Source organism: Lepidochelys kempii, chromosome 14, assembly GCF_965140285.1.
Source record: "Lepidochelys kempii isolate rLepKem1 chromosome 14, rLepKem1.hap1, whole genome shotgun sequence".
In the NCBI taxonomy this organism is placed as follows: domain Eukaryota; kingdom Metazoa; phylum Chordata; order Testudines; family Cheloniidae; genus Lepidochelys; species Lepidochelys kempii.
In genome coordinates, this window is record NC_136393.1 from 49,425,743 (window position 1) to 49,491,861 (window position 66,119).

The 66,119-nt window shown below is 58.2% G+C and overlaps 7 protein-coding genes across 7 annotated transcripts; 2 read left to right on the top strand and 5 right to left on the bottom strand.

Moving 5' to 3' along the window:
* Window positions 1-10,381: 10,381 nt before the first annotated feature.
* Window positions 10,382-13,050, bottom strand: LOC144929299 (16 kDa beta-galactoside-binding lectin-like). The gene is made up of 4 exons (XM_078848447.1): window positions 12,917-13,050; window positions 12,201-12,280; window positions 11,120-11,291; window positions 10,382-10,603 (listed from the first exon to the last, which is right to left on the bottom strand). The coding sequence occupies exons 1-4, from the start codon at window positions 12,992-12,994 to the stop codon at window positions 10,457-10,459; spliced, it is 477 nt and encodes a 158-aa protein (XP_078704573.1). The 5' UTR covers window positions 12,995-13,050; the 3' UTR covers window positions 10,382-10,456.
* Window positions 13,051-18,424: 5,374 nt separating this feature from the next.
* LOC144929300 (16 kDa beta-galactoside-binding lectin-like) lies at window positions 18,425-21,085 on the bottom strand. Its single transcript, XM_078848448.1, has 4 exons — window positions 20,952-21,085; window positions 20,238-20,317; window positions 19,158-19,329; window positions 18,425-18,648 (listed from the first exon to the last, which is right to left on the bottom strand). The coding sequence occupies exons 1-4, from the start codon at window positions 21,027-21,029 to the stop codon at window positions 18,502-18,504; spliced, it is 477 nt and encodes a 158-aa protein (XP_078704574.1). The 5' UTR covers window positions 21,030-21,085; the 3' UTR covers window positions 18,425-18,501.
* Window positions 21,086-26,459: 5,374 nt separating this feature from the next.
* On the bottom strand, window positions 26,460-29,124 carry LOC144929301 (16 kDa beta-galactoside-binding lectin-like). Its single transcript, XM_078848449.1, has 4 exons — window positions 28,991-29,124; window positions 28,274-28,353; window positions 27,193-27,364; window positions 26,460-26,683 (listed from the first exon to the last, which is right to left on the bottom strand). The coding sequence occupies exons 1-4, from the start codon at window positions 29,066-29,068 to the stop codon at window positions 26,537-26,539; spliced, it is 477 nt and encodes a 158-aa protein (XP_078704575.1). The 5' UTR covers window positions 29,069-29,124; the 3' UTR covers window positions 26,460-26,536.
* Window positions 29,125-35,419: 6,295 nt separating this feature from the next.
* On the bottom strand, window positions 35,420-43,240 carry CSNK2B (casein kinase 2 beta). Its single transcript, XM_078848686.1, has 7 exons — window positions 43,131-43,240; window positions 41,290-41,372; window positions 40,207-40,309; window positions 37,399-37,514; window positions 37,007-37,082; window positions 36,485-36,674; window positions 35,420-35,746 (listed from the first exon to the last, which is right to left on the bottom strand). The coding sequence occupies exons 2-7, from the start codon at window positions 41,359-41,361 to the stop codon at window positions 35,656-35,658; spliced, it is 648 nt and encodes a 215-aa protein (XP_078704812.1). The 5' UTR covers window positions 41,362-41,372; window positions 43,131-43,240; the 3' UTR covers window positions 35,420-35,655.
* A 1,840-nt stretch (window positions 43,241-45,080) lies between these two features.
* On the top strand, window positions 45,081-48,788 carry GPANK1 (G-patch domain and ankyrin repeats 1). Its single transcript, XM_078848684.1, has 3 exons — window positions 45,081-45,290; window positions 46,534-47,158; window positions 47,418-48,788. Exons 2-3 carry the CDS (start codon window positions 46,584-46,586, stop codon window positions 47,875-47,877), a joined length of 1,035 nt encoding a protein of 344 aa, XP_078704810.1. The 5' UTR covers window positions 45,081-45,290; window positions 46,534-46,583; the 3' UTR covers window positions 47,878-48,788.
* An 83-nt stretch (window positions 48,789-48,871) lies between these two features.
* LOC144929360 (uncharacterized) lies at window positions 48,872-59,327 on the top strand. Its single transcript, XM_078848683.1, has 6 exons — window positions 48,872-55,855; window positions 57,180-57,509; window positions 57,797-57,868; window positions 58,246-58,593; window positions 58,690-58,812; window positions 59,131-59,327. Exons 1-6 carry the CDS (start codon window positions 55,744-55,746, stop codon window positions 59,202-59,204), a joined length of 1,059 nt encoding a protein of 352 aa, XP_078704809.1. The 5' UTR covers window positions 48,872-55,743; the 3' UTR covers window positions 59,205-59,327.
* Window positions 50,956-54,450, bottom strand: LOC144929362 (uncharacterized). Its single transcript, XM_078848685.1, has 4 exons — window positions 54,268-54,450; window positions 53,477-53,548; window positions 52,661-53,008; window positions 50,956-51,382 (listed from the first exon to the last, which is right to left on the bottom strand). Exons 1-4 carry the CDS (start codon window positions 54,332-54,334, stop codon window positions 51,018-51,020), a joined length of 852 nt encoding a protein of 283 aa, XP_078704811.1. The 5' UTR covers window positions 54,335-54,450; the 3' UTR covers window positions 50,956-51,017.
* Window positions 59,328-66,119: the final 6,792 nt, after the last annotated feature.

Consider the following 66,119-nt stretch of genomic DNA (forward strand, 5'->3'; position numbering starts at 1 on the left):
GTTATCATAACCCAGCCCCTGTCCAGAATTATGGTTTGGCGTTTGGTCTCCAGAGACATCAGCCTGCTTAGTCTCATGGCAAACACCCCATTAAAAATCCTTTTAACCTTTCTTTAAAGGCAAAGAAAAGAAGGAAAAACAGTGAAAGCCCTGGAAATGGAAAGCATTAAGTAAGGCTTTCATCATAACAATATCCCTTGTTGACTTTCCCTTTAGCTGGAGAGAGTCTTTAAAGAAAAAACCTGTTTGTTTGACAGTCTATTAGAGGGTATCGAAGATGGTAATAACTGTCCCTTGGGGAAAAGAGAAGAAGTGAGTTGAGATGGACTGGAGTTGTTGTTAAAGTCCGATCCCATTTCATCTCCAGTGGTGATTGGGATTCAGGAGGAGTCGGTAGGGTGGCGGTGTTATCTGGATCAGACTCTCTGGCCTGGTCTGGTCAGAACATTTCTCAGGATCAGGATGATGAAGGCCCAGGGTCCCAGGAAAGGGTGGGGGTCAGAAACCATGATGATGACAGCCTCCGTCTGTTCTTCTGTATTTCCCCCCTGAAGTCTCTCTCCTCGAGGATGCAAAAAGGGAGTGATGGGAGGAGTAGCCCATCCCCTCATTATTTTGTCCACCCATTAGGCCTAATGCCCAACTCACCGATTGTGGTTCATTAATTTCCAGACCCACATTTTCTCATTTACCAGGCACAATTTTAACACCATCCTTGGTTTGTATCAGGAGGCATTTTTTTGGGATTAACTTCCATCTTTCTGTCTCTTGTTTGTACCTTTTCCCTTCAGCTTTTCTTACTATAGATTGTAACATTTTATGAACTTTCGCATACTAATTACAGTTGAGCTCACAGTGAGGGTTAATTTCAGGCCCACTGATCACAAGAGAACTCCGCATTTCGCATCCTTTCTTCCACCTGCTCTGCTCAAGGAGGACAGGACATTGACTCCCTTCCCCAAACCCACCTGCTTTAGAGCCCCCTCACCCCCTTAAACCCACTGCTGCTGGCTTTAAAGGACCACCACTAGTGGCCCAGCCTTTCAGAGACCCATCCACGGGGGATGTGTGTATTTAGGCCCCTTTGCTAAACGGCGGGTGTGGAGGAAGCTGAGGAGGGAATGCAGGTGACATAGCTAGCAGGGAAACGCGTGTAGGTGGTGGGGCGGAGAGGGGTTCAGGCAGCAGAGACGCACGTACGGGGATATAGAAATGTTCAGACCACATGGGAAGGGACAGGAGATGAAGAACAGAAGGAGACACAGTGGGATGTGATGTTCTCAAACAAATGACCACGCTTGTGGCAGGGGTGTCAGACTCCTTCAGAGCACGGAGCCGGGTTCCCTCTCGGGCTGTGATCCTTGCGCTGGGGTGTAAATTCTGGACCACGCCCTCCCCACAACGCACAGCGGGGCTCCCGCTCAGGTCAATGGCAGGATGTGGCCTTTAGGTAACAATTAATGCCCAGATTTTGACAGGTATTTAGGCACCTAACTTCCATTGAAATCAGTTTCCCAACCGTGGGGGTGAAGCCCAGAGGTCAGAAATTGTGAATTGTGGCAGGGAAGGAAATAAAGCAGAGATGGAAGTTCAGCACCGAAATACATTTCAAAATCTGGTCTTAGGGCCACATTCACTGCTCAATGAGAAAATCTGCTTCCCTTACAGCCTCCCTCTATGTTTGCCCTTCGTTTCTCTTCCTTCCTCGTTGTCTTTTCTGTGCAAGTCTCTGTTCTCAGCTCTGCCTTTCCTTCTCTGAGGGAATTCTCCATTTCCCTTGCTATGGGCTTCCACTCCCACCCCTTTCCCAGTGCAATCTGTTGAAATGATCAGCAGTGAAATCGTTACGTTTGATACTGAACTGTTATCAGCCCCGGGCTTTAGAAGTGAATCCAGGGCAGAAGCATTCACTTGGGAATGGTTTCAGGCTCTCTGCAGACTCCGGCAGACATCACTGGGCCAGTTATATGCTGTTCCTTTTTGGAAGGCTATTTCTGCTGCCATCAGGGCTAGAAATGTAGGCCCTGAAGTTAGGTAGCAAAACACCTTTGTGGAGCTGGGCCTCACTCTTTATTTGTAAATGAAAGCCCTGGTCTGGATGCACAAACGGAGCCAGGCAGTTAAATCCCAGTTTTAGGCTCCACGGAGATGCACACAACTCCTGCTGAGCCCTGTAAGCACCTAAACTCCCTCAGCACCTAGGTATTTGCCATAAAAGTTCCCTCCACACCTATATGTCTACCTCTAGTGCCGGGCTGCCTAGTTCCCATCTGACCCCAGAGCGATTCACAAACCGGGGGGAAGACAGGCCTTCATCGGCCTCACTCACCTGCAGAACGCAATCCGGTAGCTGTGCTCAGCGGTGGGAGACCCAGGATCCAGTCCCCCTGTGCCAATGACTTTTCAGTTATTTATCCACCGTGCACCCCTCCCATTGGCTGGCTTAGGTGGCCCCCTGCCCAACCTACTGGCTTTTGTGAATTGCTGTCGCTGTGCCCGGCTCTCCCCAGGCGTTGTGTAGGAGCCCAGGCACCGAACTCAGGTGCGGTGAATGGCAGGGATCTGCCAGACACCGGAAAGTCGGGCGTGGTGACACGCAGCGTCACCGCGCTTCGTTCCTTTGGTGCCTCCACTCCCAAACCCTGCACAAGCTGAACATGTCCTGCAGCCACCTACACGCAGAGGAAGGCTGGATCCGGCCCCGGGCTGCATGTTGGACACCCTGCCTGGTGCCGTTAAAGACAGAAATACTTCTCTCCTGTGCCTGCTCCATGAGCCATTGCCTGGGGCTGTGACCTGAGATCTACAGCTTGGGGAGACTCCAGACTCACCCCCTTGACCACAGGCGCTGACTGTACAATGTGCTGGGGGGTTCTCAACCCCTGGCTCTGCCCCAGGCCCTCCCCTGCTCTCAGACCACCCCCTCCTCCAGAGCCCCACCCCTACCCGCTTCTTCCCACTCCTGCCCCGCCTCTCCCTCAAGCACACCGTGTCCTCGTTCCTCCTCCTTCCCCCCAGAGCCCCCAGCACACTGCAAAACAGCTGATGGCGGCGGGCGGGAGGTGCAGGGAGGGAGGGGGAGGCGCTGATCTGCGGGGCCCACCAGCAGGCGGGAGGCATTGGGGGAGTTGGGGGGAAGCTGATGGGGGGCTGCCGGTGGGTGCTCAGTGCACCCACATTTTCCCCCCGAGGGTGCTCCAGCCCCAGAGCACCCAGAGAGTCGGCGCCTGTGCCCCTGACCAGCCCTAATGTTCTCCAGTTGAAATGGGCGTCTCTCATTTACTTCTCAGGACCTGCTGGAGCAGGGCAGGAGAGAAGCTGAGCGGAGCCCTTGGGAGGAGGACGCCCCAGAAGGACCAAACTGAATCCATGCGACCTGCCTCTGCTCCACCCTGGGAACCTGGTGGAAGCTGCAATCCCAGGGGGGAGCGACGGATGAGCTGAGAGCCCGTTTCAGCCCCGCTCTGCAGGAGTCCAACCTAGAGCCCCACTCAGGGCAACACAAAACCAAACTGCGACCCGGAGCTCGGGCCCGTGGTGCGGGTGCGTCTCTATGGACAGAGAGGGGAGAAGACGGGAAGAACGGGCAACTCACCGATGGGGCCATGGATCGGCCTTCATCAGGGTCCAACCCAAAGTCTGTGAGTGGGATAAGTTGCAGATCACAGTGCAGAGAGTGACTCACCAGCAGGAAGCATCCAAATCCCGGAGAAGCTGCTTCCACTGAGTCCAGCAGGGAGCCCTCGTGTGTGGGGGCAGCCCCAGGATGGCCGACCGCAGCAAGGGGGCAGAGCTGACGCTCACCTCAGGGGAGGAGGAGTGTGAGATGCGCGTGTGTGACACCGATGGGGAGCCCCGGGGCCACGTCGCTGAGCCCACGGGGGACGTGTGTCTGGCCAGGTTACATGCCCGCCCCCAGGCGCTGAGCATGGAGACCCTGCAGGGAGCGCGGGACGGACTGGAGCAGCGCGGGGAGCTCGGCGAGGAGCTGGGCAGCTGCCTGGACCTCGCCCTGGAGAGGTTCTGCCGGGAGCCCCAGTGCGTGCAGGAGAACGCCAGGATGCTGGTCCGCTGGGATGGGGGGGAGCTGGAGTTCGTCTCCGGGCAGGGGCAGTGTGAGATCAGTGTGTCCTGCAGCGCCGGGGAGCCCCAGTACCACATCACAGAGAAAACCTGGGACGTGTTTGTGGCTTGGACACACTCGCAGCCAGAGCCGCTGAGCATCAGTAACCTGGAGAGGGTTCGAAACACACTGGAGTCCTGGGGGGCGCTGGGCGAGGAGCTGAGCGGCTGCTTTGGGGAGGCCATTTCCCAGTTCAGCCGGGAGCCCCCGTGCGTGCAGGAGAACTCCAGGATGTGGTTGTGTTGGGACGGGGGGAGCCTGGCGTTCCTGTCAGGGGAGGGGCAGTACATTTTCTCTGTATCCTATGAGGAAGGAAATCCCCGTTATCATTTTCATGTTGATGATCTCCCAGGACACTTGTACGTGGCCCGGTTACGTTCCCGCAAGGACCCGCTCAGTGCTGACAGCCTGTTCAAATTTCACACTGAGCTGGGTCTCTGTTGGGGAGACACTGCTGCGCTGAGGGCCTGCTTGCTCAAAGCCTGGGAGGGCTTCAGACGGGAGCCCCGGTGTGTGCAGGAGAACGCCAGGCTGCTGGTCCAGTGGGGCAGGGAGAAGCTGGAGTTTGTCTCCGGCCAGGGGCAGTGTGAGATCTCGGTGCTCCTCGCCGATGGGACGCCCCAGTATCACATCACAGAGCTGGGAGGGGACAGGCCAGTGACTTGGTCACACGCCAGCCCTGAGCCGCTGAGCGTCGCAGACCTGGCGAGGGTGCGGGACAGACTGGGGTGGTGGCAGGGGCTGAGCGAGGAGCTGAGCAGCTCCTTTGGTGAGGCCATTGCCCGGTTCAGCCGGGAGCCGCTTAGCATACAGGGCAACACCAGGTTGCTGATCCGGTGGGGCGGGGGGGAGCTGGAGTTTGTCTCCGGCCGGGGGCAGTGTGAGATCTCCGTGCTCGTCGCCGATGGGGAACCCCAGTATCACATCACAGAGCTGGGAGGGGACAGGCCGGTGACTTGGGTCCAGTGCAGCCCGGAGCCTCTGAGCACCCAAAACCTAGTGAGAGTGCAGGACAGACTGGGGCACTGGGGGGTGCTAGGCAAGGAGGCGAGTGGCTGCTTTGGGGAGGCCATTGCCCGGTTCAGCCGGGAGCCCCGGTGCGTGCAGGGGAACGCCAGGATGGGGATAAGTTGGGATGGGGGGAGCCTGCAGTTCCTGTCAGGGGAGGGGCAGTGTGAGATCTCCGTGTGCAGTAGGGATGGGAGACCCCATTACGAGGTTGTGGGGATTCCCGTGCACATGTACCTGGCTCGGTTACGCGCCCACCCAGAACCACTGAGTGCCGACACCCTACGGAGTGTGTGGGACAAACTGGGGTCCTGTAAGGGGGACAGAGGCAATCTTAGAGCCTGTTTTCATCACGCCTGGGAGGGGTTCAGCCGGGAGCCCCCGTCTGTGCAGGACAACGCCAGGCTGCTGATCCGGTGGGGCAGGGGGCAGGTCAGGTTCACCTCGGGGAAGGGGGAATGTGAGATCACAGTGAGCTATGAGGACGGGAAACCCCAGTACCGTGTTGGGAAGATCCCAGAGCACATGTACGTGGCTCAGCTACGCGGCCGCTGCCTGTCACTGAGCGTAGACACCCTGCGGAGAGTGTTGCATGAACTGGGGTCCTGTCATGGAGACACTGGTGCCCTGAGGGCCTGTTTTGACCGAGCCTGGCAGGGTTTCCGCCAGGAGCCCCGGTGCGTGCAGGAGAACGCCATGATGCTGGTCCAGTGGGGTGAGGAGGAGTTCGTGTTCATCTCCGGCCAGGGGCAGTGTGAGATCTCGGTGCTCCTCGCCGATGGGGAACCCCAGTATCACATCACCGAGCTGGGAAGGGACAGGCCAGTGACTTGGTCACACGCCAGCCCAGAGCCGCTGAGCGTTGCAGACCTGGCGAGGGTGCGGGACAGACTGGGGCGCTGGGGGGGGCTGGGTGAGGAGCTGAGAATCTGCTTTGGAGAGGCCATTTCCCAGTTCAGCCGGGAGCCCCGGTGCGTGCAGGAGAACGCCAGAATGGGGATCCGGTGGGAAAGGGGGAAGCTGGAGTTCCTGTCGGGGGATGGAGAGTATGAGATCTCCGTGTACTACAGGGACGGGAGACCCCTGTACGATATTGGGGAGCTCCCCGTGCACATGTACCTAGATCGGTTACGCGCCCGCCCAGAACCACTGAGCGTTGACACCCTACGGAGAGTGCGGGACAAACTGGGGTCCTGTACGGGGGACACTGATGATCTTAGAGCCTGTTTTCACTGCGCCTGGGAGAGGTTCAGATGGGAGCCCCAGAGTGTGCAGGCCAACGCCAGGCTGCTGATCCAGTGCAGGAAGTGGCAGGTCAGGTTCACCTCGGGGAAGGGAGAATGTAAGATCGCACTGAGCTATGAGGACGGGAAACCCCAGTACCGTGTTGGGAAGATCCCAGTGCATGTGTACCTGGCTCAGCTACGCGCCCACCGGCCATCACTGAGCGTAGACACCCTGCGGAGAGTGTGGAGTGAACTGGGGGCCTGTCATGGAGACACTGGTGCCCTGAGGGCCTGTTTTGACCGAGCCTGGCAGGGTTTCCGCCAGGAGCCCCGGGGCGTGCAGGAGAACGCCAGGCTGCTGATCCGGTGGGGTAGGAGGAAGCTGCAGTTTGTCTCCGGCCAGGGGCAGTGTGAGATCTCGGTGCGCCTCGCCGATGGGAGACCCCAGTATCAGATCACAGAACTGGGAGGGGACAGGCCAGTGACTTGGTCACACGCCAGCCCAGAGCCGCTGAGCGTCGCAGACCTAGCGAGGGTGCGGGACAGACTGGGGCGCTGGTGGGGGCTGGGCAAGGAGCTGAGCAGCTGTTTTGGGGAGGCCAATTTCCGGTTCAGACGGGAGCCCCCGTGCGTGCAGGAGAACGCCAGGCTGCTGATCCAGTGGGACGGGGGGAGCCTGCAGTTCCTGTCGGGGAAGGGGCAGTGTGAGATCTCCGTGTACTACAGAGACGGGAGACCCCAATACAAGGTCGGGAAGCTTCCCATGCCCATGTACCTGGCTCGGTTACGCGCCCTCCCAGAACCACTGAGTGCCGACACCCTACGGAGAGTGCGGGACAAACTGGGGTCTTGTAAGGGGAACAGAGGCAATCTTAGAGCCTGTTTTCACCATGCCTGGGAGCGTTTCTGCCAGGAGCCTTGGTGTGTGCAGGCCAACGCCAAGCTGCTGATCCAGTGGGGTGGGGAGAAGCTGGAGTTTGTCTCTGGGCGGGGGGAGAATTTAATCACCGTGTGTAAAGGTGAAGAGGGGAGAATCCAATACATGGTTCGGGTGTCAGGATGGTGGCCATGGATTGCTAGACTTCTCATAAGCTGCAAAGTGTTGGGAAGAGACTAAATATGCGTCTACACGGGGGCTTGAATCCGAAGCTCTTTGATGCATCGGGTAACTTGCAGGATGCAATGGCGTGCCCACGCATGGCCCGTTCTGTTTTCAGATCACATCATGGGAATGCACGGCAGCCGTTTGCTGCAAACTGAGGGTGTAACTTCCTCCGGGGACATCCCATGGTCCTTTGCTTCACTCCTGAGCAGCGAGCATCCTGGGGTTGTTTTTTCTGTGCATTGTGGGAAGCCAGCTGGGTTCAAATGTTTTTTTCAAGAAGTCCCACGTTTCTGCTGTCTGCACCCCCGTGGTTCCTTTTGCCCTGGGCTTGTGCCATTGTCAGCTTGCTCCCCTCCACCATGGTGGCAACCGCCAGTGCACAGAGGTTGCTTGGTCTGCATTACAGCAGCCAAAGCCGGACGAATTTGGCCTTGGACTTCGCCCATTGCACCACCGCGCAGATGAGGGGGGAGCAGGAGATTATTCTCTGGCAGAGACCGCGCTGCGTTGGCGGCAGCAGGAGGCAGAGGACGACACTGAGCTGTCAGAACTAGAGGGCCGGCTCCTGGACCAGCTACACAGCGTTCAGCGCCGTTGCTGGGCCCGGGAAGCCAGCATGGGTCGGTGGGAGAGGACGGTTCTGCAGGGCTGGGGCGACCCAGCAGCGGTGAGACGGTGTCCGGCTGGGGACGGTTACCTCTTCTGGGCTCGGTGCAGAACCGACTCCGGAGCCTTCAGCGGCACGTAGCGACACGCGGTGCCCAGACCCCTGGGGAAGCGGCTCACCACTGCCCTCTGGACGTTGGCCATCCCACGACGTTACTGGCCTGTAGCCAACCCAGCCGGCTTGGGGAGATCAACTGTTGGGGCCACGCTGGGGCAGGTCGGCTGTGCCATTGACAAGGTGCTGGCCAGCCAGGTCACGACGCTGGGTAACGCTCAGGAAATCACTGGTGGCTTTGCACGCACGGGGTTCCCAAACTGTGTCGGGACAGCCGATGGGACCCATGTGCCTGTCATTTGCCCCCGTAACCAGGGCACAGAATTTATAAACACAAAGTGGTATTTCTCCATTGCGTGCCAAAGACGGACAGGCAGGGTGGTTTGGGAGAGTCCGTGCTGGTAGGATCTTTCAACACTCAATACTGTTTAAATTAATGGAGGAAGGGCTGTTTACCCCTAGGAACACGATGGACATTAATGGCGTGGAGGTTGATCCCATTATTCTGGGAGAGCCGGCTTCCCCTCTGATACCCTGGTTAATGAGGCCACATGCAGGCTATGTGGACAGAAAGAAGGAACATTTCACTCTGGCCCTGGTAGCTGCAGAATGGCAGGGGAGTGTGCATTGGGCCGCCTGACGGGCAGATGACACTGTTTAAGGGACAGGCTGGAAGCAGCAGGAAAAATTCAGAACACCGTAACTGCGTGTTGTGTTCTGCACAATAGCTGTGAGAGCAAAGGGACAGCCTTAACAACGGCTGGGAGGCAGAGTAGCCAGTCGTAGAAAACACCGACACCCGGGGGAGTAGCGTCAGGGATGCCTGTTGTTAATAGTTTGAGCCCCATGCCTGTACGTGTGCGGTGGTGAGGCCGTGGAGAGGGGTGTAGGGACTGGGGCCTTGCAAGCGCTGGGGTACGGTGGATGGGCGGGGGAAGCGGACCATTCTCTCGGTGCTTTCGTAAAACGCTGTGAATTATTTCTCCTTTAGTTAAAGGATTTTCTGGAGGCTTGTTGCACTATAAAAACTATTTACAATCCGCCCACGAGGAGGCCTGAGTGCATTTAACTCGGGGGTTTGTCTGCAGGGGGCCAGCCAGAAAAGTTAATCAGCGTTTACTGAAGCTATGTCCACACTAGCCCCTTTATCAGTAAATGGCCAGAGGTGTGGGGAAAAAGCCACCCCTTGCCCCCACAAAGGCCGGTGTGGACAGCGCTAGTTCCCCCTGAACTGGTCAGGCTCACCGCTCCCCCCACCTCAAATGTTCCTCTGCACCCCCAAAACCTTTGAGGGCTCAGGTTAGCCCTGCCCAGCAGGGCTTGGGGAAGGAGCCCCACCTCGAGCCCCTCCCCACCCTAGTCTGCCAAAATCGCAGGGGCACGGCCGAAGAGAGATTATCTGCCACCCCACCCCTGCCTTTCGGGGGGGGCTCACAGCCATGACTCCATGAGCAGACAGCAGCTAGCCAAGGAGACGCTACATCAGCACCAGGGCCCCATGGAAGGCACAAATGTGGGGGGGCAGGTATGTGACACCCCCCCCCCCCCGAATGCAGGTGAGCAGGGAGGTTTTTCTCCCCATAGCATTTTGCAGAGCCCCTGTGCAACGGCCACGGAGCCCCTGGGGCCACAGTGTGAGAACAGCTGGTTTAGGTAGTGGGACATGGGGCCTGTTTCCATCTAGGTGGCCTGGCTCTAGTCTGGCCCCAGGGTGGGGACACTGGCTGGCTTGAGGAGAAAGGTCCCCCCTACCCTGAAGTGGCTACTAGACATTGAGAAGGTCAAGATAAAAATATCTCAAAGTGGGAGAGGAGAAGGTAAAGAGGGTGAGACACCCCCTGTCCTCTCCCTCCAGCAAGAGATTTCCCCTACCATGGCCAGGCAAGAACCCAGGAGTCCTGGCTCCCAGCACCCCACTCCATCCTGTAATCCCCAGACCCCACTCCCCTCCCAGAGCTGGGATAGAACCCAGGAGTCCTGGCTCCCAATGATGTTCCACTATTGCACCCCTAGATTCCCCATCCCTTGTATGGGTCCCAGACAGACCCATGTCTCCAAAGGAGAATCTCCCCCATACATCCTGGTCTAGCAGCCTCTCCCTGCCCGGCCTCCACCCAACCAGCTCCCCTGGGCCAGGCCCCCAGTCCCAGCTCCCAGGCTGCACTGGGGTGAATAACGAGCCCAGGGACAGTGCAGGGTGACCAGCAGATTATGTTTATTGGTAGATTTCAACCCCCCATGGAGGGGGTGGAGCCAGCAGGGAAGGGGCGGAGCTACTTGAACTTGATGGACTTGACCCTGAAGTCTCCCTCCACCGAGAAGAATTCGATGGCCTCCAGCCCCAGCCTGTTGGGGAACTTGAGCTGCTGCTCCCCCGGCAGCGCCACCGTCAGCTCCTGGGCATCGAAGGAGATGCCGATCTGGGGGAGGAGCCAGAGGGTGAGGGGCGGAGCCAGAGACACCTGCCCCCTACAGGGTTAAATATCATCCCAGCCTTACACACACACACACTCCCATCCCAACCAGGAGAGGAGACATCCCCACCAGCAAGAGACTCATCTGCTCGAGATGGGGTGGCTGCGGTCTTCCCCACACAGTGCCCTGCCCCCTTTCCCCCTCCACCCAGCTGACCCCAGCAAAGGGAAGCTGGGATCTTCCTCAGTCTCCCAGAGATTGGAGAAGGCTGCCTTCAGAGAGAGCGAGTCCTGCCCCCAAAAACATGGGATCTACCCCCACCTCACAGTGCCCTTCCCCCCACCCCCCTCCCAATTCACACCAGGAATGGGAGCTGTGATCTTCCCCTGGACAGTGCCCTGCACCCCACCCTAGCTAGGTGAGAAGGGGGCTGAGCTCTCCCCCAGAGAGGAGCTCACAATTCATCTCCCACCCCACAGAGGGAGAGCTGGGATCTTCCCCTAGGCAGTGCCCCGCCTCACCTTGGCATCCTGCCCCGGCTGGAAGGGGAAGTCCGGCTCCCGCTGCTCTTCCCCCCACTCCCCGCCCTGCAGCGAGTTGCAGATGATGATGCGGGTGTCCCCGTGGCTCTCGAAGCGGGGGTTGAAGTGAAGGGCCAGGTCCGAGCCGGCCCGGCCCATGTTCAGGGCAAAGCTGGAGGGGAGAGAGACACAGGCTGGGACCCCACTGGGCCAGGCAGCTTCCCCAGGGGCAACCAATTGCTTTGCATTGTGGGAAGCCTCCAGCCAGCCCTCTGCCATGCAGAGCATCATGGGAAATTCCCCTTCACCATTGGAGAATCCCCCAGAATCCCCTCTGCTCTGAACTGGTGCATTGGGGGAAGCTTCCCAGCATCCTCTGGGACAGCACCACATCATGGAGCCCCTTCAGTGACACGCTTTGCATCATGGGAATTCCCCCAGCATCCCCTGCTGTGACCCCCCACAGGCTCCAGGTCATGGGCAAGTCTCCCAGAATCCCCTGGGCTAAAGCTGCAGCCCTGCAGGAAAGTTTCCCAGCATCCTCGGCAGCAGGGTCACCTGCTAGGCATCACCTGGGAGCTTCCCACAATGCACCAGCCTATGGGGCAGCTTTCCCAGCATCCTCTCTGCTGCCCTCCAGCCCCTTCCCAGGGTGGAGGGGAGCACTGGGGGGACACCACCAGCCCCGGGCCCCCTGCAGCCCCCCACGGTGCTCTGACCCACTGAGCTCACCCCATGTAGGGGGCTGAGAGCCAGCCCCCCAGGGGTCAGTCCTGGGGAGACCAGTTCCCCCATCCCATGGGGAAGCCCACTAGCACATACCCCCTTGAGGGGGAGCTGTGGGGATGGGGGTCAGGGCTGAGACATGGATCCCTGGAGGATTCAGGGGGGCTGAGACGATGCAGATCCAGGGAGTGAGGGGCCTGCAGGGAGATGCTGCCCCCTTGCAGGGGCTAAGCCCCATCCATGGGTCCCAGAGACTCCCCCAGTGTGCTGTTTGGCAGCAGGGGGACCCCAGCATTGGCCCCCCCCCAGGATCAGGTTAACCCTTCCCTCCCCGTACCCATCAGCCCAGACTCACCTCTTAGCATCCGGCAGCACCGTCCCCTTCACGGCGATGCTCTCGCCAGGCTGGACCTTCAAGTGGGTCAGAACCATCCCCTGGCGGTGGGGGAAGGGCAGAGGTGAGCACCCCCCAGCGACTCCCCCACCACCCCTCCCCAGAGGGGACAGGGAATGGGGCACAGGCCCCCATCCAGCCCTCAGGCATGGGACTGGCCAGCTCGGGGGGGGGGCAGGAAATGGGACACAGGAGGAGCCAGCTCCCACTAGCCCCACGGCAGTGACTGGCTGGCTCAGGGGGGCTAGGAATGGGGCACATCCCCTCTAGGGGGGCACTAGATGGGGAAGCAGAGAAGGAATATGAATTTCCCACAGGTACAGGTGACAAAGCCTTGACCCCCCCCCAGCCCACTACACCTGGGCCCCCCTCCCTCCAACATGACCCTCTCAGCCCTAGAGGATCCCATCACCCACCCCCAACCTTGGGTATCTCACAGCTTCCCAGTCACAGGGCAGGGGGGTTGGCTACCAAGAGACAGACAACTCACCCCATACAAATAAGGGGCAGGACTGGGGATCATCCAGCCCAGGGAGAGAAATTAAAGACACTCCAAGAACCCAACAACCCCCTGCCACCAGACTTCCTGCTCCACATATCTACCAATCTCTTCCCACCGCTATCATCCCACCCCCCAGAGAACCAGCCTTAATACCCCTCCGCCCCCCACAACTTACACACTCCATGGCAGCAGCTCCAGAAACAAGACAAGACAACACCCAGCTCCAACCACCATAGGGGCAGAACCCACCCATGAGCTTTAAATAGCTGGGACACCCCCCTTGGGACCAATCAGGCACCCCAAGCCCGAAAAAACTGACCAATCAGAGAGGAGAGGGGTGTGGCCAGTGGAACCTTGAGACCCAGCTGTCTGGGTGGGCTGGGCCAATCACAGCCCAGCTCATACCCTGGATCGGGAAGAGCAGAAAAGACCAATGGAGTAGGTAGATGGTGGTCTAGGGCCCGGCCCCCTTTCGTTCCCAGGCCAATCAGAAATGGAGCCTTTTGCAAATGGGCTAAGAAACTACAATTCCCAGCATTCCTAGCTCCCAACTCCCAGCCTCCCTTGGGAGCTACTTGCTTATAAAAAGGACACAAGAGGGGCTGTTTCTATGCTATTGCTGTGTGTGTGGGGTTAGAGGGGTATGTGCGGTCTGGTCTTTCTTTTGTCTGGAAGACACAGGAGAGTCCCCTGTCCTGGTAAGGGGTTAAACAGGGGCTAGGATTTGGGGGGTTTTTAGAGGGGGTTCTGATAACCTTGTTGCTGTTATTTAACCCTTGTAACTTTTAGTATTGTGTTCTCTTTTCTAGGACTGCTTTAACTTTCCAATATGTCTTGATGAGTGTTTTTAACCTGTGGAACCTACTGCTGTAGGATAGCCCTGTCTGGGGGGTACTTTCACTGAGGGACAGCTGCATACAAGTGTATTCCAGTAGGGCTTAAGGTTAGGATTCCTGGGTTCCCTTATTGACTCTGGGAGGTGGGTGTCTCGTGGTTAGAGTAGGGGGCTTGGGAGCCAGGTCTCCTGGGTTCTCTCCCTGGCTTGGGGAGGGGTCTGGTGGGTTAGAGCAGGGAGCCAGGACTCCTGGGCTCTCTCCCTGGCTCGGGGAGGCGAGTGGGGGCTAGTGGGTGAGAGGAAAGCACATGTGGGGGTCAGGATTCCTGGGTTCTAGTCCCATCTGAGCTTGCCGGACCTGCTGTACTGTGCAGAGACCGTCTATGCCCTGAGTTTCTGTTAATCCAAGTAAATCAGCTGGTTAAATGGGGGCTGATCCCTAGGGTGTGGGGGAGGATCTGACCCCTGGCTTCATGCTAAGTAGCAAACGAGAGTGTGGGAATGAGGGGGAAAATTCTGGGGTTCTTGCTGAGCATGAACAGTCTGGAGTGGAGGAAAAGTAGCTGACCACGGGTACGTCTACATGGCAATGGAAGAACCCTGGCTGGCTTGGATTAGCTGACTGGGGCTTGGGCTGGGGGCTATAAAATTGCAGGGTAGATGATCCAGATCCGGCTAGGCTTGGGCTGAACCCTGTGGCGTGGACTTGTCTCTAGCCCAAGCCTAATGTCTGCACATGTCGCTCCGAGCCCAAGCCTGGGCCTCCAATTCAGTGCAGCAGGTTGGCACTGCAGTGTAGACGTCACTCTTAGTGACCCTGGAGAAACTCTACCGAGGAGAGGGGCCAGTAGCTTTCTTCCATGTAGCTGGAGCAGGACTTTAACCCTCCTACCCCAGCAGCTGGGAAGGTGCAGGGGCAGCGAGCAGATCGGGCTGGGAATTTTGACCCCCAAAAGTTAGTGGAAACTGAAACTTTCTGCCAGAAGGGGGCAGGGTCAAAGACAGCTTCGTTGGGAAGATTGCTGGGGTCCACGATGGAATTTTTGGTCAAAATAAGGGGGTGGGTCCATACCGGGTGCCTCTCTCTGGTTTTGCACAGAGGACTCGGAAAGGGCTCACTTTAGTTCAGGTGTAGAACAGCAAATTTTTCTTGAAATCTCAAATGTTTCTGGGATGGGAAAAACATTTTGGGCCCACCCCTAGTCTCCAGGTTCTGACTCCTGTTTCTGACCCCCTTGGAAGTCTCAAGGGTGGTGACTGAAAGACCATGCAATGGTGCATTCCCTTGGGAGATCTTAAAACACCAGCCACCTTTGTCAAGTATCTTCCCCACTCTGTGCCCCCATTTCTCCATATGTAAAATGGGACATTTATACAGTCAGTGGAAGGCCCAGAGATAGAACCCAGGAGTCCTGGCTCACAGCTGCGCCCCCCACAACCCACTAGACTCCTCTAAGTGGAGACCAAAAATGATGATGAACTCGGCAGCATTCATGTCACAAGGGGGTCTACTGAGTTTTGAGTTTATTTCAACTAGGTCTACTAACCAAACTAGGCTGAGACCAAATGAAAACTCATCTCACTTGTGACAGGGGGATGGGTGTGAACCCAGGTCTCCAGGGAACTAGCCCCAGTTTCTTTCCTTTGTAGATTGTATTAGTCTCCGGTGATCAAGTCCCAGCGAAGGTCTGGGGATGACCCATGGGTGGGTGTGTGATTAAATCCAGCCTCCCAGAACCCCTGAGCATCGAGCGGCTCCTCCAGGTCCGGACACGTCTGGAGTCCCGGAGGCGGCTGACCAAGGAGCTCAAGGCCTGTTTCAATCTAGCGCTGAGCGAGTTCTCCCAGGAGCCGCTTTGCGTCCAGCAAAACGCCAGGATGACCATCCAAAGCGAGACCACGGTGCTGGTCTTCGTGTCTGGCACGCAGGAGAATGAAATATCCATCTTCCATGTGGAAGGGCAAGTCCAGTACAACATCAAAATGCCCCGGTGGGACACTTGTGTGGCAAGAGTCTTCAGCAGGAACATCGTGAAGACCGTGGCGGAGATGGTCAACTACATCCCGGCTGGACCGCTCTTGGAGATGGTGAAGAAGATGTATTAGCTACTGGGGCGGGGGGCGTTAGCTCTTCAACAAGCCCAGCACAATGAACAAAACGGGTTAATTGTTGAAGAGGCTCACAAGCAAAATGGGCCAGATTCCCCATCCCCCAGATAGTAGAAACCATTGTTGCTCCATTGTGGAAGACATTCATGGGTGAGATATATTGAGTATAATTCTAATGGGTCTTGGGGGGGATACAGGCGATGACCCGGATTCTGCTCTGTGCTTTGCTGGGGTGGGTGAGTTTAACCCTCTCTCAGTGAGGGGGCAACCAGAGTGACTCAAGTTGACGTGACTTAAGGATTGCCTCCATTGACGTTGGTGGACTCGCTCTGGATTCATCCTGGGGTTCTAGGTCAGGATTCAGCCCTGTCTAACCGCAACTGGTGCCTTTTCAGGACTGGATTCTGACCTCGTTTCCACTCAAAACAGGGTTAATCCTGATTTACACCGGCATATTCATCACTGTAGCCCTCTCCAGCGACCTCTGTCCTCGCGGCTATCTTCACTTCCTTTGGAATGGAGTCTCGTAGCTGTAATTGCTTCCCGGGGTGGACATTGGACCCCAAATGGGCATCTACTTCTGCTGCAACAGATCTTAACCCCATGTAAACTTCCTTTTTGGTTTTTAGCATTTCCAGGTGACCTGGGCGTCATTCAGGCGCCCTCAAATAAAGCTTGAACATCTGTTGTTTGGATGTGGATTTGGTGTCTGTCTTTCCATTGGGGGGGTCTTCCCGACAGCCCCATGGCTGGGCTCAGACAGGGTCCGCAGCTGGTGTGAATGGGCCGTGGCTCTGCTGGTGTGACTCCTAGTATTAGAGATCTCCAACATCCTCAGGGGGAGCTACCCTGTGAGTTGAAACTTTGCCCCTGGAGAGCCACGTTTTTCTTCTCTGACATGGCTCCTGGATGTCCCTTAATAAGTGGCCCAAGAGTCCCTGCTGGGTGGGCTTACGGGGCTCAGTGCAGCAGCATGGAGGGATCCCTGCATTGGTGCAGATGGGGGGATCTGGGGGGGATCCTCCAAATTAGACCCATCCCCCTCTCTGGTCCTCCCTCCCCCACTTACCCCACCTCCCCTCTCTTCCCTAGCCTTACATGACCCCCCTATTTCCAGCCCCAGCTCAGACTGTCCAGGGAACAAAACTACTGTGATAAGGGACAAGTGTCCCAGGACCTGCTGTTCAGCAGGGGATTAGGGCAGTGGGTGTAGGGCTGGGAGCCAGGACTCCTGGGTTCTCTCCCTGGCTCTGGGAGGGAAGTGGGGTTAATGGTTAGTGCAGGGGGAGAGGTGGGGAGCCAGGCTACATTAGTCAGAATGGGGTCTAGGGGTTAATACAGAGAGAGGCCCCCCACTTTCCTGGAGGGCTGTTTGGCTGGGTACAGGAGTGAGGGGCCAGGGGGGGTCTGTTTGCAGAGGAAACAGCAGGACTCACCCAGCTGCTGGGGGAGGGATAGGGCAGGAGCTGAAATGCAGGGAGCCCCATAGAAACAGGGTCCCCTCCCTTCCCCATAAAGAGGGCATTAGGCAGCCAGGGGGTCAGACCTGCCCCCAGGCCTCCCCAGCAGCCCCTTAGCACAGGGCCCTGTGTAGAGACCACTCACCCAGCAGTGGGGAGGGCAGGGCCCTGTGGGAGGGCACTGCCTGCCCCTCTCCTGACCTAGGCCCAGCAGCTGCCCCCAAACTGCATCCAGGAACCAGCTCTACACATGTGAGCCTCACCCCGTCCTCGTGTCCTGCCCTGACACAGAGCAGTGGGACCTGCTGCCATCCAAGGTGGGCAAGGGACCCGGCTGGGCCAGCCTGGGCTCCCTGCTGGTGCCATGGGGCTAGCAGCTGGTGGCTCCTCTGCAGAGCCATGGGCACAGGTGCGTCCCCAAGCTCTTAGCCCCTTTCATGGCAAGAGGGAGAGCCTGGCCCCCCTCTCCATCAATCTGCAACCTGGCACAACCCAACCAGGACCCCCTGCAAAGCCAGAGGATCACCCCACCAGCCTCCCCTGGGTGCCAGCCAAGATGCCCCCCCTTGGGATGTTGGGGAGATCTGTGAGGGTGGGGGTCTATTTCCAGTCCCTGGCACTGTCGTGCCTCGGGGCAGAGCAGAGGGGTCTCTGCTCCCTGTCCTCCTCTGGAGCCCCGACCTTCCTCCCGCTTCTGTTCTCTCTTCCCTTGTCCCACTGTTCAGCTGAAGCCTGGGCTGAGGCCTGTACTGGGGGGGCCCCCCCAGCACCCCACGGCTTTCACATAGTTGCTGGAGCCAGCAGCCCCCAGACTCCCCCATGAGAGCCAGGCCGGAGGGTGAGAACAGCTGGCCCCGAGCCCCAGGGAAGAACACTAGATCCAGCGACCCCGGCAGCCAGAGCGAGCAGGCTGGGGCCAGGAAACAGCTGCTGGGCACAGGATCCAGGCTCAGCCAGGTCCCGAGAGGGGTTGGGGGCAGAAGCCCTGGCTCCCAGCCTCCCCTGCTCTAACCACAAGCCCCCACTCCCCTCCCAGAGCTGGGATAGAACCCAGGAGTCCTGGCTCCCAATGATGTTCCACGATTGCACCCCTAGATTCCCCCATCCCTTGTATGGGTCCCAGACAGACCCATGTCTCCAAAGGAGAATCTCCCCCATACATCCTGGTCTAGCAGCCTCTCCCTGCCCAGCCTCCACCCAACCAGCTCCCCTGGGCAAGGCCCCCAGTCCCAGCTCCCAGGCTGCACTGGGGTGAATAACGAGCCCAGGGACAGTGCAGGGTGACCAGCAGATTATGTTTATTGGTAGATTTCAACCCCCCATGGAGGGGGTGGAGCCAGCAGGGAAGGGGCGGAGCTACTTGAACTTGATGGACTTGACCCTGAAGTCTCCCTCCACCGAGAAGAATTCGATGGCCTCCAGCCCCAGCCTGTTGGGGAACTTGAGCTGCTGCTCCCCCGGCAGCACCACCGTCAGCTCCTGGGCATCGAAGGAGATGCCGATCTGGGGGAGGAGCCAGAGGGTGAGGGGCGGAGCCAGAGACACCTGCCCCCTACAGGGTTAAATATCATCCCAGCCTTACACACACACTCCCATCCCAACCAGGAGAGGAGACATCCCCACCAGCAAGAGACTCATCTGCTCGAGATGGGTGGCTGCGGTCTTCCCCACACAGTGCCCTGCCCCCTTTCCCCCTCCACCCAGCTGACCCCAGCAAAGGGAAGCTGGGATCTTCCTCAGTCTCCCAGAGATTGGAGAAGGCTGCCTTCAGAGAGAGCGAGTCCTGCCCCCAAAACATGGGATCTACCCCCACCTCACAGTGCCCTTCCCCCCACCCCCTCCCAATTCACACCAGGAATGGCAGCTGTGATCTTCCCCTGGACAGTGCCCTGCACCCCACCCTAGCTAGGTGAGAAGGGGGCTGAGCTCTCCCCCAGAGAGGAGCTCACAATTCATCTCCCACCCCACAGGGGGAGAGCTGGGATCTTCCCCTAGGCAGTGCCCCGCCTCACCTTGGCATCCTGCCCCGGCTGGAAGGGGAAGTCCGGCTCCCGCTGCTCCTCCCCCCACTCCCCGCCCTGCAGCGAGTTGCAGATGATGATGCGGGTGTCCCCGTGGCTCTCGAAGCGAGGGTTGAAGTGAAGGGCCAGGTCCGAGCCGGCCCGGCCCATGTTCAGGGCAAAGCTGGAGGGGAGAGAGACACAGGCTGGGACCCCACTGGGCCAGGCAGCTTCCCCAGGGGCAACCAATTGCTTTGCATTGTGGGAAGCCTCCAGCCAGCCCTCTGCCATGCAGAGCATCATGGGAAATTCCCCTTCACCATTGGAGAATCCCCCAGAATCCCCTCTGCTCTGAACTGGTGCATTGGGGGAAGCTTCCCAGCATCCTCTGGGACAGCACCACATCATGGAGCCCCTTCAGTGACACGCTTTGCATCATGGGAATTCCCCCAGCATCCCCTGCTGTGACCCCCCACAGGCTCCAGGTCATGGGCAAGTCTCCCAGAATCCCCTGGGCTAAAGCTGCAGCCCTGCAGGAAAGTTTCCCAGCATCCTCGGCAGCAGGGTCACCTGCTAGGCATCACCTGGGAGCTTCCCACAATGCACCAGCCTATGGGGCAGCTTTCCCAGCATCCTCTCTGCTGCCCTCCAGCCCCTTCCCAGGGTGGAGGGGAGCACTGGGGGGACACCACCAGCCCCGGGCCCCCTGCAGCCCCCCACGGTGCTCTGACCCACTGAGCTCACCCCATGTAGGGGGCTGAGAGCCAGCCCCCCAGGGGTCAGTCCTGGGGAGACCAGTTCCCCCATCCCATGGGGAAGCCCACTAGCACATACCCCCTTGAGGGGGAGCTGTGGGGATGGGGGTCAGGGCTGAGACATGGATCCCTGGAGGATTCAGGGGGGCTGAGACGATGCAGATCCAGGGAGTGAGGGGCCTGCAGGGAGATGCTGCCCCCTTGCAGGGGCTAAGCCCCATCCATGGGTCCCAGAGACTCCCCCAGTGTGCTGTTTGGCAGCAGGGGGACCCCAGCATTGGCCCCCCCCAGGATCAGGTTAACCCTTCCCTCCCCGTACCCATCAGCCCAGACTCACCTCTTAGCATCCGGCAGCACCGTCCCCTTCACGGCGATGCTCTCGCCAGGCTGGACCTTCAAGTGGGTCAGAACCACCCCCTGGTGGTGGGGGAAGGGCAGAGGTGAGCACCCCCCAGCGACTCCCCCACCACCCCTCCCCAGAGGGGACAGGGAATGGGGCACAGGCCCCCATCCAGCCCTCAGGCATGGGACTGGCCAGCTCGGGGGGGGGGGCAGGAAATGGGACACAGGAGGAGCCAGCTCCCACTAGCCCCACGGCAGTGGCTGGCTCAGGGGGGCTAGGAATGGGGCACATCCCCTCTAGGGGGGCACTAGATGGGGAAGCAGAGAAGGAATATGAATTTCCCACAGGTACAGGTGACAAAGCCTTGACCCCCCCCCAGCCCACTACACCTGGGCCCCCCCTCCCTCCAACATGACCCTCTCAGCCCTAGAGGATCCCATCACCCACCCCCAACCTTGGGTATCTCACAGCTTCCCAGTCACAGGGCAGGGGGGTTGGCTACCAAGAGACAGACAACTCACCCCATACAAATAAGGGGCAGGACTGGGGATCATCCAGCCCAGGGAGAGAAATTAAAGACACTCCAAGAACCCAACAACCCCCTGCCACCAGACTTCCTGCTCCACATATCTACCAATCTCTTCCCACCGCTATCATCCCACCCCCCAGAGAACCAGCCTTAATACCCCTCCGCCCCCCACAACTTACACACTCCATGGCAGCAGCTCCAGAAACAAGACAAGACAACACCCAGCTCCAACCACCATAGGGGCAGAACCCACCCATGAGCTTTAAATAGCTGGGACACCCCCCTTGGGACCAATCAGGCACCCCAAGCCCGAAAAAACTGACCAATCAGAGAGGAGAGGGGTGTGGCCAGTGGAACCTTGAGACCCAGCTGTCTGGGTGGGCTGGGCCAATCACAGCCCAGCTCATACCCTGGATCGGGAAGAGCAGAAAAGACCAATGGAGTAGGTAGATGGTGGTCTAGGGCCCGGCCCCCTTTCGTTCCCAGGCCAATCAGAAATGGAGCCTTTTGCAAATGGGCTAAGAAACTACAATTCCCAGCATTCCTAGCTCCCAACTCCCAGCCTCCCTTGGGAGCTACTTGCTTATAAAAAGGACACAAGAGGGGCTGTTTCTATGCTATTGCTGTGTGTGTGGGGTTAGAGGGGTATGTGCGGTCTGGTCTTTCTTTTGTCTGGAAGACACAGGAGAGTCCCCTGTCCTGGTAAGGGGTTAAACAGGGGCTAGGATTTGGGGGGGTTTTAGAGGGGGTTCTGATAACCTTGTTGCTGTTATTTAACCCTTGTAACTTTTAGTATTGTGTTCTCTTTTCTAGGACTGCTTTAACTTTCCAATATGTCTTGATGAGTGTTTTTAACCTGTGGAACCTACTGCTGTAGGATAGCCCTGTCTGGGAGGTACTTTCACTGAGGGACAGCTGCATACAAGTGTATTCCAGTAGGGCTTAAGGTTAGGATTCCTGGGTTCCCTTATTGACTCTGGGAGGTGGGTGTCTCGTGGTTAGAGTAGGGGGCTTGGGAGCCAGGTCTCCTGGGTTCTCTCCCTGGCTTGGGGAGGGGTCTGGTGGGTTAGAGCAGGGAGCCAGGACTCCTGGGCTCTCTCCCTGGCTCGGGGAGGCGAGTGGGGGCTAGTGGGTGAGAGGAAAGCACATGTGGGGGTCAGGATTCCTGGGTTCTAGTCCCATCTGAGCTTGCCGGACCTGCTGTACTGTGCAGAGACCGTCTATGCCCTGAGTTTCTGTTAATCCAAGTAAATCAGCTGGTTAAATGGGGGCTGATCCCTAGGGTGTGGGGGAGGATCTGACCCCTGGCTTCATGCTAAGTAGCAAACGAGAGTGTGGGAATGAGGGGGAAAATTCTGGGGTTCTTGCTGAGCATGAACAGCCTGGAGTGGAGGAAAAGTAGCTGACCACGGGTACGTCTACATGGCAATGGAAGAACCCTGGCTGGCTTGGATTAGCTGACTGGGGCTTGGGCTGGGGGCTATAAAATTGCAGGGTAGATGATCCAGATCCGGCTAGGCTTGGGCTGAACCCTGTGGCGTGGACTTGTCTCTAGCCCAAGCCTAATGTCTGCACATGTCGCTCCGAGCCCAAGCCTGGGCCTCCAATTCAGTGCAGCAGGTTGGCACTGCAGTGTAGACGTCACTCTTAGTGACCCTGGAGAAACTCTACCGAGGAGAGGGGCCAGTAGCTTTCTTCCATGTAGCTGGAGCAGGACTTTAACCCTCCTACCCCAGCAGCTGGGAAGGTGCAGGGGCAGCGAGCAGATCGGGCTGGGAATTTTGACCCCCAAAAGTTAGTGGAAACTGAAACTTTCTGCCAGAAGGGGGCAGGGTCAAAGACAGCTTCGTTGGGAAGATTGCTGGGGTCCACGATGGAATTTTTGGTCAAAATAAGGGGGTGGGTCCATACCGGGTGCCTCTCTCTGGTTTTGCACAGAGGACTCAGAAAGGGCTCACTTTAGTTCAGGTGTAGAACAGCAAATTTTTCTTGAAATCTCAAATGTTTCTGGGATGGGAAAAACATTTTGGGCCCACCCCTAGTCTCCAGGTTCTGACTCCTGTTTCTGACCCCCTTGGAAGTCTCAAGGGTGGTGACTGAAAGACCATGCAATGGTGCATTCCCTTGGGAGATCTTAAAACACCAGCCACCTTTGTCAAGTATCTTCCCCACTCTGTGCCCCCATTTCTCCATATGTAAAATGGGACATTTATACAGTCAGTGGAAGGCCCAGAGATAGAACCCAGGAGTCCTGGCTCACAGCTGCGCCCCCCACAACCCACTAGACTCCTCTAAGTGGAGACCAAAAATGATGATGAACTCGGCAGCATTCATGTCACAAGGGGGTCTACTGAGTTTCGAGTTTATTTCAACTAGGTCTACTAACCAAACTAGGCTGAGACCAAATGAAAACTCATCTCACTTGTGACAGGGGGATGGGTGTGAACCCAGGTCTCCAGGGAACTAGCCCCAGTTTCTTTCCTTTGTAGATTGTATTAGTCTCCGGTGATCAAGTCCCAGCGAAGGTCTGGGGATGACCCATGGGTGGGTGTGTGATTAAATCCAGCCTCCCAGAACCCCTGAGCATCGAGCGGCTCCTCCAGGTCCGGACACGTCTGGAGTCCCGGAGGCGGCTGACCAAGGAGCTCAAGGCCTGTTTCAATCTAGCGCTGAGCGAGTTCTCCCAGGAGCCGCTTTGCGTCCAGCAAAACGCCAGGATGACCATCCAAAGCGAGACCACGGTGCTGGTCTTCGTGTCTGGCACGCAGGAGAATGAAATATCCATCTTCCATGTGGAAGGGCAAGTCCAGTACAACATCAAAATGCCCCGGTGGGACACTTGTGTGGCAAGAGTCTTCAGCAGGAACATCGTGAAGACCGTGGCGGAGATGGTCAACTACATCCCGGCTGGACCGCTCTTGGAGATGGTGAAGAAGATGTATTAGCTACTGGGGCGGGGGGCGTTAGCTCTTCAACAAGCCCAGCACAATGAACAAAACGGGTTAATTGTTGAAGAGGCTCACAAGCAAAATGGGCCAGATTCCCCATCCCCCAGATAGTAGAAACCATTGTTGCTCCATTGTGGAAGACATTCATGGGTGAGATATATTGAGTATAATTCTAATGGGTCTTGGGGGGGATACAGGCGATGACCCGGATTCTGCTCTGTGCTTTGCTGGGGTGGGTGAGTTTAACCCTCTCTCAGTGAGGGGGCAACCAGAGTGACTCAAGTTGACGTGACTTAAGGATTGCCTCCATTGACGTTGGTGGACTCGCTCTGGATTCATCCTGGGGTTCTAGGTCAGGATTCAGCCCTGTCTAACCGCAACTGGTGCCTTTTCAGGACTGGATTCTGACCTCGTTTCCACTCAAAACAGGGTTAATCCTGATTTACACCGGCATATTCATCACTGTAGCCCTCTCCAGCGACCTCTGTCCTCGCGGCTATCTTCACTTCCTTTGGAATGGAGTCTCGTAGCTGTAATTGCTTCCCGGGGTGGACATTGGACCCCAAATGGGCATCTACTTCTGCTGCAACAGATCTTAACCCCATGTAAACTTCCTTTTTGGTTTTTAGCATTTCCAGGTGACCTGGGCGTCATTCAGGCGCCCTCAAATAAAGCTTGAACATCTGTTGTTTGGATGTGGATTTGGTGTCTGTCTTTCCATTGGGGGGGTCTTCCCGACAGCCCCATGGCTGGGCTCAGACAGGGTCCGTAGCTGGTGTGAATGGGCCGTGGCTCTGCTGGTGTGACTCCTAGTATTAGAGATCTCCAACATCCTCAGGGGGAGCTACCCTGTGAGTTGAAACTTTGCCCCTGGAGAGCCACATTTTTCTTCTCTGACATGGCTCCTGGATGTCCCTTAATAAGTGGCCCAAGAGTCCCTGCTGGGTGGGCTTACGGGGCTCAGTGCAGCAGCATGGAGGGATCCCTGCATTGGTGCAGATGGGGGGATCTGGGGGGGATCCTCCAAATTAGACCCATCCCCCTCTCTGGTCCTCCCTCCCCCACTTACCCCACCTCCCCTCTCTTCCCTAGCCTTACATGACCCCCCTATTTCCAGCCCCAGCTCAGACTGTCCAGGGAACAAAACTACTGTGATAAGGGACAAGTGTCCCAGGACCTGCTGTTCAGCAGGGGATTAGGGCAGTGGGTGTAGGGCTGGGAGCCAGGACTCCTGGGTTCTCTCCCTGGCTCTGGGAGGGAAGTGGGGTTAATGGTTAGTGCAGGGGGAGAGGTGGGGAGCCAGGCTACATTAGTCAGAATGGGGTCTAGGGGTTAATACAGAGAGAGGCCCCCCACTTTCCTGGAGGGCTGTTTGGCTGGGTACAGGAGTGAGGGGCCAGGGGGGGTCTGTTTGCAGAGGAAACAGCAGGACTCACCCAGCTGCTGGGGGAGGGATAGGGCAGGAGCTGAAATGCAGGGAGCCCCATAGAAACAGGGTCCCCTCCCTTCCCCATAAAGAGGGCATTAGGCAGCCAGGGGGTCAGACCTGCCCCCAGGCCTCCCCAGCAGCCCCTTAGCACAGGGCCCTGTGTAGAGACCACTCACCCAGCAGTGGGGAGGGCAGGGCCCTGTGGGAGGGCACTGCCTGCCCCTCTCCTGACCTAGGCCCAGCAGCTGCCCCCAAACTGCATCCAGGAACCAGCTCTACACATGTGAGCCTCACCCCGTCCTCGTGTCCTGCCCTGACACAGAGCAGTGGGACCTGCTGCCATCCAAGGTGGGCAAGGGACCCGGCTGGGCCAGCCTGGGCTCCCTGCTGGTGCCATGGGGCTAGCAGCTGGTGGCTCCTCTGCAGAGCCATGGGCACAGGTGCGTCCCCAAGCTCTTAGCCCCTTTCATGGCAAGAGGGAGAGCCTGGCCCCCCTCTCCATCAATCTGCAACCTGGCACAACCCAACCAGGACCCCCTGCAAAGCCAGAGGATCACCCCACCAGCCTCCCCTGGGTGCCAGCCAAGATGCCCCCCCTTGGGATGTTGGGGAGATCTGTGAGGGTGGGGGTCTATTTCCAGTCCCTGGCACTGTCGTGCCTCGGGGCAGAGCAGAGGGGTCTCTGCTCCCTGTCCTCCTCTGGAGCCCCGACCTTCCTCCCGCTTCTGTTCTCTCTTCCCTTGTCCCACTGTTCAGCTGAAGCCTGGGCTGAGGCCTGTACTGGGGGGGCCCCCCCAGCACCCCACGGCTTTCACATAGTTGCTGGAGCCAGCAGCCCCCAGACTCCCCCATGAGAGCCAGGCCGGAGGGTGAGAACAGCTGGCCCCGAGCCCCAGGGAAGAACACTAGATCCAGCGACCCCGGCAGCCAGAGCGAGCAGGCTGGGGCCAGGAAACAGCTGCTGGGCACAGGATCCAGGCTCAGCCAGGTCCCGAGAGGGGTTGGGGGCAGAAGCCCTGGCTCCCAGCCTCCCCTGCTCTAACCACAAGCCCCCACTCCCCTCCCAGAGCTGGGATAGAACCCAGGAGTCCTGGCTCCCAATGATGTTCCACGATTGCACCCCTAGATTCCCCCATCCCTTGTATGGGTCCCAGACAGACCCATGTCTCCAAAGGAGAATCTCCCCCATACATCCGGGTCTAGCAGCCTCTCCCTGCCCAGCCTCCACCCAACCAGCTCCCCTGGGCAAGGCCCCCAGTCCCAGCTCCCAGGCTGCACTGGGGTGAATAACGAGCCCAGGGACAGTGCAGGGTGACCAGCAGATTATGTTTATTGGTAGATTTCAACCCCCCATGGAGGGGGTGGAGCCAGCAGGGAAGGGGCGGAGCTACTTGAACTTGATGGACTTGACCCTGAAGTCTCCCTCCACCGAGAAGAATTCGATGGCCTCCAGCCCCAGCCTGTTGGGGAACTTGAGCTGCTGCTCCCCCGGCAGCACCACCGTCAGCTCCTGGGCATCGAAGGAGATGCCGATCTGGGGGAGGAGCCAGAGGGTGAGGGGCGGAGCCAGAGACACCTGCCCCCTACAGGGTTAAATATCATCCCAGCCTTACACACACACTCCCATCCCAACCAGGAGAGGAGACATCCCCACCAGCAAGAGACTCATCTGCTCGAGATGGGTGGCTGCGGTCTTCCCCACACAGTGCCCTGCCCCCTTTCCCCCTCCACCCAGCTGACCCCAGCAAAGGGAAGCTGGGATCTTCCTCAGTCTCCCAGAGATTGGAGAAGGCTGCCTTCAGAGAGAGCGAGTCCTGCCCCCAAAACATGGGATCTACCCCCACCTCACAGTGCCCTTCCCCCCACCCCCTCCCAATTCACACCAGGAATGGCAGCTGTGATCTTCCCCTGGACAGTGCCCTGCACCCCACCCTAGCTAGGTGAGAAGGGGGCTGAGCTCTCCCCCAGAGAGGAGCTCACAATTCATCTCCCACCCCACAGGGGGAGAGCTGGGATCTTCCCCTAGGCAGTGCCCCGCCTCACCTTGGCATCCTGCCCCGGCTGGAAGGGGAAGTCCGGCTCCCGCTGCTCCTCCCCCCACTCCCCGCCCTGCAGCGAGTTGCAGATGATGATGCGGGTGTCCCCGTGGCTCTCGAAGCGAGGGTTGAAGTGAAGGGCCAGGTCCGAGCCGGCCCGGCCCATGTTCAGGGCAAAGCTGGAGGGGAGAGAGACACAGGCTGGGACCCCACTGGGCCAGGCAGCTTCCCCAGGGGCAACCAATTGCTTTGCATTGTGGGAAGCCTCCAGCCAGCCCTCTGCCATGCAGAGCATCATGGGAAATTCCCCTTCACCATTGGAGAATCCCCCAGAATCCCCTCTGCTCTGAACTGGTGCATTGGGGGAAGCTTCCCAGCATCCTCTGGGACAGCACCACATCATGGAGCCCCTTCAGTGACACGCTTTGCATCATGGGAATTCCCCCAGCATCCCCTGCTGTGACCCCCCACAGGCTCCAGGTCATGGGCAAGTCTCCCAGAATCCCCTGGGCTAAAGCTGCAGCCCTGCAGGAAAGTTTCCCAGCATCCTCGGCAGCAGGGTCACCTGCTAGGCATCACCTGGGAGCTTCCCACAATGCACCAGCCTATGGGGCAGCTTTCCCAGCATCCTCTCTGCTGCCCTCCAGCCCCTTCCCAGGGTGGAGGGGAGCACTGGGGGGACAACACCAGCCCCGGGCCCCCTGCAGCCCCCCACGGTGCTCTGACCCACTGAGCTCACCCCATGTAGGGGGCTGAGAGCCAGCCCCCCAGGGGTCAGTCCTGGGGAGACCAGTTCCCCCATCCCATGGGGAAGCCCACTAGCACATACCCCCTTGAGGGGGAGCTGTGGGGATGGGGGTCAGGGCTGAGACATGGATCCCTGGAGGATTCAGGGGGGCTGAGACGATGCAGATCCAGGGAGTGAGGGGCCTGCAGGGAGATGCTGCCCCCTTGCAGGGGCTAAGCCCCATCCATGGGTCCCAGAGACTCCCCCAGTGTGCTGTTTGGCAGCAGGGGGACCCCAGCATTGGCCCCCCCCCAGGATCAGGTTAACCCTTCCCTCCCCGTACCCATCAGCCCAGACTCACCTCTTAGCATCCGGCAGCACCGTCCCCTTCACGGCGATGCTCTCGCCAGGCTGGACCTTCAAGTGGGTCAGAACCACCCCCTGGTGGTGGGGGAAGGGCAGAGGTGAGCACCCCCCAGCGACTCCCCCACCACCCCTCCCCAGAGGGGACAGGGAATGGGGCACAGGCCCCCATCCAGCCCTCAGGCATGGGACTGGCCAGCTCGGGGGGGGGGGGGCAGGAAATGGGACACAGGAGGAGCCAGCTCCCACTAGCCCCACGGCAGTGGCTGGCTCAGGGGGGCTAGGAATGGGGCACATCCCCTCTAGGGGGGCACTAGATGGGGAAGCAGAGAAGGAATATGAATTTCCCACAGGTACAGGTGACAAAGCCTTGACCCCCCCCCCAGCCCACTACACCTGGGCCCCCCCTCCCTCCAACATGACCCTCTCAGCCCTAGAGGATCCCATCACCCACCCCCAACCTTGGGTATCTCACAGCTTCCCAGTCACAGGGCAGGGGGGTTGGCTACCAAGAGACAGACAACTCACCCCATACAAATAAGGGGCAGGACTGGGGATCATCCAGCCCAGGGAGAGAAATTAAAGACACTCCAAGAACCCAACAACCCCCTGCCACCAGACTTCCTGCTCCACATATCTACCAATCTCTTCCCACCGCTATCATCCCACCCCCCAGAGAACCAGCCTTAATACCCCTCCGCCCCCCACAACTTACACACTCCATGGCAGCAGCTCCAGAAACAAGACAAGACAACACCCAGCTCCAACCACCATAGGGGCAGAACCCACCCATGAGCTTTAAATAGCTGGGACACCCCCCTTGGGACCAATCAGGCACCCCAAGCCCGAAAAAACTGACCAATCAGAGAGGAGAGGGGTGTGGCCAGTGGAACCTTGAGACCCAGCTGTCTGGGTGGGCTGGGCCAATCACAGCCCAGCTCATACCCTGGATCGGGAAGAGCAGAAAAGACCAATGGAGTAGGTAGATGGTGGTCTAGGGCCCGGCCCCCTTTCGTTCCCAGGCCAATCAGAAATGGAGCCTTTTGCAAATGGGCTAAGAAACTACAATTCCCAGCATTCCTAGCTCCCAACTCCCAGCCTCCCTTGGGAGCTACTTGCTTATAAAAAGGACACAAGAGGGGCTGTTTCTATGCTATTGCTGTGTGTGTGGGGTTAGAGGGGTATGTGCGGTCTGGTCTTTCTTTTGTCTGGAAGACACAGGAGAGTCCCCTGTCCTGGTAAGGGGTTAAACAGGGGCTAGGATTTGGGGGGGTTTTAGAGGGGGTTCTGATAACCTTGTTGCTGTTATTTAACCCTTGTAACTTTTAGTATTGTGTTCTCTTTTCTAGGACTGCTTTAACTTTCCAATATGTCTTGATGAGTGTTTTTAACCTGTGGAACCTACTGCTGTAGGATAGCCCTGTCTGGGGGGTACTTTCACTGAGGGACAGCTGCATACAAGTGTATTCCAGTAGGGCTTAAGGTTAGGATTCCTGGGTTCCCTTATTGACTCTGGGAGGTGGGTGTCTCGTGGTTAGAGTAGGGGGCTTGGGAGCCAGGTCTCCTGGGTTCTCTCCCTGGCTTGGGGAGGGGTCTGGTGGGTTAGAGCAGGGAGCCAGGACTCCTGGGCTCTCTCCCTGGCTCGGGGAGGCGAGTGGGGGCTAGTGGGTGAGAGGAAAGCACATGTGGGGGTCAGGATTCCTGGGTTCTAGTCCCATCTGAGCTTGCCGGACCTGCTGTACTGTGCAGAGACCGTCTATGCCCTGAGTTTCTGTTAATCCAAGTAAATCAGCTGGTTAAATGGGGGCTGATCCCTAGGGTGTGGGGGAGGATCTGACCCCTGGCTTCATGCTAAGTAGCAAACGAGAGTGTGGGAATGAGGGGGAAAATTCTGGGGTTCTTGCTGAGCATGAACAGCCTGGAGTGGAGGAAAAGTAGCTGACCACGGGTACGTCTACATGGCAATGGAAGAACCCTGGCTGGCTTGGATTAGCTGACTGGGGCTTGGGCTGGGGGCTATAAAATTGCAGGGTAGATGATCCAGATCCGGCTAGGCTTGGGCTGAACCCTGTGGCGTGGACTTGTCTCTAGCCCAAGCCTAATGTCTGCACATGTCGCTCCGAGCCCAAGCCTGGGCCTCCAATTCAGTGCAGCAGGTTGGCACTGCAGTGTAGACGTCACTCTTAGTGACCCTGGAGAAACTCTACCGAGGAGAGGGGCCAGTAGCTTTCTTCCATGTAGCTGGAGCAGGACTTTAACCCTCCTACCCCAGCAGCTGGGAAGGTGCAGGGGCAGCGAGCAGATCGGGCTGGGAATTTTGACCCCCAAAAGTTAGTGGAAACTGAAACTTTCTGCCAGAAGGGGGCAGGGTCAAAGACAGCTTCGTTGGGAAGATTGCTGGGGTCCACGATGGAATTTTTGGTCAAAATAAGGGGGTGGGTCCATACCGGGTGCCTCTCTCTGGTTTTGCACAGAGGACTCAGAAAGGGCTCACTTTAGTTCAGGTGTAGAACAGCAAATTTTTCTTGAAATCTCAAATGTTTCTGGGATGGGAAAAACATTTTGGGCCCACCCCTAGTCTCCAGGTTCTGACTCCTGTTTCTGACCCCCTTGGAAGTCTCAAGGGTGGTGACTGAAAGACCATGCAATGGTGCATTCCCTTGGGAGATCTTAAAACACCAGCCACCTTTGTCAAGTATCTTCCCCACTCTGTGCCCCCATTTCTCCATATGTAAAATGGGACATTTATACAGTCAGTGGAAGGCCCAGAGATAGAACCCAGGAGTCCTGGCTCACAGCTGCGCCCCCCACAACCCACTAGACTCCTCTAAGTGGAGACCAAAAATGATGATGAACTCGGCAGCATTCATGTCACAAGGGGGTCTACTGAGTTTTGAGTTTATTTCAACTAGGTCTACTAACCAAACTAGGCTGAGACCAAATGAAAACTCATCTCACTTGTGACAGGGGGATGGGTGTGAACCCAGGTCTCCAGGGAACTAGCCCCAGTTTCTTTCCTTTGTAGATTGTATTAGTCTCCGGTGATCAAGTCCCAGCGAAGGTCTGGGGATGACCCATGGGTGGGTGTGTGATTAAATCCAGCCTCCCAGAACCCCTGAGCATCGAGCGGCTCCTCCAGGTCCGGACACGTCTGGAGTCCCGGAGGCGGCTGACCAAGGAGCTCAAGGCCTGTTTCAATCTAGCGCTGAGCGAGTTCTCCCAGGAGCCGCTTTGCGTCCAGCAAAACGCCAGGATGACCATCCAAAGCGAGACCACGGTGCTGGTCTTCGTGTCTGGCACGCAGGAGAATGAAATATCCATCTTCCATGTGGAAGGGCAAGTCCAGTACAATATCAAAATGCCCCGGTGGGACACTTGTGTGGCAAGAGTCTTCAGCAGGAACATCGTGAAGACCGTGGCGGAGATGGTCAACTACATCCCGGCTGGACCGCTCTTGGAGATGGTGAAGAAGATGTATTAGCTACTGGGGCGGGGGGCGTTAGCTCTTCAACAAGCCCAGCACAATGAACAAAACGGGTTAATTGTTGAAGAGGCTCACAAGCAAAATGGGCCAGATTCCCCATCCCCCAGATAGTAGAAACCATTGTTGCTCCATTGTGGAAGACATTCATGGGTGAGATATATTGAGTATAATTCTAATGGGTCTTGGGGGGGATACAGGCGATGACCCGGATTCTGCTCTGTGCTTTGCTGGGGTGGGTGAGTTTAACCCTCTCTCAGTGAGGGGGCAACCAGAGTGACTCAAGTTGACGTGACTTAAGGATTGCCTCCATTGACGTTGGTGGACTCGCTCTGGATTCATCCTGGGGTTCTAGGTCAGGATTCAGCCCTGTCTAACCGCAACTGGTGCCTTTTCAGGACTGGATTCTGACCTCGTTTCCACTCAAAACAGGGTTAATCCTGATTTACACCGGCATATTCATTACTGTAGCCCTCTCCAGCAACCTCTGTCCTCGCGGCTATCTTCACTTCCTTTGGAATGGAGTCTCGTAGCTGTAATTGCTTGCCGGGGTGGACATTGGACCCCAAATGGGCATCTACTTCTGCTGCAACAGATCTTAACCCCATGTAAACTTCCTTTTTGGTTTTTAGCATTTCCAGGTGACCTGGGCGTCATTCAGGCGCCCTCAAATAAAGCTTGAACATCTGTTGTTTGGATGTGGATTTGGTGTCTGTCTTTCCATTGGGGGGGTCTTCCCAACAGCCCCATGGCTGGGCTCAGACAGGGTCCGCAGCTGGTGTGAATGGGCCGTGGCTCTGCTGGTGTGACTCCTAGTATTAGAGATCTCCACCATCCCAAGAGGGAGCTACCCTGTGAGTTGAAACTTTGCCCCTGGAGAGCCACGTTTTTCTTCTCTGAGATGGCTCCTGGATGTCCCTTAATAAGTGGCCCACGAGTCCCTGCTGGGTGGGCTTACGGGGCTCAGTGCAGCAGCATGGAGGGATCCCTGCATTTCTGCAGATGGTGGATCTGGGGGGGATCCTCCAAATTAGACCCATCCCCCTCTCTGGTCCTCCCTCCCCCACTTACCCACCTTCCCTCTCTTCTCTTCTAGAAAGCTGGCTAGATTGTTGGGCTCAACGGGTAGTGATCAATGGCTCCATGTCTAGTTGGCAGCCGGTATCAAGTGGAGTGCCCCAAGGGTTGGTCCTGGGGCCGGTTTTATTCAATATCTTCATAAATGATCTGGAGGATGGTGTGGATTGCACTCTCAGCAAATTTGCGGATGATACTAAACTAGGAGGAGTGGTAGATACGCTGGAGGGGAGGGATAGGATGCAGAAGGACCTAGACAAATTGGAGGATTGGGCCAAAAGGAATCTGATGAGGTTCAATAAGGATAAGTGCAGGGTCCTGTACTTAGGGCGGAAGAACCCAATGCACTGCTACAGACTAGGGACCGAAGGGCTAGGCAGCAGTTCTGCGGAAAAGCACCTAGGGGTGACAGTGGACGAGAAGCTGGATATGAGTCAGCAGTGTGCCCTTGTTGCCAAGAAGGCCAATGGCATTTTGGGATGTATAAGTAGGGGCGTTGCCAGCAGATCGAGGGACGTGATCGTTCCCCTCTATTTGACATTGGTGAGGCCTCATCTGGAGTACTGTGTCCAGTTTTGGGCCCCGCACTACGAGAAGGATGTGGATAAATTGGAGAGAGTCCAGCGGAGGGCAACAAAAATGATTAGGGGGCTGGAGCACATGAGTTATGAGGAGAGGCTGAGGGTGCTGGGATTGTTTAGCCTGCAGAAGAGAAGAATGAGGGGGGATTTGATAGCTGCTTTCAACTACCTGAAAGGGGGTTCCAAAGAGGATGGCTCTAGACTGTTCTCAATGGTGGCAGATGACAGAACGAGGAGTAATGGTCTCAAGTTGCAGTGGGGGAGGTTTAGATTGGATATTAGGAAAAACTTTTTCACTAAGAGGGTGGTGAAACACTGGAATGCGTTACCTAGGGAGGTGGTAGAATCTCCTTCCTTAGAGGTTTTTAAGGTCAGGCTTGACAAAGCCCTGGCTGGGATGATTTAACTGGGAATTGGTCCTGCTTTGAGCAGGGGTTTGGACTAGATGACCTTCTGGGGTCCCTTCCAACCCTGATATTCTATGATTCCCTAGCCTTACATGGCCCCCCCTACTTCCAGCTCAGACTGTCCAGGGAACAAAACTACTGTGATAAGGGACAAGTGTCCCAGGACCTGCTGTTCAGCAGGGGATTAGGGCAGTGGGTGTAGGGCTGGGAGCCAGGACTCCTGGGTTCTCTCCCTGGCTCTGGGAGGGAAGTGGGGTTAATGGTTAGAGCAGGGGGGAGAGATGGGGAGCCAGGCTACATTAGTCAGAATGGGGTCTAGGGGTTAATACAGAGAGAGGCCCCCCACTTTCCTTGAGGGCTATTTGGCTGGGTACAGGAGTGAGGGGCCAGGGGGAGCCTGGGATGGAGGTGGTGGGGTCTGTTTGCTGGGGGAGGGATAGGGCAGGAGCTGAAATGCAGGGAGCCCCATAGAAACAGGGTCCCCTCCCTTCCCCATAAAGAGGGCATTAGGCAGCCAGGGGGTCAGACCTGCCCCCAGGCCTCCCCAGCAGCCCCTTAGCACAGGGCCCTGTGTAGAGACCACTCACCCAGCAGTGGGGAGGGCAGGGCCCTGTGGGAGGGCACTGCCTGCCCCTCTCCTGACCTAGGCCCAGCAGCTGCCCCCAAACTGCATCCAGGAACCAGCTCTACACATGTGAGCTTCACCCCGTCCTCGTGTCCTGCCCTGACACAGAGCAGTGGGACCTGCTGCCATCCAAGGTGGGCAAGGGACCCGGCTGGGCCAGCCTGGGCTCCCTGCTGGTGCCATGGGGCTAGCAGCTGGTGGCTCCTCTGCAGAGCCATGGGCACAGGTGCGTCCCCAAGGCCTTAGCCCCTTTCGTGGCAAGAGGGAGAGCCTGGCCCCCCTCTCCATCAATCTGCAACCTGGCACAACCCAACCAGGACCCCCTGCAAAGCCAGAGGATCACCCCACCAGCCTCCCCTGGGTGCCAGCCAAGATGCCCCCCCTTTGGGATGTTGGGGAGATCTGTGAGGGTGGGGGTCTATTTCCAGTCCCTGGCACTGTCGTGCCTCGGGGCAGAGCATAGGGGTCTCTGCTCCCTGTCCTCCTCTGGAGCCCTTATGAGCCCTGACCTTCCTCCCGGTTCTGTTCTCTCTTCCCTTGTCCCACTGTTCAGCTGAAGCCTGGGCTGAGGCCTGTACTGGGGGGCCCCCCCAACACCCCAGGGCTTTCACATAGTTGCTGGAGCCAGCAGCCCCCGGACTCCCCCATGAGAGCCAGGCCGGAGGGTGAGAACAGCTGGCCCCGAGCCCCAGGGAAGAACACTAGATCCAGCGACCCCGGCAGCCAGAGCGAGCAGGCTGGGGCCAGGAAACAGCTGCTGGGTACAGGATCCAGGCTCAGCCAGGTCCTGAGAGGGGTTGGGGGCAGAAGCCCTGGCTCCCAGCCTCCCCTGCTCTAACCACAAGCCCCCACTCCCCTCCCAGAGCTGGAATAGAACCCAGGAGTTCAGGCTCGAACGCCCTGGACCTCACTTTCAGAGCTGAGAGCGAAATCCTCCTCCTCGATGTATTTTTGAAAAAGGAGTCGAAAATACTTCTGAACTTTTTCTGAGTTTTATGTGTGTTTTTCTGAGAACGAAATATTAATTTAAACAACGCACCGGAGACAACTAAAATCAGAATCGACAGAGGAAAGCGGGGATGGGGGGGACTCAGACCAGTCCAAGGGGACCCAAAAAAAATCAAACCAAAGTGGCTCCGTCCCAGGGGGAAATGGTGGAGGGAAAGGGGCTGGCTTAGGAGATGGGGACCCAGGCGTCCAGGAAGAGGATCAGCGGATGGTTTTAACAGGGCTCTTGAAGTTGCTGGCAGCCTGCAATTGCAGCTGATAAGCCATGGGGTGGATCTTAAAGCCGTAGAGCCTACCAAAAGGAGAGAAAGAAGTTAATATTTGGGAGGAAGCGGTGGGGGTTACCCAAGCCCTGGCCATGCCTACAAGCCGCCCACCACAGCCCCCACTGATGCTAGGAATTTCTGCCAAGCTGGTGTTCGTGGTGACATCAGTAGGTTCCAGAGTGAACACATCTGTAGGAGAAGGAAGAGCCGGAACTGAAGTAGTCGTGCCCACTGGCATGGACTCTGGCTGCAGCCCCAGTTAGTGCATGGGAGAAGGAAGAAACGGAACCAGATTTCCATATGCCCTCTGGAATGGAGCCCAGCTGCAATCAGCAGCAAGGGGAAGTACAGGAGCCGGATCCCCCTGGAATGGAGTCTGGCTGAAGCCACAATGGGGGAGGGAGGAGAAAACCTGGAGCCAGATCCGTGTTCCCAGCTGGAATGGACTCTGGACACTGCCCCATGTGGGGCAGGAGGGAGGGGCCAGGTCCCCAGGGGGATCGATGGAAGACCTAGATGTCTGGATCCACTGGAATGGGCTGCCAGATACAGCTCTCCAGAGGAGATGGAAGAGCTGGAGGCAGATCCAGAATCCACTGGAACGGACTCTGGCCGCAGCCTGCGGGGGGGCGGCGGGAAGAACTGGAGTCTGGCCCCCCCCCAGCACAGGCTTCGGCTCCAGCCCATCAGGAAAGGGTGAAAACCCGGAGCTGGATCCCCCAACCCGCCGGGACCGGACTCTGCCCCAGCCAATGGCAGCTCACCTGGGGACGAACTGATTGGCTGGCCGCTTGGGCCTGTACTCGGGGTGCACCATGAAGAGCATGTGGGGGAAGCCGGTCCCGAAGTAGGCGCCGTCCGTGTGGTGGTGGCGGGAGGACTTGGGGGTGTAGACGTCCATACACTTGGGGCAGTAGAGCTTCACCATGGCCTCGCCGGGGATGTCGGACAGGCCTGGGGGGCGGGGGAGGGGTCAGGGAGAACCCAGGAGTCCTGGATCCCACCTTCCTTCCCCCACTAGCCCCCACTCCCCTCCCAGAGCCAGGGAGAGAACCCAGGAGTCCTGCCTCCCGGCATCCCTCCCCCCCCCCCCAGGCTCTAACCACCGGTCCCCACTCCCCTCCAAGAGCCAGGGAGAGAACCCAGGAGTCCTGGCTCCAGCCCCCCAAGTCTAACCACCAGTCTCCACTCCCCTCCCAGAGCCAGGGAGAGAACCCAGGAGTCCTGCTCCCAGCCCCCCACCCCCCTGCTCTAACCACTAGACCCCACTGCCCTTCTGCGCTTACCAATGGGCAGCATGGGCTGGTTTTCACAATACACACGAGGGCAGTAGCCGAAGTCCCCCTGCTGGTACTTCTCAAGCTGGGAAGGAGAGAGAGAGAGAGAGAGAGAGAGAATGAGACACCCGGCTGGGAATGAGACTTCTCTCCTCTAGGGGGCGCCAGCTCCCCTCCGGCCCCAGGACAGGGACTGGCTGGCTCAGGGGGGTGGAGAATGGGGCACAGAGCCTGTCTCCTCTGTGGGGCACTGGCTTACATCTGGCCCCATGCTGGGGACTGGTTGGCTCTGGGGGTGGGGAATGGGGCACGGGGCCAATCCCCTCTAGTGGGTGCCGACTCCCATCCGACGCCAGGGCAAGGGACTGGCTAGCTCAGGGGGGCAGGGGGCCGGCACTCACCATCTGAGCGATGCCGCGGTTGGTGAGGATGTACCGGGCGTGGATCAGCCCGTACAGCATCTCCGCCGCCTGTTCGATCAGGTCGCTCTGGTTGGGGTTGTCCTCCAGCTCCTCATCTGCAAGGAAATGGGCTGCATGAGAGAGACGGGAGGCGGTGGACCCCACAGAGACAGAGGGTGGGGAACACCGGGTGCTCGGGGTCACCCCCGCCGGAAGGGACCGCCAGGGCCACAGCGACTGTACAGTCTGAGCTCCTATCACAGACCATAACGACTGCCCGGAATGAATTCCTACGGCCGATCGGAGAGAAAAACCAGCCCTTCTGGATTTAAACATCGCCAGCGACCGTACATCCACCCCGACCCTTCGCAAATCACCCTCCTCAGTGCTAACAATGCGTGTTACTTCCCCTCTGAATTCATCTAGCATCTGTCCACCTCCGCCCATGGGGTTCCCGTCTGCTAGATCGGAGAGCCCACTGCTAAATCTCTCCTCCGCAGGGGCACATCCAACCAGGATCAAATCACCCCTTCGCCTTCCTGCTGTGAAGCAGAGCTCGGCAGCGGGGCTGGGATCCACTGCCATAATAGCAGGAGTGGGGCAAACGGACTTCGTTGCGGGCAGGATTGGATGGGCAAAAATACCAGACCGTGGGAATTTGCGGGAAAACAAAAACGCACGTTTAGCTACTTAGCTTGAGACTCTTTTTCAGATTTATTTCGACCCAAAACCCTAGCGCTGGGGGCAGGTTTCCTGGTAAATGTTTTTCAAGAAGCCACAATAATTCCGACATATAAATAACTTGAACGCTATGTTTCCACGGTCTAAAACCGGTGCTAAAGTGGTTTAAAAAACTCCCAGCTTTTTTTAAAACTTATTATTCATAAGCATTAAAAAAAACTGCACTTACGGCAAAAGAGTGGCATAATTTGGTTTGACGTGCTGGGCGAGCTACACACCGCAAGAGTTTGTCATACATCAAATTTCAGCAGCGTAAAGCAAGTGTTGTGTGTTTTTAAATAAAGGTTTTAACATTTAAATTGTAGGGACTGATAGAAAGATTTGAGGTCTGTTATAACAGGAGTTTTTTGGGTTTTTTTTAACATGGCTTAAGCATGATTTGTTTTATTCTTTTAGAGGTCAAAATTGTGTCTGAATTCTGTGTGTGTGTGTGTATTTATATATATAAAAAAGACCATGGGGTCTTTTGGTTTTGGTAGCGTGAGGGAAAACTGTCTCGCTCGCAGGATTTGCGGGATCTAAGGTTTTTGCAGGTGGAAGCAGGATAAAAACGCAAGAACCAATGCGGAAGCAGGCGGGAGTCGGATTAAAAGAGTACTCCCGCACAGGGCTCTAAAGCTCAACCGAGCGAGCGCCTGGAATCTCCGTTTTCCAATCCTTTATTCGTTCCCGTGGCTCTTCTCCGGCCCCTCACCAATCGACCACCCTCCTTCCGGAATCGCGGCCACCAGAACCGGACGCAGGATCTGAGCAGCGGTCGCACCAGAGGGAAAAGAACCTCGCGATTCCCCCGTTTATATCTGGCATAAATGTGTACCAGGGAGCGCAATGAACCATTGGCACAAATTCGAGGGTCATGGGGGATTCTCCATCACCAGCCATTCGGCAGTCAAGACGGGATGTTTTTCTAACAGATCCGCGCTAGGAATCATTGGGCTCCGGCCTGCGTGATCCGGGAGGGCAGGTGAGCTGAGCACCGTGGTCCCTTTGAACCCAGGAGTTGCTGAATCAACGACTCCCCTGGCCTTGAAATCTCTTAATCTCCATCCCAGCCTCGCATCCACCCGCGTTGCACAGGGAGTTCCCGTTCAGCTGATTCTCCCCCGGGATCCCCGTTGGCCGGCGGTCTTTATTCCTGGTCGTACGGGCTTATATTTGGCCATATTAAAATGGAAGGAGGAGGCGGGAGAGGGTTGGCCCCCAGTCCCAGTGATGGGGGCAACGGACACCCCCGAGCTCAGCCCGTGGCATGGCCGAGACCCCCACGCCGCTTTCGCACAACTGGACGGGTGAGAGTGCGGCCACTGCCCCCCACCCCCCAGTGTGATACGCACAAGCTGGGGCTCCTTGCGCACGAGCGAAGGGGCAGCTACACACGTCAGACCCTCGTGTCGTGCAAAGGGCAGGCACGTACAATTCAGGCCCTCACAGTTGTGCAAGAGGGGACAAGGAGCTCAGAGCCAGGGGTGCCGCATGCATCTGTTGTCCACAAAGAACCATGCGATGGACCCGCACACACCCCTCCTCCACACTTGGGAAAGAGACACACTCGCTGTGCAACACACGCACCCACCTCCGCGCGTCTGCAAGACACACAACTCTGCGATCAACACACAACCCTGTCCTCCAGGCTTGTGCGACACACACGCATGCTGGGCAACACACAAAATCATGCAATGAGGGGACACACACCTGTCCTCCAGGCTGGTGCAAGACACACACAACCATGTAATGAACACACACACACCTGTCCTCCACGCTGGTGCAAGACACACAAGACCATGTAATGAACACACACCTGTCCTCCAGGCTTGTACAAGACACACACACACACCCTGCCACACACACAACCGTGCCACACGCAGCCTGGCCTGTCAGTCGTGCGAAGGGCAGGTGCCAAGCGTGCCAGGCTCGGGGCTGGCTCATTCGGTGGGGCGAGGGCAGTGGCAGGGCCTGCCCGCAAGGAAGGAGACAAAGGCCACGCGCAAAGCGGGGGGGGGGAGCTGATTGGGGCCGGGGGCTCAGACGGGGACCCCTCTCCATGCCAGCCCTGGGACCCCCCGGCACCTGGCTCCAAGTCGAGGATCATGTCGAGCGCCTGGCGATAATGGGGGACCTGCTCATTCAGCCCCGTCAGGTTAAACTTGTCCTGGATGTAATCCTCGTCCACCTGGGGGAGAGAGACAGGCTGAGAACCCAGGAGTCCGGGTGCACCGCTCCCCCAGGCCACTAGACTCCCCTCCCACAGCCAGGAAAGTCCTGGCGCCCAGCCCCCTCCCCTCCCAGACCCGGGGACAGAACCCAGGAGTCCCAGCTCCCAGCCCCCTCCCCTCCCACACCCGGGGACAGAACCCAGGAGTCCCGGCTCCCAGCCCCCTCCCCTCCCAGACCCGGGGACAGAACCCAGGAGTCCCGGCTCCCAGCCCCCTCCCCTCCCAGCCCCGGGGACAGAACCCAGGAGTCCCGGCTCCCAGCCCCCTCCCCTCCCAGACCCGGGGACAGAACCCAGGAGTCCCGGCTCCCAGCCCCCTCCCCTCCCAGACCCGGGGACAGAACCCAGGAGTCCCGGCTCCCAGCCCCCTCCCCTCCCAGACCCGGGGACAGAACCCAGGAGTCCCGGCTCCCAGCCCCCTCCCCTCCCAGACCCGGGGACAGAACCCAGGAGTCCCGGCTCCCAGCCCCCTCCCCTCCCAGACCCGGGGACAGAACCCAGGAGTCCCGGCTCCCAGCCCCCTCCCCTCCCAGACCCGGGGACAGAACCCAGGAGTCCCGGCTCCCAGCCCCCTCCCCTCCCAGACCCGGGGACAGAACCCAGGAGTCCCGGCTCCCAGCCCCCTCCCCTCCCAGACCCGGGGACAGAACCCAGGAGTCCCGGCTCCCAGCCCCCTCCCCTCCCAGACCCGGGGACAGAACCCAGGAGTCCTGGCTCCCAGCCCCCTCCCCTCCCAGACCCGGGGACAGAACCCAGGAGTCCTGGCTCCCAGCCCCCTCCCCTCCCAGACCCGGGGACAGAACCCAGGAGTCCTGGCTCCCAGCCCCCTCCCCTCCCAGACCCGGGGACAGAACCCAGGAGTCCCGGCTCCCAGCCCCCTCCCCTCCCAGACCCGGGGACAGAACCCAGGAGTCCTGGCTCCCAGACCCGCCGCTCACCTCACAGAAGAATTCATTTCCACGCAGGCCACAGAACCAGGAAATCCAGGACACTTCCTCAGAGCTGCTCATCTTCCCGTCCTCTGCAGAGAGACGCGGCATCAGCCCAGCCCACACCAAAGCCCTGCTCACTTGTGTGATGAGCGTGTGGGGGGGCTCAGCCTACAGCCCCACAAGCCGACACTCACGCAAGCTCCCAGCACAGACAGTACAAGGTCTCCCAGCCAGTGCTGAGATGCGCCCCGCTCTGGGCAGGGGGCTAGTTATAAGGGACCCCACACCCAGCACTGAGCTGCAGTTATATGGGGATCCCTTCCCTGGCGCCGAGACACTGCTGCTTCTGGGGTGGGCCCGTTATACAGGGACCCCTCACCTGTTGTAGAGATGCGGCTGGCTCTGGGGAAGGGAAGGGGGTCAGTTATACAGGGACCCCTTGCCCGGCACTGAGATGAGCTGGCTTTGGGGGGGGCTGACCCCCCTGAACCAACACAGGGTATTACCACTGGCTCAGGAACGACGAGGCACCCCTGCCTCTTTCACCCTCAGGCTGGGGACTCCCCATTCCCAGCCACAGGGGGGAGGGGTGCTCCCTGAACCATCCACCCCTGGACAAGGGGTCCCCCCCGGGCTGTGCAGTAGAGGGAACTCCTGCCCCCTCAACGACCCTCCCCACCTTCCGCAGTGCGATGGGGGGTGGGGAGATCACCCGCCTGTGGTTCCCCCATGGAGCACTGGAGGGTAAATCACCCTGCCCCTCCAGAGGGGGGGGGAGGTGAATGGCCCTTCCCCCCATTAGCCCCCCCCAGGTGCACAGGCAGAGGTGAGGGGTAAATCCTGCCTTGCATTGCACTGGGGTGCAAATCCCCCTGCCCCCTTCGCACTGGAGGGTCAACTCCCGCCTCCCCCACCTTTGCACTGTGGGTCGGTGCCCCCTGCCCCCTTTTACACAGGAGGATCAACTCCGTCCTCTCCCCCGCCCCGGCACTAGGGAACAGCTCCCCCGCTCCCTGCCCCCTTTGCACTAGGGCAGCTCCCCCCTCCCTGCCCCCTTTGCACTAGGGCAGCTCCCCTGCCCCCTTTGCACTAGGGCAGCTCCCCCGCCCCCTTTGCACTAGGGCAGCTCCCCCGCTCCCTGCCCCCTTCGCACTGGAGGGTCAACTCCTGCCTCCCACACCTTTGCACTGTGGGTCGGTGCCCCCTGCCCCCTTTTACACAGGAGGATCAACTCCATCCTCTCCCCCGCCCCGGCACTAGGGAACAGCTCCCCCCTCCCTGCCCCCTTTGCACTATGGCAGCTCCCCTGCCCCCTTTGCACGGGGGGATCAGCTCCCTCCTCTCCCGCCCCCTTTGCACTACGGCAGCTCCCCCGCCCCCTGCCCCCTTTGCTCGGGGGGATCAGCTCCCACCTCCCCCGCCCCCTGCCCCCTTTGCACGGGGGGGATCAGCTCCCTCCTCTCTCTCCCCCCCCCCAGGCACTAGGGGGCAGCTCCCCCCACCCCGCCCCCTTTGCACTAGGGCAGCTCCCCCGCCCCCTGCCCCCTTTGCGCTACGGCAGCTCCCTCCTCTCTCGCCCCCTTTGCACGGGGGGGATCAGCTCCCTCCTCTCTCTCCCCCCCCAGGCACTAGGGGGCAGCTCCCCCGGCCCCTGCCCGCTTTGCACTACGGCAGCTCCCCTGCCCCCTTTGCTCGGGGGGGATCAGCTCCCACCTCCCCCGCCCCCTGCCCCCTTTGCACGGGGGGGATCAGCTCCCTCCTCTCTCTCCCCCCCCCCAGGCACTAGGGGGCAGCTCCCCCGGCCCCTGCCCGCTTTGCACGGGGGGGGGGGGGGGCGTCCCACTCACCGCCGGGATCTCAGCTCGCGTTCAGCTGCAAGAGGTGCCCAACGCGCTCAGGCCCCGGCCGCCCCGCTTGTCCCCCGCAGCGCGCAGACGCGGAGGCGCGCGGGGCATCACGGGGGATGTAGTTTTACAGTCGGAGGCGCCCCATAGGAGCAGACGGGAGCGCGGCCGCTCGGGAACTGCCGCTCCCACAATGCAAATCGGGGAGACGCACGGGGGCGAGGGGCGGGGAATGATGGGAGGCCGCAGGGCATGGCGGGAGATGTAGTTCTCCAGCGACCCCAGGTTCCTTGGGATGACTGGGCAGCGGGGCCCCTCGGAACTACATTCCCGGGCGTGGGGGCAAAGGGGGAGTCCTCCGTGTCTTTTGACTATTCACCAAGGCAGGAAGGGGGCCTGAGCGACGCGGGGGGTGTGCCGCATGGCATCATGGGACTTGTAGTGCCTGCATTCCTTGAGCTCCAGGGGGATGACTGGGGCTTTGGACTCCATCAAACTACAACCAGGGTGATAGAAAGTGTCCGGGGAGGGGGGGGGCACAAGCAGGGGGTGTAACCGCAAGGCACCATGGGAATTGTAGTCCTGTAGCTGCCTGGGCCTGGCTGGAGTGAATGGGGAGAGGGACACTGTGAAACTACAAAGCTCAGAGGGAGGGGGCAGGGAAGGGAGGGACCCTGGGGCAGGGGCGCGGAGCATCATGGGAGGGGCCCCACGGAGGCTCATAGGAACAGGAGACCAGAGAACGACAAGACAGACGCATGTTGGGGGGCAGGGGGCCCGGACTCCTGGGTTCTGTCCTGGCCCTGGGAAGGGGGTGGGGTCTGGCAGGTCAGAGCAGGGTGGGACTGGGAGCCATCAGAAATAGGCGTGGCCTCATCCAAGAGGGGCGTGGCCTCTCTGAAAGGCCTGCACATAAGGAGGCGTGGCCTCATCCAAGAGGGGCGTGGCCTCTCTGAAAGGCCTGCCCATCAGGGGGCGTGGTCTAAGCTCGATGAGGGTGTGGCCTCTACTGCGATGGGTGGGGCCTGCCCAAAGGGGCGTGGCCTGCTCAATGAATGGGCGTGGCCTAGCCCACTCAGTGGGTGTGGCTCCCCGAAGGGGCGTGGCCTCCTGAGCCCCTCCGCCTTCTTTTACCGTCTCTGAGGCTGGCGCTGCTCCGCCGGTTGCTGGCTCTGCTGTACTCCATGGCGCCCGTTTTGCTCATCCCTCGCCAGGCTGTGAATCAGCACCAAGCATCCCCTCTCAGTAAACTGCCTGGTCCCCTACGGAGCCATTATGAATATGTTAATTAGACCTCGATCCCTAGGCATAGTTCGACTCCACAGCCCGGGTAGGGTGAGATAAAATAGGGTCAGTTCCTGAAGCGAGGTTTGGGCAAAGTCGCATAGTTACTGGCAGCTAATATTTTTAGTTCATATTTTTTGTTAATTTTCTCACTGAAATGGGGTTAAAAAAAGGCGCTATTTGGCGGCGTTTGAGGAGGAACGGCAGGCTGGGAAATATGCAAATTAGTTAAACGGCCGCAACGACAGGAGAAGGCGGCGGGGACAGGCGCCTCGCGCTGCGCGGCAGCGGCCGTTAGGGGGCGTGAGAGGGGTAGTTGGGGGCGGGATACATGCGCATGCGCTGTGCTAACCCCTAGGTAGCCCACCGGGGTGCGCATGCGCCTGATTTCAGTTTCGGTTCCCTCCACAGTCGGCGGCACGTGCGCCCACTCGTTTGGTTTCATTGCGTTCCAGTGCGCATGCGTCTACCCCTCCCTCTCACAGGGATTATTCCCCAGTGCGCATGCGTAAAAGCTGCTCTCTCCCCGGCACACTATGCGCATGTGCAGTCGCCACCTCGGGGGCGCTTAATACGCTTGCGCGGTGATCGCTATTCGTTGCCCAGAGTAACCAGCCCACAGGAGAACATCCGAGCCTCCTTCCCTATTGAGCATGCGCATCCAAATCCCGCGAGGCTTCCCGGACCCCAATGCGCATGTCTGGAGCAGAACCCTGCGGTTGCGTACTCCTCTCCGACCGGCGTCCGCCCTCACGCGCCACCGCCGCGACGGGGTCTAACGCGCGTGCGCCTCCAGCTCCCCAGCGCCTTCTAATGCGCATGCGTCGGCCCTTCGTCTGGGGACGGCGGCGGGCTGCTCCGGCCTCCGGCGTCTCTATGGTGAGTCGGGCCCCGGAGGCTTCTGGGTGAAGGCCAAGGGGAGCGGGAGTTTGGTCAAGGCCGGGGCCAGCTTCCAGCCCCGCCCCCCACCGCCCCAGGGACCTAGCCCCGCCCCTCTGGGTCCCAGCCGTTCCCCCCGCCCCCCAGACACTTAACCCCTCCCCCACGGCCCTGGCCCCGCCCCCCGAGACCTAGCCCCGCCCCCTTCCTTCCCGACCCCATGTCCCCAGCCCTGCCCCCCCCGAGACCTAGCCCCGCCCCCTTCCTTCCCCGCCCCCATGTCCCCAGCCCCGCCCCCAGAGACCTAGCCCCGCCCCCTTCCTTCCCCGCCCCCATGTCCCCAGCCCTGCCCCCCCAGAGACCTAGCCCCGCCCCCTTCCTTCCCCTGCCCCCCATGGCCCCAGCCCCGCCCCCTAGAGACCTAGCCCCGCCCCCTTCCTTCCCCTGCCCCCCCATGGCCCCAGTCCCGCCCCCCAGAGACCTAGCCCCGCCCCCTTCCTTCCCGACCCCATGTCCCCAGCCCTGCCCCCCCCGAGACCTAGCCCCGCCCCCTCCCTTCCCCGCCCCCATGTCCCCAGCCCCGCCCCCAGAGACCTAGCCCCGCCCCCTTCCTTCCCCGCCCCCATGTCCCCAGCCCTGCCCCCCCAGAGACCTAGCCCCGCCCCCTTCCTTCCCCTGCCCCCCCATGGCCCCAGCCCCGCCCCCTTCCTTCCCCTGCCCCCCCATGGCCCCAGTCCCGCCCCCCAGAGACCTAGCCCCGCCCCCTTCCTTCCCCTGCCCCCCCATGACCCTGGCCCCACCACCCAGGGACCTAGCCCTGCCCCCTCCTTTTCCCTGCCCCCAGAGACCTAGCCCCGCCCCCTCCCTTCCCCTGCCCCCCCATGGCCCTGGCCCCACCACCCAGGGACCTAGTCCCACCCCTCCCCCTGCCCCCCAGGGTCCCGGCCCCGCCACCCAGGGAGCTAGCCCTGTCCCCATCCCATGGAACTTGCCCTGCCCCCCAGGGCCCCTGCCCCACCCCTGTAGGGATGTAGCCCTGGCCCCCAGAGACACCTGCCTTCCCCCACCTTTCCCCCAGGGACCTGGCCCCATCTCCCACCCTCCTCAAGCCCTGCACCCCCAAGAGCCAGACCTGCCCCACCCCATGGCCCTGTCCTCTGTTCCCCCAGGGACACTAGTGCCCCCTATGAGGATCACCACTCAGTGTCCTTCATTTGCTGACTTTGTTCCTGCCCCCAAACAGGCTGATCCCACCCAGTGACCCACCTCCATCCCCTGTCTCCACCGCCAGCCATGAACCACGGCCCCCAGCTCATCACCTTCACCCGTGCCCGGGAGGAATCGGACTGCTGGAAGGATGGGCAGCTCCGGAAACGGGTCGGTTCCCCTGCCAACCACCGGGAAAAGGAGGGGGACGTAGAGGGTGAGGAAGCCCGGAGCTTTTATGAGAGTCTCCTGGCCTCGGGCGACAGCTCAAGCCTCCCACGGAAACGCAAGGCCCCACTGAGGCCCCTGGGGGTGCCTGAGCCATCCATCATCCGGCCAGGTCAGACGGACCCTCGAAGGGGGAACCTCCTGCTGAGATCGGCCCAGGAGGGCGACATGGGGACCCTGCAGCGGCTGCTGGAGAAGGAGGGGTGCGATGTGAACTACCGGGATGGTTACTACTGGACGGCAGTGATGTGTGCTGCTTACGCAGGCCAGGGGGAGGCCGTGAGGTACCTGCTGACCCGGGGAGCCGCGTGGGTGGGAGTGTGCGAGTCGCAGGGGCGGGACGCGGTGGACCTAGCCGAGGAAGCCGGGCACCAGGACGTGGTGAGGATCCTACAGGAGCGTGAAACTGCGCAGCCAGAGGAGAGGATGGCCAGGTGAGTTTTCTGTTCCCCTGCCCTGGACCCAGCCAGTCCCCACCCCACCCTGGGGCTGGATCGGAGCCAGCACCCTCTAGAGAGGAAAGGCCCCATGTCTCATTCCCCTCATGCCTGAACCAGCCAGTTCCCCCAACTTGGGGCTGGATGGGAACCAGCGGCCCCTAAAGGGGAAAAGCCCCATGTCCCATTCCCCACCTTCCTAAGCCAACCAATATGCTCATCCTAGAAGCCCCTGACCCCATTGTCTCCCCATCAGGAGGACTCCAGCGGAGAGGAAATACTGCGCCGTGTGTCAGACACATTACAGCAAGGATAGCATGGAGCTCCATGAACGCTCCACTGCCCACCTCTTCAACCGGCGTGACCCGCTCCCTCCAACCCGCTACCACATCCCCGAGAGCAACGTCGGCTTCCAGCTCATGGTCAAGGGGGGCTGGGACTGCGAGGCCGGGCTGGGGCCTGAGGGCACCGGCCGTAAGTTCCCCGTCCAGACCATCCTCAAGAGGGACCAGAAGGGCTTGGGCTTCCATAGCGACCTCCGGCCCAAGGTCACCCACTTCAACGCCAATGACTCCAGTGCCGTGGCGCGGCCCAAGGAGCAGCAGCCTAGGACGGAACGGGCAGCTACAGTGGGGAAGAGAGAGGCCCGTCGCAGAGAGGCCAAAGCAAAGGCCTGGGAGCGTGACCTCCGAACCTACATGAACCTTGACCTTTGAACTCTTGGGATCAAGAGTCTCTATAGTCGTTTAGCTACTGGGGTTGCTTGGATGGTGCACCTACATGAACTTTGACCTTTAACCGTTTGTGATCAGTAGCCCCTATAACCATTCAGCTATTTGGATTGCCGGGATGGTGTGTCTACATCAACTCTGACCTTTAACCCCCCCAGTGGCTAATCAATAACTCTAAAACGGTGTCACCAGTTGGATTAACTAGATGGGGTACCTTCCAGGAACTTCGACTTGTGGTACTTCTGACACCTGCACCATTAACCAACACACTTACAGCCCCTGAAAATGTTTAGCCAATCAGATCCCTCATGTCTACACGAGCGTTGACCTTTAACCTGTGATGTCATCTCTGTGGTGCACCATTAACCAATAAATGCACGGTCCTTGAAAGTTGTCAGCCAATTGACTTCCTTGACTGGTTGGACGCAAACCCCTAACGCAAGATTGACTATTAACCGGGGGCATCTCAGTGGCATCTCTGTACCTTTAACCAGTGAGCCTACAGCCCTTTAAAGCATTTGGCCTGTTGGATTCCTGGATTGGCAGGATGATATGACATCACTTTTCTTAAAGGGCCAGTTGTGATCAGCAAAGAGACACATCTCTGCATCCCTGAGGGTCTTAGAATGCCAGATCTCCTGACCAGAGCAACATGCAGAAGCTCTCCTTCCTGTAACCCAAGAGGAGACAATCCAATGATGGGAATGTGGCCTGTGTTCTGGTCTCCCTTCCGCTTAGAAAGCCCTGAGATATTTGGGTGGGAAAAGACACCAGGAGGACTTTTGGATCTCTGGAGATTTTGCTGCATTGACTGATCTGGGGGAAAACGAATCTCCTCACTTGTTAGGATTCGGTTTGATCTGAAATCTTTGAGAGAGAATAAATATGGTCCCTCACTGGTTGTTTTATGGCTCTAACAATTACCCCTGTCAAAGCAATCTGGATTTCCTAATTTATCTAAGATCAGACACCAGCCCTGACTCCATTACGTTCCAAATTTACCCCGTGTGTCACTCTAGATTCAATGAGGGCAGAACCTGGCCCTGGCTGCATTGACATCAGTGGGGACACTCTGGATTTAGCTCAGGGTCACTGAGATCAGCATCTAGCCCTTTCTTTTTTATTTTTGTGTAAAGTCTGCAAAACGAGCCTTTTATGTCCTTGCGTCCAGATGCTTTTTCTTGCTGCTGCTGCTTTCTCTGCTTCGTTCAGAAACCCTGACCTCACGCTCTCGGTCTGTTTGATTTTGTGTTTGATAAAGACACAGAAACTCATTCACTCACAGCCCACTGCGTGGCTATATATAACACCCAGCGGAAGCCATCAAGTTGGTCGTGACCGAGAAACGTCTTTTCGCTGGTCAGTTTTATTCTTTCAAGAAAGAGGCAGCACCAAAAAAAAATAAAATGGAATCTCAGCTTTAGAGTTGATGGAGAGAAAAGGATTTTTTTTTTTCCACAGAAAATTTCGACAAATAAATTTTACACTCATTAATTATTTTCGGCAGAGAATTTCAACTTTGTGGCAAAAATCTCAAAACCCGAACTGTTTTGATTCAAAGCAGGGCTGTGTAGGAGTTGTCATTCCAGGCCTCGTTCTCTTTGGGCCAGAGTGTATATTCTATGATGCATCCCTGCTAGGGATTCCCATAACACCGTCCCCTCATCGAGAGAGAACATGGTGCATCATGGGAGATGTAGTTCTTCCAAGGAGCCTGCCTCGTAGAGAATGAGGCACCTGAACTCCTGTGGGGCACCACTTGGAAGTTTGGGTGCCTCCTTTCCTGTGGGCCAGGCTCCCGGGCTGAACTCTGCCTCCCCTCCTGGTGAGAGGAGTGACACCAGTTCACACCAGCTGGGGATCTAGCCCCATCAACACCCATGGAGCAACAGATGATTGACCCCAGCTGGGGATCTGGCCCACAGCCTCACACATCTATCCCTACGGTCATCTGTAAGTAACTGTCCAGAAGCAAAAGGCTCAGCGCGTTGACTAAGCGAGCACTAACCCTGGGAGATGCCTCCAAGGTTGTATGATGAAGGGATCTCCTGCCGTTCCCTGCCTCTCCCTTTGCTGCACAGTCAGATCTGACTCTTCAGAGCTGCTGGGTCAGGATGGAGGCGTATTCTGTGTGAGCCGGAGCCTTGAAAGTGATCTTGGCGTAGTGCAGATCCTCGCTCGTGTTACCACCAGCTCTGCTGTCCCCCTGTTGAAGACACAAATCAAGTCACCAGGGCTCCATCTCCCGCTGCCCTCTTTCCAGTCCCTTTAGTGCATTTAAGGGGGAAGTGGGTAAAATGGGGACCCTGGCTTTGTGGTGGGGGATTCGTGTGTGCTATTGTCCCCAGCACACATAGCCTCAGGCCGGTGTGACTCAGCCCCCAGAGGGACCCCCCCAATTGGCTACAGCTTGGGATTGAGAGGCACCGGCAGAGCTGCGTGCGGAGAAGGGAGCCCAGGGCTGGAACAGCAGAGGGGCTGCGAGTTGAGATTTTATCAGTCCACCTGTCTTTCTGCACCCTGATGTGTACATACGTACATGTCTGCCTATCCCCATGTGCACGTCTGTCTGTCTAGATCAGTGGTTCTCAGCCTCTCCAGACTACCGTACCCCTTTCAGGAGTCTGATTTGTCTCGCATTCCCCAAGTTTCACCTCACTCAAAAACTACTGGCTTAAAAAATCAGACATCAAAATACAAAAGCGTCACAGCTACACGATTACTGAAAAATTTCTGCCTTTCTCATTTTTACCATATCATTAGAAAAGCTCAATTGGAATATAAATATTACATTTCAGCGTGGAGTGTACAGAGCAGTATAAACAAGTCACTGTTTGTATGATATTTTAGTTTCTAGTGATTTTGCTGGTGCTTTTTATGTAGCCTGTTGTAAACTGGTGCAAATATCGAGATGAATTGATGCACCCACTGAAGCCCTCGGTGTTGAAAACCACTGGTCTAGATGATAGATAATCTGGTACTCTTTTGCAGCTTCTGTGACTGTAATAGTTAAGGGCTAAAGCACCCCGAACCCTCTCCTGTGTTCCGTTGGTCAGATTTCTACCAGAGTCACAGGGACCACGCCTCAGCACGGTCTTGAAACCAACACTGCCACCCAGTTGAACTCAGGCTCCAATTTTCATGGTCTCACCTTTGCCGGCTGCTGGCGTTGGGTGTCTGGGGAGGAAAAAGGAGGCATGGGTTATTGTTCGAGGAGATGAATGGAGGTGTACGAACTGAACAGAGGACTGGAGAATGTAGATCGGAGGCTCCCATTCCCCCTTGCACCAGTGGGACGGAAGAGAAGTACATTTTGATTGCAGAAAGAACGGGCAGATGGAGTGAGCACGGGAGGAGGAGTAAATACCTTTGCGTCCGCGCAGCAGGAGGTTGGTAACTAAGAGGATGATGCTGACGCCTGCCAGAGCAATCGTGGCTCTGTAGATGGTGAGTTCTGTGCTGGTATCCCGCTTCGATTCCTTTCTGTCGTCTAAATAAAAGGAAGGATGTTAATGTTCCCAGTTCTCTCCTGGGAAGAGCCCTAGGAAGCCATTTCTGGTGGTTTTTGTTGCACTGGATTCTGATCTCACTGGTACCATATCGGTGTGAATGCAGAGTAACTCCGCTGATCCTAATGGAGTCAGGGCTGGATTCTGATCTCAGAGCTCCCAAAGTGAATCTGGAGTAACTCCATTGCAGTGAATGGAGTCCAGTCTGGATTCTGGTCTCCGTGACCCCAGTGTGAATCCAGAGTGACCCCACTGATGCCAAGGGAATTGGGGCCATAGACTGATCTCAGTGATTCTGGGGTGACCCCAGAGTGAGCCCACTGACACCAATGGCGTCACTCCTGATTCTGATCTCAGTGAATCTGGAGTGACCCCGGTGATGTCTGTGGAGTTGCTCCCAAATGGAGGCCACAGAGGAGGGTCCGGTTCGGTTGGTGCAGCGTGTTAGTGGCCAGCTGCCCTCCTGGGGTCTGGGCTAATAGCCAGCAACCTCCATTCATACATGGGACCAACGGGAGCGAATCTCAAGAGACTGACACACCAAAGAGCGTGGTGGGGCCGTGTGGGTCACGGGGCCATTCTGGTCTCTCTCTGGGTCAGCGGCTGCGTGTCTATGGGGCTGTGGGTGTCTGATTTCTGGCACTGTGTGCTCCTCTCTGTGTCTATGGATCTGGGGTCGTGTGTGCCCTTCACTCACCCCTGCATTCAGCAACCAATTTCCTGTTCAACAAACACTGCAAGAAAACTCCCCCAGTCTCCACCAGCGCTTATTAAAAGGCCCTTCGCAGCTGCCAGTATGAGTCTGATCTTCCCGCAGTGAGTCAGCAGGGCCGGGTCATACCTCACCTGCAGCAGGCCAAAGAGCTCAGAGCCAACCCGGGCCAATAGCGAGAGAACAGAGAGAGAGACGTCTCTGAGCGCACGGGAGAAGTGGGGGTCCGGGTTTCTAACCACCTCTCTCACCCCGAGGCACTGACAGGATGTGAGACACACCAGAGCTGCAGTTAGAACAACTCAGCAGACAAACTGCCTCAAATCGCAGGGAGATCGTTCCATATAAACCTGATCCCCCCCACCCCCACTCCCCGCATGATCATCGCTCAGATATTCCTGATCTCCACTCCAGCTTGGAGCCAGCCCCGTGTCCCATTCCTCGCTCCCTGAGCCAGCCCGTCCCCTGCCTTGGGGCCAGAGTGGAGCCAGTACCCCGTAGAGGGGTACTGGCCCCGTGTCCCATTCCCTGCCCCCCTGACTCTCACCAGTCGCACTCTGGTTTCTCCGCATCACTCTCAGCTCGGTGCCTCCTCCCATCCCTGTCTCCCCACGGTCGAGTTCGATGCAGCACTGATAGAGGCCGGAGTCCCGCTCCTGCAGCTCAGCCAGGGTCAGCGTCGCCTTCCCCTGTCTGTGCTCGTCCATCCTGGACACACGGAGCCGCCCCCGGTAGAAGGGGTGGTTAGAATCCAGCGCCAGATCCTCTCCGGATCCCCTGAGCCAAATTATCTTGGCTCTGCTGCCATGTCTGTTCTGGAAGGTGCAGCTCAGGGTCATGTTCTCCCCGGCTGTCATGTGGAGGGACCTGGGCTCCTGGGAAACTCCCAGACCAGCTAGGGAAGAAAGAGAATCTGCATCATACACCAGACAGCACCGTGCAGCTGGATAGACCCGTCCTGGCCTTTAGAGAGAGCATCAGCCACTGTATTCCTGTGTGTAGAGCTAATCTTCCATCTCTCTCTAGTTTAGTAGCAGTTTCTGTCTCTCTGTTCCCTGATTCTCCTTCATCCCTCCACCCATCCTCTGATCCTAGATCCATCCATCTATTCTCCTATCCTAGCTCCATCCATCTGTAGACCCAGCTGGTCATAGACCCATCTCCAGTCCTAGATCCGTCCATCCAAACTCTCATTCCTAGATCCATGTCTGTCAATCCATTCATCCATTCTCGTCCCTCGCTCCCTAGATCCACATCCATCTGTCTATCCCCAGGGAAGATCTGCAATCCCAGATGCTGGATAAATCCAGTAATTTGCTCACCTTATCAAGAGCCGTATCGCTGAGCTCTGTGGCAGACTCACCTGGTTTCTGGGCAGACGCTCCAACATTTGGGATCTGCACTCTCTTGCAACCGGCTGGAATTTCTGCGACAGCTTCGTTTGAATGAAAAAACAGGAGTGGGTGGGTGAGGATCTGTGGCCTGCAAGGTGTAGGAGTTCAGACCAGATGATCATGATGGTCCCTTCTGGCCTTAATGGCTATGAGAATATTTTAGTGCATTTCTGATGGCCACCATCTTGGCCAACACCCTGCGGATTGAACTGGGGACCTCAAAATCTAAAAGCACAAGTTGCTACAGCTTGAGCTAGAAGAGCTGGGGGAAGTAGCCATTTGTATTCTGGGTAGATCAGCAGGGAATGTGATCTCTTAACTCTCACTCTCCAGTGAGTGACACATTCAGTACGGAAATGAACGATCCAGTCTGCACAGCAGCCCTGGGTTGGCAAATCCGATGTTAAATCCAGTCTAGTTGACACTGGCTCCACGTGTTCTGTTTGCAGCATGCTAAAGATTTGTGTGGGGAGCGAGAGATTAGAGACATCTCAGGAAGGGAGGGATAGATCCCATGGGGAGAAGGATGGAGGGACAAGTATTGTCGAGGGAAGGATTGATGGAGGGAAGGATGGGTGGATGGATACTGCACAGGGGTGGATAGAAAACAGAGGGGAGGGTGGATGGATTAGTTTAGATAGATGGGAATGTATAGGGATGGCTAGATACGGCTGTGGGGATGGGGAGGGATGGACAGATGGAGCTGGGGGACTAGACAGACCGACGCCCAGGCTAGCTAGCCAAAAAGTTGCTGACATACCTGCTGCCCAGGTGGGGATGAGGAGGACAATGCAGAGGACGGGGCTCAGAGCTAGCAGCTGCTTCATGGTCCCCGCTGTCTTGGGCAGCTCCGCGGGGCCCGCTCAGCTCCGCCTCAGCATCCTCCGGAAGCGTCAGCCTACGAGGGCCGGTGGAAGCATTTGTGGTCAGCACCTCTGAGATGGGCCGGATAAGGGGGGGAGGAGAGTTACATGTGCGTCTGTGCTATTAAACGTGACAGGGGCCTGTGTACGTGTCTGTGACCATGTGCGACCCCTGCTGGCATGGATCAGCCCCGCTCCTCTGTGTGTCCTGGACCCCAGACCACCCACAGCTGTGGGGGATTCCCCTCTACTCAGAGCTGGGGTGGCCTGTGAATCGGGAGCAGGGGGAGTGGGGTCCCCGTCCCCACACCTCCTTGTAGCTCCCCGTCAGCCTTGGGATGTAGCAGAGGGACAGCTGGCCTGTCTGTAAGGTAGGCGGGTTTGGCACCGTGTGTTTTATTGGGGGGGAGGTGGATGGAAGAGGGTGGAACGATCCGTCCTCAGCGCTTTCGGTCTGTCTGTCAGCAATTCATCCTGTCCATCTGTCTGTGGAGAAGGCCCTGTCTGCATCCACCCATCTCTCCGTCCAACCACCACTCCATCCATCTGTCTGTGGTAGGGCCCTGTCTGCATCTGTCCACCCATTGCTGTGTCCATCCATCCATCGCTCTGTCCATCTGTCTTTGGTAGGGCCCTGTCTCCATCCATGGCTCCATCCATCTGTCTGTGGTAGGGCCCTGTCTGCATCTGTCCACCCATTGCTGTGTCCATCCATCCATCGCTCTGTCCATCTGTCTTTGGTAGGGCCCTGTCTCCATCCATCTGTCTGTGGTAGGGCCCTCTGTCCGTCCATCCATCCATCCATCTGTAATACACTCTCTATTTGTCTATAGTGCTGTCCCCCTCCCCTCTGTAATATGCTCTCTCTTTTCATCCCGCACATCCCATTTTCCCAATCCACCCCCGTCACCTCCAGCTCCCCCCTGACAGTGGAAACCCCCCAGTGATCCTGTCACCGACATGTAGCTCCCAGCTGTCCTTGGGATAGCTGATCTCCTCCAGCGGTCCCTGGAGTCAGCAGCTCCCTCCGGGATCCACTGGGGGATCATTTCGGGGCAGTGAGAGGGGGCTGGGACCCACGGAGCGATAAGGAAACCATCACCACTGGGGGGCCACAGCCCTAAGGCCAGCGGCTGCGTCAGAGAGGCCGAGGGCCCCGGGGATGCAGAAATGAGCCCGTCCTCCTGCTGAACCCAACACCCCTGGTCAGTTTCGCTTTCACACCCACCTGTGCACAGGCCCAGTGATCTCCTGGCTGCCTGGTATCTCAGCAGGCGCCTCCCCCCTCGCCAGCCACAAGAGTTTCCATCTCGCGCCTGGGCTGCTCGCTCCAGAGCAGCCGTTTCTTGTTGTCCCTGGGTCCCGTCTGCTCGATGATCCCGGTCTGCGACTCCTGGGGCGGCTCCCAGCCTGCGAAGAGCATGGGGCGGCTGCCGGCCCCTAGCATCATCTGCTTCGTCTTCCTCGTCCCCTCAATAGCAGCTGGTGAGACAAGCTCAGAGTTATGCGGGCACTGGAGATAGACTCCAGGAGTCGTGGCTTCCAGGCCCCTTGCTCTAACCCACTAGACCCCCACTCCCCGCCCACAGCCCGGGAGAAAACCCAGGAGTCCTGGCTTCCAGCCCTCCCTGCTCTAACCCACTAGACCTGCACTCCCCTCCTAGAGCCCAGGACAGAACCCAGGAGTCCTGGCTCCCAGCCCCCCTCCCCTGCTCTAACCCACCCCCACTCCCCTCCCATAGTGGTATGGAGAGATGGTTTCAGAATACATAGACAGCTGAGGACAGATGGATGGAAAGGGAGAGAGGGGAGGGGTGTTTAGGGGAATAGATGGATAAAGAGAGATGGAGTGGGTGTTTGGGGGTGGATGGATGAAAAGGGAGAGAGATGGAGGGGGGTGGATGGATGGAAAGGGAGAGAGGGAGGGGTTGTTTGGGGTGGATGGATGGATAGATAGGGGAATACGTGCAGGGGTTGTACCGGGATGGATAGGTTTATTCTAGAGGGTTGTCTGGCCTATCATCGTTAAGGTTTAGACCAGCTTTGTCTTTAAAGCTTGACTCTCCTAAGTGCTCTAAAGTCCGCATGGTTACTTGCATTGCCTTGAAATGCGATGTGCTTCCCGGGGCTGCAGGCTGGGGTTCGTGGGTAGCGGGGTAGCGGGGTGTGGAGGGGAATGGGTGGTTCAGGTTAGCGGTGGATGCATGGCTAGGCGGACAGAACTGAGCATGGATGGAGGGAAGGCCAAATAACTGAGGACAGAGGGATGGACAAAGCTGAGGGTGGATGGATGGAGGGAGAGATGGATGGATGGATGGAGCTGAAGACAGACGGACGGATGGATGGAGCTGAAGGTGGATGGATGGATAGGTGGAGCTGAGGACGGACAGACGGGTGGATGGATGAGAGAGCTGAGGATGAATGGACGGACAGACAGGGCTGAGGATGGGTGGGTGGATGGACAGATGGATCTGGGGGTGGCTGGATGGCGCAGGGGATAAACAAGTGGATGGATGGACAGATGGACAGAGCTGAGGACGGATGGATGAGGCTGTGGACAAATGGGTGGGTGGCCAGACAGATGGACAGAGCTGAGGACGAACGGATGGACAGAGCCGATGGTGGATGGACGGAAAGTGCTGAGGACAGACGGGTCTCGGGCTGGGTAGAGCGGTCGAGTGATAGATGATAGACAGACAGACTCTGCTGCGGGAAGGCCAGGGGGACAGACAGACGGACGCGGCCAGCGCCCCGTGACAGCAGCACAGTCCCTGCCCTGTGTCCATCACATGGCTCGTTCTCCCTGCAGGTCTCGGGGTTCAGCAGCTGCCCCCCACGGCGAGCGTCCTGGCCGGGGGCAGCATCACCCTGAGCTGCACCTTCCACAGCCACAACCAGACCGGGACACAAGTCACCTGGGCCAGGGGCTCCCAGGAGGCCATCGTGCTGGACCCCGACCACCCCTTCTACCAGGGGCGGTTGGCCAAGAGCCAGCGGAACCAGCAGGGCCGGGCAGAGGCCACGGTGACCCTGTCAGAGCTGATGGAGAGGGACACAGATCTCTACCACTGCTACATCACCCACCCGCAGGGCGAGCAGGCGAAGGGCACGGGGACCACCCTGACTGTGACGGGCAGAGGTGATTTGGGGGGCTTGGGACATGGGGTCTTTCCTTCTCGGGGGGTGCCGGCTTTGATCTGGGCCCAGGGCAGGGACTGGCTGGCTCAGGAGGGTGGGGAATGGGGCATTTCCCCTCTAGGGGGTGCCAGCCCATGAATCTCCTAACCCCTCATTTCCGTTGTCTAGAGTCCCAGGGGGACGGGAGCTCTGTTCCCAGAACAGCCAACCCGGGGCTGCTGGGTGGTCGGGTCATTCACTTTGCATTGACTGCGCTAAATTCTTCTCTTATTTTTAATTCAAACGAAGCTGTAACAGAAATTCCAGCCAGCTGCAAGAGAGCGCTGGTCCCATATGTCGGAGCATCTGCCCAGAAACCAGGTGAGTTTGCCCCAGAGTTCAGGGTAACTGCTCAAATGACTGGATTTATCCTGTCTCCAGCATTGCCGCTCTTCTCTGGGGGTAGACAGAGCAGTGTGGATGGAGGGCGGGAGGGATAGAAAGGGAGGATGGATGTAGAAAGGAAGGGTGGATAGGTAGCAGGATGGATGGATGGCTCCAGGACTGGAGAATGGATGGACACACCAAGGAGAGTCCGGGAACAGAGAGACAGACACGGCTACGGAACTAGAGAGAGATGGAGGATTAGCTCTACACACAGGAATGCAGCGGCTGATGCTCTCTCTAAAGGCCAGGACGGGTCTACCCTGCCGCACGGGGCTACCCAGTGTGTGATGCGGGTTCTCTCTCTTCCCTAGCTGGTCTGGGAGTTTCCCAGGAGCCCAGGTCCCTCCACATGACAGCCGGGGAGAACATGACCCTGAGCTGCACCTTCCAGAACAGACATGGCAGCAGAGCCAAGATAATTTGGCTCAGGGGATCCGGAGAGGATCTGGAGCTGGATTCTAACCACCCCTTCTACCGGGGGCGGCTCCGTGTGTCCAGGATGGACGAGCACAGACAGGGGAAGGCGACGCTGACCCTGGCTGAGCTGCAGGAGCGGGACTCCGGCCTCTATCAGTGCTGCATCGAACTCGACCGTGGGGAGACAGGGATGGGAGGAGGCACCGAGCTGAGAGTGATGCGGAGAAACCAGAGTGAGACTGGTGAGAGTGAGGGGGGCAGGGAAAGGGGCACGGGGCCTGTCCCCTCCAGGGGGCGTCATCCCAGGAATCTCCTAACCCCTCATTTCTATTGTCTAGGGGCTGCAGGGGAACGTGAGCTCTGTCGGGTCTTTGGGCCCCTCTTTTACCGAGCCATCATCTCCCTGTCATTCATCGTTCTCTTCTCCCTGGGAATCATCCTCAGCCTGCGGCCTTGGAACGGTACCGCCTCCACGCGGGTTCTGCCTTCACTTCCTGTCCCAAACAGTTACATGGCATCATTGCACGGGCTGGTAACCAGCCCCTGCCCCACCCCAGAGCAGCTGCTTCTCAGCACTGTGCGAGGGATCCCCATGTTACCAGGCCCCACAACCCACTCCAGAGGGGCCGTGTCCCAGCGCCGCGTGAGGGGTCCCTGTATAAACATCCCCTGCGTTCTACCCCAGAGGTGGAATCAGTCTCTTTCTGGTATTTATTGGGCTCCATCCCCGTAGCGTTTCCCCCCAGTCTGTTCAGTGACGCTCTTGTTCTGTTTCCCAGCTGTCCCCGTGGATCCCGCAGTGGGTGCTGGCTCCAAGCCGCCCCCGGCACCGGGACAGGTGTCTCTTATTTAGCCCCTCAGGGGGCCAGTCACCGGCCGGATTTTCCCAGCTCCAGGTTCAGAAGCCGTCAGACTTCGCTGGACTCTGAGCCACCTGCCGGGGGCTTCTGCGTGGGCGGGGCTTCTCCGCTTTCCTCTGCTTCTGTCTGTGGGTCTGACCTCCACATCATGGGTGTGAGAAGAACAGTAAAGAAAAGGAAATATTTCTCCAGATTCATTCCGTGTTGGACAATATTTTTCCTTTTACGAATGTAAATTACATGGTGTAATGGAGTCAGCTGCCAGAGAAAACCGAATTCTAGAGAAAAGGTACCTGGTTTATACAGGAAAAACCGGTCTGGAGCAGGCTTGATTTGTCAGAAGGAATTTGCCGATTCAAAGAGACACGTGTTGCAAAAATAGATATATTTCAATGTGTGGAAATAAAATCCATTACGTGAAAATTCCTTTATTCACAATCATGTTATTCCTCGTAGAAAATAAATGACAGGGCGGGGAAGGAACATGGCCCAAGATGAGACACTGAACTGAGGACAGAACCCAGGAGTCCTGGCTCCCAGCACCACTGTACCCACTAGGCCCCACTCCTGTCTCAGAGCCGGGGAGAGAACCGAGGAGTCCTGGCTCCCAGACTGTGCCCCCCGTGCTCTAACCATTAGACCCCACTTCCCTCCCAGTGGGGTGCAGCTACGCACACTCACCAGCCAGCCCCTCACACTGTGCATAGCACCCCCCGCCACCCCGCATCCATCCCTTGTCCCCGGCCTCTCGCTGCAGCCGTCTCAGAGGTGCTCAAAACAAACCCTTCCACCGGCCTCCCCCGGAGGTGACATTTCCGGAGGATGCTGAGGCTGAGCTGAGCTGGCCCCATGGAGTCGCCCAGAGGGCGGGCCTGAGCCCTGTCCTCTGGATTGTCCTCCTCACCCCCACCTGGGAGCGGGTATGTCGGCAAATCCCCCACCTCACGCATCTTTAGCGCACTGCAAACGGGAAGTGTGGAGCCAGCGTAAACTAGACTGGACTGAACATCGGAACATCGAACCCGGGGCTGCTCGGTGGTTGGGTCGTTCATTTTTGACCCATTCCCTGGTGGAACCGTATCTCTCTCTTTCTCGCTGGAATTTATAGAGCTCCATCCCCGTAGCATTTCCCCCCCCCCGCCCAAGGGGTTCAGTGACGCTTTCACTCTGTTTCCCAGATACACCTCCGCGTTCTTATTGGCTGGGCAAAAACTCGCGGGCAGTGGGGCCGGAGGCCCCCTGCCCCCCCAACAATGGCGCCCCTGTCGAGCGGCCCCGGGGAGCGAGCAGAAGGGGCTGTGCAGGAGCAATGGGTACCCGGGAGCTTTGTCACCCCCTAGTGGCCGCTGCCGTTACCGTTCTCCTTGGTACAGGAAACGGCCTGTGGCTCCGGGCGTCGGGCTCCTGGGTGTGGGCAGAGGCGGATTTACAATCAAACACACAGTGCTCCGGCATGGGGCCCCCCAACTACAAGGGGACCCCGGGCCGGGCAGCCCAGCACCGTCCACGACCCCCTGCGGGGGGACCCTTGCGGGGGCAGAAGCTGCGGGGGAGAGCAGGGAGGGAGCCATTTAAGGGCCGTGCTGGAGGTGTGGCGTGCGGGGCGCTCGCCCAGCTGGTGAGCCGGGCTCCTGCTGGCTCCCGGGGCTCCTGCTGCTGGCTGGTGCTGGCGGCCAGGGGAGGCCCCCACACACCCAGCCCCCTGCCCTCGCTCCTGACCTCCCCACAACCCCAGCCCTGACTCCTGCACCCCCCTCACACACCCCCAGCCCCCCGACCTCCCTGACTCCTGCACCCCCCCCATCTCCACCTGCACCTCGCGCACCAAACAGAAGCTGCCCCAGGTAAGCGCCCTGCCCCCCAACCCTCTGCCCCAGCCCTGAGCCCCCTCCCGCATCCTAACTCCCTCCCAGACGCTGCACCCCAACCCCCAGCCTGCTCCTGCACCCTAACTCTCAGACCCCACACCCCAACCCTGAGCCCCCTCCCACACCGTAACTCCAGACCCTGCACCCCAACCCCCACCCCGCTCCTGCACCCTAACTCCCTCCCAGACCCTGCACCCCAACCCTGAGCCCCCTCCCACACCCGAACTCCTGGCCCGACCCCGCACCGCAATGGTTTTTTTTATAAAGCGCTCTTATCCAAAGCACTTTACACTAGTTGGCTAACGGTACAAACAATATTTGGAAAGATCGTTAAGTGTCCACCGAGACCCTTAGCAATTTTCAAGTGGTCTGTGAAAAAAAAGTTCGACGACAAAAGCCATCGAGGTCCCTCACTTGATTTTCATTTACTTCCTATTCCTTATACTAGAGGAGGAGGAGGAAGAAAAAAAAGAACGAAAAACAGGGATGGGGGAGAGAAGAGAGAATGTTTTTTCTTGGCTGGGTCCTGAGGGGGGGGCCCCAAAAATGAAGCTGAGCACAGGGCCCCACTAACTCTAAATCCGCCACGGGGTGTGGGTGGGTCTGGGGAGGGGACTGTGGCCCCTGCAGGGCTGCTGGTGTGATCCTTCTTCAGAGATCTCTAGGGCCAGGCCCCAGGTGGTGTCAATCGTCTGTAGCGCATCTGACTTCAGTGGAACGGGTTCCCAGAAGCTCATGATCTGGCCCCATTGAGGTCAGTGGCCGCGCGGCCGCTTGACACCAGCTGGGATCCGGCCCAGAGGCTTTGACAGCATAAATTTTTGTGACCTGGTCTCGGGGTGGGGCTCGAGCTGGGCAGAGTTACATTTTCGGAAGGAACCCTAGAAAATCAAACCTGAATCGGCCCTTTATGCTCGCCAGACGGTGACGTACACGGGGAGGCGAGTGGGGTCTTGTGGGTTCAGAGCAGGGGGTTGGGAGCCAGGACTCCTGGGTTCTCTCCCCAGCTCTGGGAGAGGAGAGGGGTCCAGTGAGTTAGAGCCCCCCTGAGCCAGCCCACTCCGATCACACTTGGGGCAGCTCTCCCTTCCCAGAGCTACCAGTTCAGGGTTTCTGCAGACTCAGGCATGGGTCCCACTCGCCCCTGGCTGGAGAGATTTCTTACACCCATGAGAGCTAGAAGCATTTTTGGCTCTGCAAGCTGAGCGCCTGGAGGTCGACTCCAGCTCGCGGGACGGAAACCGTGGTCAGTTATTTGTGCATCGCACACGGCCCCGACTCCGACACATCTGTCGCTGACTGTAAATCACCCCCCGCCCCGCCTGCAGCTGCCTTTGCACAAGCGGCGGCCTCGCCCGATGCTGAATTTCCTGTTTGTCACCACGACCCCCAGGAGCTCAAGTGCAGACAGAGCCCCGAGCCAATCGGCGCACTCCGGCCTGCCACAGAAACGGCAGCGAGTACCACAGTAGCAAATGGAGCCCCACTCCCAGCCCCACGGACCCAGGCACGGCACAGGCCCCTCTGACCTGGGGCCTGGGAGCCAGGACTCCTGGGTTCTCTCCCTGGCTCTGGGAGGGGAGTGGGGGCTGGTGGGTTAGAGCAGGGGGGCTGGGAGCCAGGACTCCTGGGTTCTCTTCCTGGCTCTGGGAGGGGAGTGGGGTCTAGTGGTTAGAGTGGGGGGGGCTGGGAGCCAGGACTCCTGGGTTCTCCTCCGGCCCGAGGGGAGTCACCCAGAGGAATAAGCTTAGCCCCAGCAGCCGGCACAGTCAGGCGGGGGGTAAGGAGGATGGAGCCGGGGGCCAGCAGCCTCCCCATGCTCACCTGCCGCCCCTGCTCAGACCCACAGCCCAGGTGAGCCGGGCGCCAGCAGGAACCCAGGGCTGGGGGCCGGGGGTGAGTCAACCCTGACAGCTGGCCCTGCCCCCCGCTCCCTCAGGGGAAGGAACATGGCCCAAGATGAGACACTGAACTGAGGACAGAACCCAGGAGTCCTGGCTCCCAGCACCACTGTACCCACTAGCCCCCACTCCTGTCTCAGAGCCGGGGAGAGAACCGAGGAGTCCTGGCTCCCAGACTGTGCCCCCCGTGCTCTAACCATTAGACCCCACTTCCCTCCCAGTGGGGTGCAGCTACGCACACTCACCAGCCATCCCCTCACACTGTGCATAGCACCCCCCGCCACCCCGCATCCATCCCTTGTCCCCGGCCTCTCGCTGCAGCCGTCTCAGAGGTGCTCAAAACAAACCCTTCCACCGCCCCCCACCCCCCAGAGGTGACATTTCCGGAGGATGCTGAGGCTGAGCTGGCCCCACTGAGTCGCCCAAAGGGCAGGGACCATGGAGCTGCTGCCAGCCCTGAGCCCTGTCCTCTGGATTGTCCTCCTCACTCCCACCTGGGAGCGGGTATGTCAGCAAATCCTGGCTAATTTAATCTGTCCACCTGCCCCATCCCTAGATCCATCTCTGTCCATCCGTTCATCTACCCCACCCCTAGATCCAGCTGCATCTGTTCTCTAAGTCTAGATCCTTATCTATCTACTCATCTCACCCCACCACTTCATTTATGTGTTCATCTGTCCATCCTCCATCCCTACAGCATCCATACCGATCTATCTATACATCTGTCCGCCAGCTCCGTCCCTAGATCTGTACCCTTCCTTTCATCTAACCCCACCCCTAGCTCCGTGTCTGTCTACCTAGCCCCATGTACACCCATCTATCCACTCTAACCCACCTCCTTCTGCAGGATCTCCCCATTTCTCTGCGGTCTCGACCCATCCCTCCCACCCACAGTGTCTGTCCGTCCATCCCTCCCGCCTCAAGATCCCCTCATGCACCTCTAATGCATCACAAACAGGAAATGTGGAGCCAGCATCAGCTAGACTGGACTGAACATTGGAACATCGAACCCGGGGCTGCTCGGTGGTTGGGTCATTCATTTTTGACCCGTTCCCTGGGGGAATCAGAATCTCTCTCCCTCTCTCTCTCTCTCTCTGGTATTTATAGGGCTCCCCGTAGCATTTCCCCCGCCCCCCCCCCGCCCCAGTAGGTTCAGTGACGCTCTCGTTCTGTTTTCCAGGTGTGCCCATGGATCCCGCACCTGAAAAATCTAGGGGTTTTTTTGCAGATAATAACTTAGAAATTAGACACAGTGCTCCTGTCAGCTAGTTCCTATATAAAAAAAGGAAACACCAAGTAATGTTCAGATGACGTGTAATTTCAGAACAGGAAACCACGTCTGAAATTCTTCCAAACTGCAGCAGTGTGGGTATCACACCCGGGCCCGTTTGAACTCAGGAAACTGGCACCCCGAGCGAATGAATTTCCTGCTAAAGTGAAGAGCGCCATGAGGTGGCGGGTTACGGGATTCGTAGGAACAGACTGGACAGAATTGGGTTGCCGGATTTCTACTGCATGAATAGCCCAAAGTCACTTAAAAGCTAGCCCCACGGTAGCCCAATCTGTTCATTGAAACAAAGTTTTTTTTTATGAACGTATTGGTCTGTACCTTTAGAAAGAATCACTATCTAGGGTATTAATAAAGGCTGGATGTTAGCAGCATTGACCTATAACGAACAAGTTTTGGCAGCCAAATCTTATAAACTATTCAGATTGGCTCGGGTTTCTGTGCACGGAAGGTTTATACAAATAGTGATGATAAATACAAAGGACTCAGTAGGAAGGAGGTTTCCAGTGTGTTAAGAGCACCGCAATGAAATCCACTGTTGCTACTCAAGTCTGTGAGACTCTCCTGTGCCCTCAGAAATATTAAAGCACACAGGAGCTACGAATATTTACCAGCCGGATGAGAAGGAGATGTAGAAGACAACTGCAAAATGTCTCCTTGAGGGCAGCAGTCAAGGGCAGCAGCGCCTCAAAAGGTATCTGAGAAAAGGTCCTAGAAAACTGCAGTCCCACTCTGGGGAGATTTGGTCAAATCCCGGCATTCACAGAGGAATCGGTGTTTCTGTGCCACGGCCCGTGGACCTGACCCAAAGCCCATTGTGGCCCAATTCGAGGTCTAGGTGCGTGGCTGGTTTGTCTGCGGGTGAATCTGGCCCTGAGCCAGAATCTGGCCCTGGCCCTGAGCGGGGGGCGCTGTCCTCAGGCAGCCAGGACTGGCCCCATTGCCCCAGGGCGGCGCTAGGGGCCTGTGTAGCCTATAGCTCCGTCCCGCCCCCCCCCCCGTACTACGCGCTCTGTGTCTTCACCCCGCTTTCCCTTTGACCCCCATCATCTCCAGCTCTGCCTGCGCACCGGTCTCCGCCCTGACAATGGAAACCCCTGGATGGTCCTGCCGCTCCCAGCTCGCTGCCAGCTGCCCCTGGGACACCTGCCCTCCTCTGGCGGCCCCTGGGGCCAGCAGCTCCCTCTGGGGTCCACCGGGGGATCGTTCCAGGGCCGCGAGAGGGGGCTGCGACCCACAGAGCCGTGAGGACACCACCACGCCCTGCCCCCTCCCCTCTTTGCACAGGGGCAGATCATTCGTCGCTGGAGGGCCTGTGCCCCCTTTCCCCCATTTGCACTGGAAGATCAACTCCCTCCTCCCTCCTTTGCACTGGGGGGGCAGCCCCGGTTGCTGGCTCCGCTGTGCGCCATGGGGCCCGTTTTGCTCATCCCTCACCGGAATGTGAATTAGCACCAAGCGGGTCGGGTTAGTAAATTAACTAGTCCCCTAAAGAGTCATTATGAATATTTTAATTAGACCTTAATTCCTAGGTGTATTTCGACTACATAACGAGCTTAGGGTGAGATAAAATATTGGTTAGTCTCTAAGGTGCCACAAGTCCTCCTTTTCTTATTGTTAGTTAATGAAGTGAAATTTGGGTAACATCACATAGTTCTTAGCAGTTAATATTTTTAAATTTTTTTTCTTAATTTTCTCCTTGAAATGGGTAAAAAAGGCGCTACTGGACGGGGTTTGAGGGGAAACGGCACGCTGGGAAATATGCAAATTAGTTAAACGGCCGCAAAGACAGAAGGCGGCGGGGACAGGCGCCTCGCGCTGCCAGGCAGCGGCCGTTAGGGGGCGTGGGAA

What these genes read in the sequence shown, in the direction of transcription:
- LOC144929299 (XM_078848447.1), bottom strand. Translation starts at nt 12,994, where the DNA reads ATGGGTGGGTTCTGCCCCTATGGTGGTTGGAGCTGGGTGTTGTCTTGT. An exon ending in GAGCTGCTGCCATGGAGTGT is followed by an intron (nt 12,281 to 12,916) that starts GTAAGTTGTGGG and finishes CCCCACCGCCAG; the next exon opens with GGGATGGTTCTGACCCACTT. An exon ending in GTGCTGCCGGATGCTAAGAG is followed by an intron (nt 11,292 to 12,200) that starts GTGAGTCTGGGC and finishes TCTCCCCTCCAG; the next exon opens with CTTTGCCCTGAACATGGGCC.
- LOC144929300 (XM_078848448.1), bottom strand. Translation starts at nt 21,029, where the DNA reads ATGGGTGGGTTCTGCCCCTATGGTGGTTGGAGCTGGGTGTTGTCTTGT. An exon ending in GAGCTGCTGCCATGGAGTGT is followed by an intron (nt 20,318 to 20,951) that starts GTAAGTTGTGGG and finishes CCCCACCACCAG; the next exon opens with GGGGTGGTTCTGACCCACTT. An exon ending in AGCCGGGGCAGGATGCCAAG is followed by an intron (nt 18,649 to 19,157) that starts GTGAGGCGGGGC and finishes CTCCTCCCCCAG; the next exon opens with ATCGGCATCTCCTTCGATGC.
- LOC144929301 (XM_078848449.1), bottom strand. Translation starts at nt 29,068, where the DNA reads ATGGGTGGGTTCTGCCCCTATGGTGGTTGGAGCTGGGTGTTGTCTTGT. An exon ending in GAGCTGCTGCCATGGAGTGT is followed by an intron (nt 28,354 to 28,990) that starts GTAAGTTGTGGG and finishes CCCCACCACCAG; the next exon opens with GGGGTGGTTCTGACCCACTT. An exon ending in AGCCGGGGCAGGATGCCAAG is followed by an intron (nt 26,684 to 27,192) that starts GTGAGGCGGGGC and finishes CTCCTCCCCCAG; the next exon opens with ATCGGCATCTCCTTCGATGC.
- CSNK2B (XM_078848686.1), bottom strand. Translation starts at nt 41,361, where the DNA reads ATGAGCAGCTCTGAGGAAGTGTCCTGGATTTCCTGGTTCTGTGGCCTG. An exon ending in GAAATGAATTCTTCTGTGAG is followed by an intron (nt 40,310 to 41,289) that starts GTGAGCGGCGGG and finishes TCTCTCCCCCAG; the next exon opens with GTGGACGAGGATTACATCCA. An exon ending in GCCAATCAGTTCGTCCCCAG is followed by an intron (nt 35,747 to 36,484) that starts GTGAGCTGCCAT and finishes TCCTTTTGGTAG; the next exon opens with GCTCTACGGCTTTAAGATCC.
- GPANK1 (XM_078848684.1), top strand. Translation starts at nt 46,584, where the DNA reads ATGAACCACGGCCCCCAGCTCATCACCTTCACCCGTGCCCGGGAGGAA. An exon ending in CCAGAGGAGAGGATGGCCAG is followed by an intron (nt 47,159 to 47,417) that starts GTGAGTTTTCTG and finishes TCTCCCCATCAG; the next exon opens with GAGGACTCCAGCGGAGAGGA.
- LOC144929362 (XM_078848685.1), bottom strand. Translation starts at nt 54,334, where the DNA reads ATGAAGCAGCTGCTAGCTCTGAGCCCCGTCCTCTGCATTGTCCTCCTC. An exon ending in AGCGTCTGCCCAGAAACCAG is followed by an intron (nt 53,009 to 53,476) that starts GTGAGTCTGCCA and finishes TTTCTTCCCTAG; the next exon opens with CTGGTCTGGGAGTTTCCCAG. An exon ending in GAGAAACCAGAGTGCGACTG is followed by an intron (nt 51,383 to 52,660) that starts GTGAGAGTCAGG and finishes CCTTTTATTTAG; the next exon opens with ACGACAGAAAGGAATCGAAG.
- LOC144929360 (XM_078848683.1), top strand. Translation starts at nt 55,744, where the DNA reads ATGATCCCGGTCTGCGACTCCTGGGGCGGCTCCCAGCCTGCGAAGAGC. An exon ending in CGTCCCCTCAATAGCAGCTG is followed by an intron (nt 55,856 to 57,179) that starts GTGAGACAAGCT and finishes TTCTCCCTGCAG; the next exon opens with GTCTCGGGGTTCAGCAGCTG. An exon ending in GAGAAACCAGAGTGAGACTG is followed by an intron (nt 58,594 to 58,689) that starts GTGAGAGTGAGG and finishes TCTATTGTCTAG; the next exon opens with GGGCTGCAGGGGAACGTGAG.